The sequence below is a fragment of the Salvelinus fontinalis genome, chromosome 35 (genome assembly GCF_029448725.1).
Source record: "Salvelinus fontinalis isolate EN_2023a chromosome 35, ASM2944872v1, whole genome shotgun sequence".
In the NCBI taxonomy this organism is placed as follows: domain Eukaryota; kingdom Metazoa; phylum Chordata; class Actinopteri; order Salmoniformes; family Salmonidae; genus Salvelinus; species Salvelinus fontinalis.
The window spans coordinates 2,158,966-2,231,054 of NC_074699.1; the positions used below are offsets into that span (position 1 = coordinate 2,158,966).

Below are 72,089 nucleotides of genomic sequence, written 5' to 3' on the forward strand. Positions count from 1 at the left end.
ATGGGAGGAATCTAAAATGTATTTTCTGTTTTACTGGGGATTGCCTCACTAAATTACGATTCTTTCTTGACAGACGCAACTTTGAGTAGATGGCCAGACCAGCGCACATGCAATATGGTTCTGGGTGCAGAGATCACTAAATGACAGACCGTAAATATCTTACTATAAGAGAAAAATCCAACACATACTGCATGTTGTGCTGTATGTGGTATGTGTTGGACATGGCGGGAAAAGCCAGCAATGCAGAGGTCCTCTCATGCTCCTGTTTCGTTTCATAGCACCCATTCAGAGCATTGTTCTGGCTTCCCAAAAAAATCTGCTTAGCTCTCAATGTTCCCATCTTAATGGGAGCCATGTGATTTAATGAAGCCATTGTCCCTGAACAACCTTCCCTCTCTCCACAGTCATCCACTCCTCTCCTCTTCTCTCTCCACCTAGCTGTGAATCACACGGGTAGGCCTACTTTCTTCCCTCTCTGCCATGTAATCACACCGCTCTTTTGTGAAGTGAAAATGTCACGCATTCAAAGAAAACTAATGAATGATACTCTTCTTGGCGTTATGTAGTAGTTGACTGAGGAGAAAAAGGATCGTCATGGCATACAATTGAGGCATAGGGCGATCTTCAGGAGGGTTACAATAATCAAACAACAAACCAAAACGCTCTCCATGTTTTCATCCCTCCTATATAATTATGGGTCATGATTATCTGTAAACTTTTACAGTTGAAGTCGGAAGTTTACATACACTTTGGTTGGAGTCATTAAAACTCGTTTTTCAACCACTCCACACATTTCTTGTTAACAAACTATGGTTTTGGCAAGTTGGTTAGGACATCTACTGTATGCATGACACAGGTCATTTTTCCAACAATTGTTTACAGACAGATTATTTCAAATCATATCAAATGTATTTATATAGCCCTTCTTACATCAGCTGATATCTCAAAGTGCTGTACCCAGCCTAAAACCCCAAACAGCAAACAATGCAGGTGTAGAAGCACGGTGGCTAGGAAAAACTCCCTAGAAAAGCCAAAATCTAGGAAGAAACCTAGAGAGGAACCAGGCTATGAGGGGTGGCCAGTCCTCTTCTGGCTGTGCCGGGTGGAGATTAAAACAGAACATGGCCAAGATGTTCAAATGTTCATAAATGACCAGCATGGTCAAATAATAATAATCACAGTAGTTGTCGAGGGTGCAACAGGTCAGCACCTCAGGAGTAAATGTCAGTTGGCTTTTCATAGCCGATCATTGAGAGCATCTCTAACGCTCCTGCTGTCTCTAGAGAATTGAAAACAGCAGGTCTGGGACAGGTAGCACGTCCGGCGAACAGGTCAGGGTTCCATAGCCGCAGGCAGAACAGTTGAAACTGGAGCAGCAGCACGGCCAGGTGGACTGGGGACAGAAAGGAGTCATCGTGCCAGGTAGTCCTGAGGCATGGTCCTAGGGCTCATGTCCTCCGAAAGAGAGAAAAAAAGAAAGAGAGAATTAGAGAGAGCATACTTAAATTCACACAGGACACCGGATAAGACAGGAAAAATACTCCAGTTATAACAGACTGACCCTAGCCCCCCGACACATAAACTATTGCATAAACTCACTTATAATTATAATTCACTGTATCACAATTCCAGTGGGTCAGAAGTTCACATACACTAAGTTGACTATGCCTTTAAACAGCTTGGAAAATTCCAGAAAGCATAGGAACTGAGAAGTGGTCTGTGGTCACCACCTGCAGAATCACTCCTTTTTTGGGGGTGTCTTGCTAATTGCCTATAATTTCCACCTTTTGTCTAGTCCATTTGCACAACAGCATGTGAAATTTATTGTCAATCAGTGTTGCTTCCTAAGTGGACAGTTTGATTTCATAGAAGTGTGATTGACTTGGAGTTACATTGTGTTGTTTAAGTGTTCCATTTATTTTTTTGAGCAGTGTATATCCACAGTAAAATGAGTTCTATATCGACATAACCTGAATGGCCGCTCAGCAAGGAAGAAGCCACTGCTCCAAAACCAGCATAAAAAAAGCCAGACTACGGTTTGCAACTGCACATGAGGACAAAGATCGTACTTTTTGGAGAAATGTCCTCTGGTCTGATGAAACATAAATAGAACTGTTTGGCCGTAATGACCATCGTTATGTTTGGAGGGAAAAAGGGGAGGCTTGCAAGTCGAAGAACACCATCTCAACCGTGAAGCAACGGGGGTGGCAGCATCATGTTGTGGGGGTGCTTTGCTGCAGGAAGCACTGGTGCACTTCACAAAATAGATGGCATCATGAGGAAGTAAAATTATGTGGATATACTGAAGCAACATCTCAAGACATCAGTCAAGAAGTTAAAGCTTGGTCGCAAATGGGTCTTCCAAATGGACAATGACCCCAAGCATACTTTCAAAGTTGTGGCAAAATGGCTTAAGGACAACAAAGTAAAGGTATTGGAGTGGCCATCACAAATCCCTGACCTCAATCCAATAGAACATTTGTGGGCAGAACTGAAAAAGCGTGTGCGAGCAAGGAGGCCTACAAACCTGACTCAGTTACACCAGCTCTGTCAGGAGGAATGGGCCAAAATTCACCCAACTTATTGTGGGAAGCTTGTGGATGGCTACCCGAAATGTTTGACCCAAGTTAAACAATTTAAAGGCAATGCTACCAAATACTAATTGAGTGTATGTAAACTTCTGACCCACTGGGAATTTGATGAAAGAAATCAAAGCTGAAATAAATCATTCTCTCTACTATTATTCTGACATTTCACATTCTTAAAATAAAATGGTGATCCTAACTGACCTAAGACAGGGGATTTTTAACAGGATTAAATGTCAGGAATTGTTAAAAACTCAGTTTAAATGTATTTGGCTAAGGTGTGTGTAACTTCCGACTTCAACTGTACCTATCACGACATTATAGTATATTTTGGGACATATTGTTGTAGCCCGTCAGTGGCTTTTGCCATGTTCTACTATTCATCTGACTGAGTACAATAAGAAGTGGTGCTAGACCTAAAGCTAAGCTAATTGTATTAGCAAAGCCAAGCGGTAGCATTCTCACAGGGCGGCCAATATTGACTGCTTTAAAACTTCTCAGGGCTGCAATCCCGTTAACGGGATCGATATGACAACAGCCAGTGAAAGTGCAGGGCGCCAAATTCAAACAACAGAAATCTCATAATTAAAAATCCTCAAGCATACAAGTATTTCACACCATTTTAAAGATACACATCTTGTTAATCCCACCACAGTGTCCGATTTCAAAAAGGCTTTATAGCGAAAGCACCACAAACGATTATGTTAGGTCACCGCAAAATCACAGAAAAACACAGCCATTTTGCCAGCCAAAGACAGGAGTCACAAAAAGCAGAAATAGAGATCAAATTTATCACTAACCTTTGATGAGCTTCATCAGATGACACTCATAGGACTTCATGTTACACATTACATATATATTTTGTTAGATAAAGTTCATATTTATATCCAAAAACCTCAGTTTACATTGGCGCCATGTTCAGAAATGCCTCCAAAATATCCAGAGAAATTGCAGAGAGTCACATCAAATAACAGAAATACTTATAAACGTTAATGAAAGATACATGTTTTACATGGAATTAAAGATAAACTTTTCTTAATGCAACCGCTGTGTCAGATTTCAAAAAAGCTTTACGGCAAAAGCACAATATTCAATAATCTGAGAACAGCGTTCAGCCACAAAAGGACAGTTACCCGCCAAATTGTGCAGTCAACAAAAGTCATAAATAGCATTATAAATCTTCACTTACCTTTGCTGATCTTCGTTGGAATGCACTCCCAGGACTCCCACAAACACAAGAAATGTCCATCATTTATGTCCAAATAGCTACTTTTGTTAGTGCCTTTGATAAACAAATGCAAAGTCACGAAGCGCATTCACTAAAAGCAGATGAAATGTCAAAAAGTTCCGTAACAGTCAGTAGAAACATGTGAGAACGATGTATTGAATCAATCTTTAGGATGTTTTTAACATAAATCTTCAATAATGTTCCAACCGGAGAATTCCATTGTCTTCAGAAGTGCGATGGAACAGAGATCCCTCTCATGTGAACGCACATGGTCAGAGCATGGTCAGCTCACGGCAGACCTTACTCATTCCCCTCTCCTTCGGCCCCACTTCACAGTAGAAGCATCAGACAAGGTTCTAAAGACTGTTGATATCTATCTATCATATCCCACTGTGTATTCGATACGCGATGAGTTGAAAACCTACAAACCTCAGATTTCCCACTTCCTGGTTGGATTTTTTTTCTCAGGATTTGCCTGCCATATGAGTTCTGTTACACTCACAGACATCATGTGAGGAGCAGGCAGTTTACTCTGGGCACCTCTGGGACCTTTTTATCCAAGCTGCTCAATACTGCCCCTGCAGCCATAAGAAGTTAATGCAATTACACAAAGGTCTATTCCAAAGCCCACACCTGCAACACTACTTTGATAGGGAATATGCAGAGCCCATTAGCTGCTATATGAATTTAATCGTCTGTGACTCTGTGAATTATTGTGTGCTACATCACAAGTCGCAAGGCTTCAAGGTCCAAATGAATTAAGAGCACCATCCACATCTCGTCCACCGCATGGCCATCCCACAGATAGCATGAGTGACGCACAAACCTGGTCCAACCTGCTGCTTACTTACAGTATCAAACATCCAAAAGGGTTATTTTTCATACAAAAAGTGACACGAAATCATATGGACTCAGACATAAAGCTCGTACAAGCTATTCCTAAGTGTTGTTCAGCAGTCTAACAGGCAGTAATGTACTTCTCTCTTTTCAAAGGACTTTCTGCTCATACTCTGTTGCTTGGCAAACAATTTCTAAAGTGGGTCTGGAGACTGGAGAGTGCCATTTATTTAGCTGCCTACTTACACACCTCTGTGCTTTGACGAAGTGATGACCTTGCTCTGCTGGAGCACAATGCAAATGCCACATGTGGTGTTACGTGAACATGTACCGTGGAAATGACTGTAAAATCATTATGAAATACAAATTCGTAATTTGTAGTGTGCATATTCTTGCGGTATACATATGATTTAGTCTGTTGTTTTTTTCAGAAGTGGTATATCAATGGTTTTAGGCTACTATTTTCTATTGATGTGTGAAGGGGAGGACAAGAGTGCTGAGAATGCTCTCCTGTGGTTCTAGGACGTGATGGCTATAGTAAACACAGGATTATCGCCACTCAGCATAGCCAGTGGAGCGACCCGGTTTCTGGAATAAACCCCCCCCACGTCTGTGCCAGCCCCCTTTGGCAGGATCCGTTTCTGTCACTAAATGGGACCTTATTGGAGCCAAACCATGCCTTTCCGTTTCTGGGAAGGCTATGACGTCACGAGGAGCAACTGGGGACAGTTGGATATAGTTCCATGCAACACAGTTTGGCTACCACCGAGCAGAGGCAGCCAGCTGGAGCATGAGGTTCACTGTCATGCAATGCCAATGCCTCAGTCACTTTTTCAATGTTTCCTGTCACTGAGTCTGCTTACAAGTTCATCTGGAAAGAGCTTGAATAGCCAGGGCTTTTCATAGGTAGGACACTAGTAGGAATAAGAAAATAATAAATTTTACCTAGGTGTTTTGTCAGTGAATCCAATCATGTTGTAATCAAAATGCTAAATTCAGACACCCTGTTTCTTGATTTGAACTTCATTCAAATGAGACTCTGCATTTTAATTTCAGACGAGGGTAATGTAGACAGACGCAGACCCATTTGAAAGAGAGTAGTCATTTTCTGCAGACCTATTCTGTGTGTCGCAGAGCAGACCCAAATCACAACCCCAAAATTAGATGTCATGCTTGTCCCTTTCCCAAACCCACAGGAGATAGAAATGCTCGATATGATTAAATATACTTCAGATCAGGGAAATTACAGGTTTCCTGGTAGAGAGGCTTTTCTAATTTCCTGTCTTCTAACCATCAGTCGACTTCTGTAATCTTGCCCGTTGTAAACACGCCGGTGCAATGGAGGTAGGTTGAGAGGGACTAAGTGGCCAAAGCCCTATTAAATTAATCAAGGCAGTGAAACGGCCCTCTCTTTCTGAGAGATTAGGTGGGTTTATAAATAGGCGGTGGCAGTGATGGTAAATTCCTTCCAAGTGTGTAACTTTCTATCTGCCCAGAGTTTTGTCAGAATTGGCAGTGGTGAGAGCAGCTAATTTTCACGCTGCTGCCAAGGCTGGCATGGCATCACTTTAATGTCATTCACTTCCTGCCCTTACCAGCTGCAGATAGACAGTAGAAGTGGGCCCCCCACTCACGGTCAAGCCCAGCAGAGGTACCCCAGGGATTCCCTAACGAAACATTCAGTATGGCAGCTTTTAAACTGTCTCAGGAACTCTTGCTAGGTTCTAAAATGGTTACTGTGATGTCAAACTTTCCCAGTGCTTGACTTGGAGTGAAATAGGTTCCGGGACTCATTTTGGGTTACGGTACTGTTTATATTTAGGTGCAGGAGCTCCACAGTACTTTTGAGCTAATATTCGATAAGAGGAACAGGAGCTCAAGCAGTAGAACATTATGAGGGACCAGTACTCACCTCCGGTGAGCTCCTGCCCGAGTCAAGCACTGAACTTTCCTACATGCTGCTGATATACAGATAACCCCCATTACAGATGAGCACATTATCATGTTTGGCCAAAGTCAAATTGCTCACTGAGAGAATTCAAAATATACTTTTTAGAATGGGGAGAAAACACACAACAATGTTAAGTGACCCAGCAATGGAAACAGTACGGAACGCAAGCAAAGTTACAGAGCATCCATATGTGGTACATTACGTCTCATTTTCCTTGAGCCAGTTGGCGGGGACAGGGTCAAAAATGTCTCCTTCATACATGTCCCTGCCCCATAGCCAGCTGAACTACTCTGGTCCACAGAGACACAGAATATGTGCACAGAGAGGCTAAATATAGAGCAACAGTCCCTCACAGCCGTACTAATGCTTGACCCTATGTCAAAAGCAGGCTCGTTGGGCCTTTTCTACAGGGCTTTTGCGGTTATTCTGATTCTGAAGTACATGAGCATATGCTGTTTTTAGCTGGGTCACGTGTGTATTAGTTCCAGTGTAATTCCCTTGTGTATGATTCCATGCACATGTACTGTTGGCTACTATTAGAAGACGCCATGGAGGAAAGAGCAACTTGCCTGCCTGTTCTATATATAGTATACTGGATTGAAATGTTATTTTTATAAGTCCTAATACTTCCTGTTGTTGTTGTTATTATTATTGTGTTCTTCCTAGTACAGCCTAGTACGCTTGTGGAACACGGCTGAGCGGAACGTCTGTGGATGTGAACTCCTTTCTGCTTTGATACACCACAGCCCATTTAACCCTGCATGGGAGATGACATCGCTAACTCATCTGCTAACCTGCACACAGATGTATACATGAATAGCTATTATCTCAGCGTTCACATAAACCAGATACATGAAAGGGAATAACGTGGCTGCTGGTCTTTGTTTAAAGTGCCGGCAATGGAGCTAGGGCCAATTGCTCCAAGGAAAAATGTACCATTAGTAAACCAGAATGCATCAACTTGGCTAAACATATTTTTTTATAAAATTGTGTTCGTTTGCCGCTGGGCATCATTCAGAGGACCTTGAGTCTTGGGCTATTTATGGCATCCCCTGGGTGTATATATAGCCCAGCACGCTTGTCAGGTCATCAAGGTCACTTAAGCTATTGTCATCATCCTGTAAATTGGAGGCACATTGCTAAATGTGATTAAGACTGCTCTCTGGATAATCCTGGCTGTCCTATTACATGTACAACCATTTTGAGGTGTTTATTATAGATCCACAAGGGATGGAATGATTAAAGGCCCAGTGCAGTCAAAAATGTGATTTGCCTGTATTTTATATACATTTCAACACTATGAAGTAGGAATAATAGTGTGAAATTGTGAAAATGATCATAATGCCATTTTAGAGGTTTCTAGAGCTGTTTAAAAAGACCCCCTGAAATTTCAGCCTGTTTTGGTGGGATGGAGCTTTGGCCTGTCTGCTGACATCACCAGGCGGTGAATTAGATAATAGACCAATAAGAAAGAGAATTCCAAACTTCTCTGTCAATAATAGCTAGTTTTCAGTTTTCCCCTCCCCACTCAGACCACTCCCAGACAGCCCTAGCAAAATTCTTGCTTGAGAAATTGCTCTTTAATAATAAGAAGCTAGTTTTGTTATTTGAAACAGTTTTATTAGAAAACCATAAAAGCAAAGGTACGTACAGGTTATTAAACCTGGGATTGCTTTAACAATATATCAACCTCGATGTGGTTAAGCCTCCTAAAAAGCATTGTGAATGAACAGTAGGCTTCTCTTTTCAGTAGATTTACAGTGGCTTGCGAAAGTATTCACCCCCCTTGGCATTTTTACTATTTTGTTGCCTTACAACCTGGAATTAAAATGTATATTTTGGGGGGTTTGTATCATTTGATTTATACAATATGTCTACCACTTAGAAGATGCAAAATATGTTTTTATTGTGAAACAAACAAGAAATAAGACAAAAAACTGAAGACTTGAGCGTGCATAACTATTCACCCCCCCCAAAGTCAATACTTTGTAGAACCACCTTTTGCAGCAATTACAGCTGCAAGTCTCTTGGGGTATGTCTCTATAAGCTTGGCACATCTAGCCACTGGAATTTTTTCCCATTCTTCAAGGCAAAACTGCTCCAGCTCCTTCAAGTTGGATGGGTTCCGCTGGTGTACAGCAATCTTTAAGTCATACCACAGATTCTCAATTGGATTCGTTGGTTTCAAGTTTTCTTAGTCGTATGTACGGGATACGCATGTTACACATAATATACATTGTCCAACAAAATACTTGTTAGCACCTTTATTCACAATGTTTTGTTGATGTAACTATACGAGAGCGTCTCCGGACAAATCCCTATGAAATGACCCACCCCTCATGACAAAGTACTACTGAATTACGATACAAAACATATTTGTGTAGTAGGGAGTGTGTAGTGAATGTGTAGATTATGCACTACTCAAGATACACAAATAGAGTTTTGTAGGAAAACAGTAGTATTTTCGGGAGTAATCATGTAGAGATTATTACTACTTCTTGTTGGTACTAAATAAGTAGTCAAAACACTACAGCTTTACTACACAGGCTTGTCTATAGCAGTCAAGTAGAGTTTTTACTACTTGATGTTGGTAGGAAATAACTATCACAACACTACAGCCAGACTACCCCGGTTTTTCGCAACCTCAGAAGAAGACAAAACAGGAAGTAGTAGCTACTGTTTTTGACAATCCCGAATGTAATCATCTTCCATCCTTCATCATTCTGTCACGCCCTGGCCTTAGTATTCTTTGTTTTCTTAATTATTTTTAGTTAGGTCAGGGTGTATGTGTTTTTTTAGTGTCTAGGGTGGTTGTAAGGTTTAGGGGGTTTATTAGAGTAGTTGGGTTTATGTTTAAGTCTAGCTGTGAAGTCTAGCTGTGTCTACGGTTGAGTGTAGGTATCTAGGAAAGTCTATGGTTGCCTGAATTGGGTCTCAATTAGAGACAGCTGGTTATTGTTGTCTCTGATTGGGAGCCATATTTAAGGCAACCATAGGCTTTAGCTGTTTGTGGGGAATTGTCTATGTTGAAGTGTTTTGTGTCAGCACTTATGTTTGATAGCTTCACAGTCGTCTGTTTTGTTTGTTGTTTTGTTTTTTCCTTCTTTAAATAAAAAGAAGATGTACTTTCCACGCGCTACGCCTTGGTCCTCTCTCAGTCCCTTTGACGATCGTGACACATTCTGTCCTTCATAGCCCTTATGCTGGCACCATCTTTTATATTTTATGAAAACTTTCATGTCGTTGTTTAGCCATTTCTAGAACTTTTTACTGCATCAAAAATGTTGCTAACCGAAACGGTATTAGCTGATAGCCGTTTTCATAGAGATGTATTGAGTTTAGCTTAGCTGTTTGCTAGCCACATTGAAATGTAGATATGTAGCCTCTGTTTTTGTCATGCTAGTTAATCAGTATGTGTGTTTGTATGCAAATGTTGGGTATGTTCATATCGGTATATTTACCCATTCGACTTACCTCTGTTGACATAAGAAGACTGGAGACCATTGTTGGTAAGATTAACATTATTTATCAAATGTGTTTCTGTGTTGTCTTATGTGGCCTCTGTTAGCAGATGATTGATAGTGGCTTATTATTGGTTGTCTCTTCTGCTTGTCTGTATTTTCTAAAAGGTGACGTGTGGCTGCAACTAAAAAGAGGATCTGAAGATAGTTAAGTCAAAGCTGAATGAAGACAAGGCCTCAAATGGATTATCAAAAAAGTGTAAATGTGTAATGTAATATGTAATTAATTGAATACAAATAAAACCTGTATACATAATTGTTTGATGATATAACTACAGTTAGGAACTTGAGGAAATAACACGTGCACTAGTCTAGTAGTGACACAGTAGTGAAACACGATCTCAATAGTGATTTTTAATAGGCAAACAGTAATACATTTTTTCAAAAGGGTTTATGAAAAGGGATCCGGAGCAATTCGGCAGTGATCAGTAGTGACACAACACTACACACACAGATGGCCGTGGTAATTCAATAGGGATTGAGTAGGCATACAGCACAGCAGTAATGTAGTAGATACCCAAAAGCTCAGTAGTTACACAGTAGTCGTTAAGGGAGAATTATGTCGTGATTTGAGCAGGAAACATTGTGTGTTCACCAGTAGTGAAATGTCCCAATGTATCACTCATTACTACTTAAATTACTACATAAACCACTACTGGTTTACTACACATCAATAGAAATCAAGTAGTAAAACCAGTAGGTTGTGTAATAATTCAGTAGTACTTTTTCATGATGGGTCTGTAAACAAGTAAAACAGAGCAGCATTTTTACAGATGTTTTTAATGATTAGCATTCAGGATCATGTGTATCCAAGTCTTTACTGTGTTGTGGTGTCAACCAATTGCACATCTGCTTTCACTGGACATCTTCATAGGTTTAGAAAATAATCCAAAATAGACATTACAACGTAGATGCGTCAATTATCACTTAGGCTATGGAGGAAAACGTTCAGAAAGAAATCACATTGGCCAAACTCTATATACAGTATACTGTATGACTATGGTTGTTTTCTGACATGTTTTTGAGGATTTAGAGATATTTATCTATTATATTTACTGCTAGAAAGTAAACAAAAGTATTAAACATACTGTATTCATCAATAAAATCAAAGTATGCTATTAAAATACAAATGTATTTACTAATATAATGTGTCCCTCAGTTTTACGTCATTGGTGTTACCGCCTTGAAAATCATTCATTACATAATGGATAATTAACGTTCTATGCAAAATAATGAACGACTTGGAAGGTGTGTTCCACGACGCGCTAGCGGATTCCCTCCAAGGGCAAACTGTTAACAGGGAAGTGGTCTATATTAAATACAATTACAAGCTAATCATACCCTTTTAGTATATCATACATTTGAGGATTCCATTGACAATTTGGTGTGTATAAATCCAAAGTGTCACTTGGTGTTACTCTATTTAAAGGAAGGGAAATTACATTGTGAGCCGAATTATTAATCATATGACTTTAGTAAGGGATTTTTAAAGGGGTAATGACCTTAGATTTTAGTATATGTGGCCTCCATTTCAGAAAATCCTCATTTGCCTAAAATGTACCATTGGTGTTATCGTCATTGGTGTTACTACTCCTACTGGTGGTATAATGTTATCATAATTGTGAAAATTATTTAAAGTCATTAAGCTGCCATTAGTTGATGTAGACTGGGAAGATGTACCCAAATACATTTACTGTAAATACAATTTTAAAATCTAGAAATATTAAGTGGATTTTTCCCCCAAATGCACTGCCTAAATACCACCGCAATCCAATAACTACTCACTAGGTAAATACTATAAACATTACTGAATAAACATTCTCACTATATCATCGCTCTACTAAGGGCAAAGTCAGAGACATATGCAGGCAGTGCCCTCACAGTGAGATCCTCAGGGGCTCTCTCTCCTGGTTGGTTTTGCGTGGCGGTTTGGGATTCTGGTAGGACAGCCTAACAAACACAACGATTAGAATGATTCCTGGGATAAATAAGAAAGATAAAATCAAGCCCACCGTACTAAAATCTCCCATGACTCACTCAAGTGTAAGATCCTGCCTGAAAAAAGATCCCAAGTGAACTCAGATCATCATGACACAAAATTACACAAAGGACCATTTTGCTTCTACTTTAGGCTCGGTTTCTGTACAAGCACTTTGTGACAACTGCTGATATAAAAGGGGCTATAGAAATACATTTGATTGATTGATTAACTTTGCCATTTTAACTTGTTGGCTTAAAGGTGTTCAGTCTACAATCCAACAGCAGCTACTCTAACCTATGACCCCCAGGGTTCCCAGTAGGATGCCGACGGTGGACTGGATAGTTGGCATGCCTTGCTGCTGATTAACGGCGGTCCTGCAGTTTCCTCTAACATTGCACGGGCAAACCGTCACTGGGATTTAAGACACAGTCAACACCACTCACACAGTACAGGGACATATTCAGCCCTCATAAGAAAATCACAGCTACCCTGAGCAGACCACGATGACAGGGAGAGGACGTCTCCATGCCCCTGAGGCCTCAGGGTTTTACTAAAACAGCTCAGTGTGCTGTAGAGGGGGGGATCACCAGGCTGCGACAGGGTGAGAGGATGCACCTGCGGCCCAACCTGCCCTGAGACTGAGTCAGTCTGAACATAATGTCTCAGGATGACAAGTACTCTATTCCAACATGCTGCCATACATCAGGCGTATAAGGAAACAAATCGCCAGGGATCTATGAGATGTCCTTTTCTATTTACAGAGCAGATGCTGTCGACGAGATTGAGTTGTGGAGATATTCTGAGGGGAGGGAGGGCCAGGAGAAAACACATTAACACAGACCCAGCATATGCCCAACCCAGTCCTATTTGCTTTCAGAGAAAGGACAGACATTACAGAGTAATTAGTGCTCCAATGGCCCAGTGTGAAAGGAAAGCCCAGAAGTGACATTGATTGTAAACACTGCATGTTTCTTTTGATAGTTCAATAATCCATTGACAAGACTGTAATAACAGCACAGCTACCAGAGTGAACAATGGTGGTGCTGACAGAAATGTATATTCTACTGAAAGGAATGGACAACAAATAATGGCCATCTATTATTGAGTCCTCAGTTGCAACACTCACTACCGAGTTCCAAACTTCCTCTGGAAGCAACATCAGCACAAGAACTGTTCGTCTGGAGCTTCATGAAATGGGTTTCCATGGCCTAACAGCCTCAGACAAGCCTAAGATCACCATGCGCAATGTCAAGCGACAGCAGGAATGGTGTAAAACACGCCGCCATTGGACTCTGGAGCAGTCGAAACACGCTCTCTGGAGTGATGAATCACGCTTCACCATCTGGCAGTCCGACGGACGAATCTGGGTTTTGCAGACGCCAGGAGAACACTACCTGCCCCAATGCAGAGTACTAACTGTACAGTTTTGTGGAGGAGGAATAATGTTCTGGGACTGTTTTTCATGGTTCGGGCTAGGCCCCTTAGTTCCAGTGAAGGGAAATCTTAACGCTATAGCATGCAATGACATTCTAGACAATTCTGTGCTTCCAACTTTATGGCAACAGTTTGGGGAAGGCCCTTTACGGTTTCAGCATGACAATGCCCCTGTGCACAAAGCGAGGTCCATACAGAAATGGTATGTCGAGATCGGTGTGGAAGAACTTGACTGGCCTGCACAGAGCCCTGACCTCAACCCCCTCGAACACTTTTGGGATGAATTGGAAAGCCGACTGCAAGCCAAGCCTAATTGCCCAACATCAGTGCTCGACCTCACTAATGCTCTTGTGGCTGAATGGAAGCAAGTCCCTGCAGCAATGTTCCAACATCTAGTGGAAAGCCTCCCAAGAAGACTGGAGGCTGTTATAGCAGCAAAGGGGGCAAACTCCATATTAATGCCCACGATTTTGGAATAAGATGTTCGACGAGCAGGTGTCCACATAATAGTGATCCTGTAGTTTACTTATAAGACCAATTTGACTGACGATACACAGAGGTATTTTGTCCATTTTGGCTAGCGTCTAAAAGCAAAGTAAACATCAGAGGGAAATTCCAAAAGCTCCAAAGCCCGTGCGAGAACGAAAAACATTACCTCAAATATATTTTTAAACATCTGCTTGTACTCAGTAAAGAGTCCTTGGATACAGGCTAATTCATTGGAAATGTAATTCACAGCAATGTATAAATAACCATGGCTGATTGATTAACTAGGTTTTGGCAAACACGAGTAAAATATTGGCATGATCAACAGCCCACATCAACATTATTCTAACAGAGGAAAGACCTAGTTCTGTTTATCATACACATACTGTATGTGTGAGGGACCCTGTCACCTGTGTGTGGTGGAGCCTCCGTAACTCTAAACAAACAAACTGGCCAAAGGGTGACGAAGGTTTGGAGGGGGGAGGGTTCTAGTACAAATGCTCTGATACTTTAACTAATCTATGAACAAATTCAAAATACAGCGGCATATAACATAGAGGCAGGAGCTCCCGTCTCGTAAACAGAGGGTTTACTATCAGACTGTTAGCTGTTATCCGGGAGTCCAAAAGCCCCAGGCTGGCATCTGACACTATTCCCCTTCATGTGCCTCTGTTCTGAAAGAGATGGAGAGACTGTGACACACCTCTGGACCAACACAAAGAACATTTTTATCTTCTTCTAACTTCTACTATTATCACGACAGGTCCTCAGGTCTGACAGACATTATAGTATATTACACTTTACACAGCCTTACACAGTTTGACGTGTCATTATGTACCGTATGTAATGTCAGATGCACAGTGCATTCGGAAAGTATTCAGACTCCTTCCCTTTTTCCACATTTTCTCAATCTACACACAATCTACACACAATATCCCATAATGACAAAGCGAAAACAGGTTTTTGGAAATGTTTGCAAATGTATTACAAATAAAAAACAGAAATACCTTATTTACATAAGTATTCAGAACCTTTGCTATGAGAATCGAAATTGAGCTCAAGCCCATACTGTTTCCATTGCTCACCCTTGAGATGTTCCTACAACTTAATTGGAGTCCACCTGTGATAAATTCAATCGATTGGACATGATTTGGAAAGGCACACACCTGCCTATATAAGGTCCCACAGTTGACAGTGCATGTCAGAGAAAAATACAAGCCATGAGGTCAAAGGAATTGTCTGTAGAGCTCCGAGACAGGATTGTGTTGAGGCACAGATCTGGGGAAGTGTACCAACAAAAAATTCTGCAGCATTGAAGGTCCCCAAGAACACAGTGGCCTCCATCATTTTTAAATGAAAGAAGTTTGTAACCACCAAGACTCTTTCTAGAGTTGGCACACAGCTAAACTGAGCAATCGTGGAGAAGTGCCTTGGTCGGGGAGGTGACCAGGAACCCGATGGTCACTCTGACAGAGCTTCAGAGTTTCTCTGTGGAGATGGGAGAACCTTCCAGAAGGACAACCATCTCTACAGCACTCCACCAATCATGCCTTTATGGTAGAGTGGCCAGACAGAAGCCACTCCACAGTAAAAGGCACATGACAGTCCGCTTGAAGTTTTCCAAAAGACACCTAAAGGACAAACAAGAGTCTCTGGTCTGAGACCGCAGGAGCGGTAGAGATACTCTAAATGATCGGCTATGAAAAGCCAACTGACATTTACTTCTGATTATCATTTGACCATGCTGGTCATTTATGAGCATTTGAACATCTTGGATATGTTCTGTTATAATCTCCACCCGGCACAGCCAGAAGAGGACTGGCCACCCCTCATAGCCTGGTTCTTCTCTAGGTTTCTTCCTAGGTTTTGGCCTTTCTAGGGAGTTTTTTCTAGCCGCCGTGCTTCTACACCTGCATTGCTTGCTGTTTGGGGTTTTAGGCTGGGTTTCTGTACAGCACTTCGAGATATTAGCTGATGTACGAAGGGCTATATAAAATAAACTTGATTTGATTTGATTTGATGGTACTAAGATTGAACTCTTTGGCCTAAATGCCAAGCATCACGTCTGGAGGAAACCGGGCACCATCCTTACGGTGAAGCATGGTGGTGGCAGCGTCATGCTGTGGGGAACGGAGCAAAGTACAGAGAGATCCTTGATGAAAACCTGCTCCAGAGCGCTCAGGACCTCAGACTGGGGCGAAGGTTCACCTTCCAACAGGACAACAACCCTAAACACAGAGCCAAGACAACACAGCAGTGGCTTCGGGACAAGTTTCTGGATGTCCTTGAGTGGCCCAGCCAGAGCCCAGACTTGAACCTGATCGACATCTCTGGAGAGACCTGAAAATAGCTGTGTAGCGACGCTCACCATCGGACCTGACAGAGCTTGAGAGGATCTGCAGAGAAGAATGGGAGAAACTCACCAAATACAGGTGTTCCAAGCTTGTAGCGTCATATCCAAGAAGACTCGAGGCTGTAATCGCTGCCAAAGGTGCTTCAACAAAGTACAGAGTAAAGGGTCTGAATACTTACGTAAATTTGATATTTAGGTTTTTTGTTTGTAATACATTTGCAACCATTTCTAAAAACCTGTTTTTGCATTATGGGGTATTCTGTGTTGATTGATGAAGGGGGATAACCAATTTAATCAGTTTTAGAATAAGGCTGTAACGCAACAAAATGTGGAAAAAGTCAAGGGGTCTGAATACTTTCGGAATGCACTGTATATCATCTTGTTAGAGAAGGTTGCAGCCGGCAGGCGTCAGTGACATAAATAGTAGAGGAGCCCTTGGTCTGCCGCGTCCTTAATGGCTCTTATTGTGACTTTTCTTTGACGTCATCATTGACAGGAATAGTGTATGTGAGAGTTTTTTTTTAATATACCTGGTTTTATCACGGCCTAGGAATAATGGGAAATATAGAGGTAAATGATTGCTCTATGATTAATTATAATTGACTGACTGTCTGTTCTGTGGTGGACAGGAACAGTGGAGTCGACTGGTACCCTCTCAGAACAAGCACGGCACAGATGCTGCGTCACACCTCCGTCACTCTCTCCAGCCTCCCCAGTTGTCAGGGAGGAGGAGGGCGAAGCACCACAAAGGTGAGGTAAATAGGTGCACCATGGCACGTCTGCAGCAGGTGTTATTAGGGACAAGTCTTGCAGCTGCTAGGCACTGCTGGGAAAAATACACTTTTAGACTCTTAGCCCTTCAGCCCAGCGGGCCCCAGCTGTGACATCACACAAATTAAAGGGGAAATATAATTACGGCCAGCCTCCGCCGCTTCCATTAATAACGCGTCAGAGAGAAAGGGCGAGAGAAAGAAAAAAAAAGAGAAAAGGTTGTCACAGTGAATCAATTAGAGACTATGTCAGCACAGCAAAGTGGACAAGTCTGATTAATGTATGTCAGCCTGACACATTACAGACAAGTACAGCCACAGGAAGAGGGCCATTAGGCGTATTACTGACACTGCCTAGTCAGAGCGCCTCAGAAGAAAGGATGGGGGCCATTTACTTCCACTGCCAGTCAGTGTCTCAGTGCCACTCAATCCAATCTTCTCTGCATGTGACTGTGGATCTACAGGTGGCCTGAATGGATCTCTGAATTTCATCCTATTCCCCATTCATCACACTGTAGCAAAACACCCTGCATTGTTTTTTACACGTACATTCTTTCTATTTTGAAAAGCATTTTATTGTCGGCGACGTCACCCGATACACAGGTAACCACAGTGAGAGTGTCAGGTCTAACATCACCACCACGACTCAAATAGAATGGTCTAATTTGTCACTTTAATTTAGCTGCCTGGTAGTGGTTCTTACACAGGCCTGACTCAACCAATACAACACCTCGATCTAGAATGGCATCGGAGAGGATGGCTGACTTTTTACGTGCTCCTAACAAACTGTGCTATTTTGCTATTTTTTAGGGCGTCGTTTGTAACTTTTTAAAAAAACGTATTTTGTACATAATGTTGCTGCTACCGTCTCTTATGACCGAAAATAACTTCTGGACATCAGAACAGCGATTACTCACCTCGAACTGGAAGAAGCTTTTTCGAGTCCGGCGCAAAGGATATATTGCTTTCTCAGGAACAGGCCCAGATCGCCGTCATTTGCATGAACAAAAGATGGAGAAAAAGGGTGCGGATGTTGGGCTGCCTTCTGAGAAATCATGGGCGAGCTAGTAAACTCCCACTGTTCTATTGGCCAACGTGTAATCATTGGAAAATAAAATTGATGACCTACAATCAAGATTATCCTACCAACGGGACATTAAAAACTGTAAAACCATATGTTTCACCGAGTCGACACGGATAATATAGAGCTGGCGGTATTTTCCATGCACCGGCAGGACAGAGAAGCTACGTCTGGTAAGACGAGGGGTAGGGGTGTGTGTCTATTTGTCAATAACAGCTGGTGTGCAATGTCTAATATTAAACAAGTCTCAAGGTATTGCTCGCCTGAGGTAGAGTACCTTATGATAAGTTGTAGACCACACTATCTACCAAGAGAGTTCCCATCTATATTATTCGTAGCCGTCTATTTACAACCACAAACCGATGCTGGCACTAAGAGCGCACTCAACCAACTCTATAAGGCCATAAGCAAACAAGAAATTGCTCATCCAGAAGTGGCTGGGGACTTTAATGCAGGCAAACTTAAATCTGTTAAAATGTGCAACCAGAGGAAAAAAAACTCTAACCACATATACTCCACACAGAGAGATGCATACAAAGCTCTCCCCTGCCCTCCATTTGGTAAATCTGACCATAATTCTATCCTCCTGATTCCTGCTTACAAGCAAAAACTAAAGTAGGAAGTACCAGTGACTCGCTCAATACGGAAGTGGTCAGATGACGCAGATGCTATGTTACAGGATTGTTTTGCTAGCACAGACTGGAGTATGTTCCGGGATTCATCCAATGACATTGAGCAGTATACCACCTCAGTCATTGGCTTCATCAATAAGTGCATCGACGAAGACGTCCCCACAGTGAACGTACGTACATATCCCAACCAGAAAACTAGAACTGCCGATTTCAAGGAGCGGGACACCAATACGGACGCTGATAAGAAATCCCACTATGCCCTCAGACGAACCATCAAACAAGCAAAACGTCAATACAGGATTAAGATTGAATCCTACTACACCGGCTTTGACGCTCGTTGGATGTGGCAACTATTACGGACTACAAAGGGAAACTTAGACGCGAGCTGGCCCGTGACCCGAGCCTACCAGACGAACTAAATGCCTTTTATGCTCGCTTCGAGGCAAGCAACACTGAAGCATGCATGAGAGCACCAGCTGTTCTGGACCAACTGGCAAGTGTCTTCACTGATATTTTCAACCTTTCCCTGACCGAGTCTGTAATACCTACATGTTTCAAGCAGACCACCATAGTCCCTGAGCCCAATGGAGCGAAGCTAAACTGCCTAAATGATTACCGCCCCGTAGCACTCACGTCGGTAGCCATGAAGTGCTTTGAAAGGCTGGTCATGGCTCACATTAACAGCATCCTCCCGGATACCGTAGACCCACTCCAATTCGCATACCACCCCAACAGATCCACAGATGACGCAATCTCAATCGCACTCCACACTGCTCTTTCCCACCTGGACAAAAGGAACACCTATGTGAAAATGATGTTAATTGACTACAGCTCAGTGTTCAACACAATAGTGCCCACGAAGCTCATCACTTAGCTAAGGACCCTGGGACTAAACACCTTCCTCTGCCACTGGATCATGGACTTCCTGACGAGCCACCCGCGGATGGTAAGGGTAGGCAACAACACGTCTGCCATGCTGATCCTCAACACTGGGGTAGTCCCCAGTAGTCCCCTCCCCTCCCTGTTCACTCATGACTGTGTGGCCAAACACGACTCCAACACCATCATTAAGTTTGCTGACAACACAACAGTGGTAATCCTGATCACCGACTACGATGAGACAGCCTAAAGGGAGGAGGTCAGAGACCTCGCAGTGTGGTGCCAGGACAACAACCTCTCCCTGAATGTGAGCAAGACAAAGGAGCTGATCGTGGACTACAGGAAAAGGCGGGCCGAACAGGCCCCCATTAACATTGACGGGGCTGCAGTGGAGCAGGTCGAGAGCTTCAAGTTCCTTGGTGTCCACATCAGCAACGAACTATCATGGTCCATACACACCAAGATAGTCATGAAGAAGGCACTACAACACCTTTTCCCCCTCAGGAGACTGAAAAGATTTGGCATGGGTCCCCAGATCCTCAAAAGGGTCTAGAGCTGTACCATCGAGAGCATCCTGACCGGTTGCATCACCGCCTGGTATGGCAACTGCTCGGCATCTGACCGTAAGGCGCTACAGAGGGTAGTGCGTACAGCCCAGTACATCACTGGGACCAAGCTTCCTGCCATCCAGGACCTATATACTAGGCAGTGTCAGAGGAAAGCCCAAAACTTTGTCAGAGACTCCAGTCACCCAAGTCATAGACTGTTTTCTCTGCTACCGCACGGAAAGCGGTACCGAAGCGCCAAGTCTAGGACCAAAAGGCTTCTTAACAGCTTCTACCCCCAAGCCATAGACTGCTGAACAATTAATCAAATTGCCACCGGACTATTTACATTGACCCCCCCCCCACCCCTCGCTGTTTATTAACTATTATGCATAGTCACTTCACCCCTACCTACATGTACCCCCGCACATTGACTCGATACCGATACCCCCTGTATATAGCCTTCGTTATTGTTATTTTATTTTGTTACTTTTTTGAATTATTTTACTTTAGTTTATTTGGTAAATATTTTCTTAAGTCTTTCTTGAGCTGCACTGTTGGTTAAGGGCTTGTAAGTAAGCATTTCACGCTAAGGTCTACGTTTGTTGTATTCGGCGAATGTGACAAATACCATTTGATTTGGTTTGATTTGATTGATCCTGCAGAGAGGTTAATGTTTCCGGGGTCCTACTTCCTACAGTGTGGTGCTAGCCTACAATGTCATAGCGTTGGGTCACCCTGTCGCTACTACAGTGACTAAATCAAATCAAATCAAATTAATTTATATAGCCCTTCGTACATCAGCTGATATCTCAAAGTGCTGTACAGAAACCCAGCCTAAAACCCCAAATAGCAAGCAATGCAGGTGTAGAAGCACGGTGGCTAGGAAAAACTCCCTAGAAAGGCCAAAACCTAGGAAGAAACCTAGAGAAGAACCAGGTTATGAGGGGTGGCCAGTCCTCTTCTGGCTGTGCCAGGTGGAGATTATAACAGAACATGGCCAAGATGTTCAAATGTTCATAAATGACCAGCATGGTCAAATAATTATAATCACAGTAGTTGTCGAGGGTGCAACAGGTCAGCACCTCAGGAGTAGATGTCAGTTGGCTTTTCATAGCCGATCATTACACCTATAGTATTGTCATGGTGATATACACAACTATTTCCACTCCTGGATTGGTTACTAAAATATCTGATAGGCTAAGAGGTTTGGTTTGAGCCTGTGTTGATTTTTCTGTGGGTCAAGATAAAATAAAAAAATATGTCTTAGTGAAAAAACGGAAGATGGATGATGAGGCAGACCATTGACGGTGGTGAGTTTCCAGTTGCCGCGCACGGTGGCGTCACTGCGGAGGGAGAAATTGAGCCTGCCACCGTGCTGGGGACCATCACCGTCCCGGGATGCCAGCATCAAGAACTGGTCCTCCCAGCGAGGGGTACACAGGTACTTCCAGGAGTAGTCCCCCACCAACACAGGACTGTTGTCGTTCACATCCAGGATATGGACTGTCACCAGGGTGGAGGCTGACAGAGAAGAGTTCCCTGGGAGGCAAATAGTACAGTTTTAATAAACTTTATCATTGTTAACAACAGTCCTCGTGGTGTACCGTATTGGGTGCTGCTGGACTGGCTTTGACAGGCACAGAGAAGGACATTAGAAACCACAACCTCTCTGAACTACAAAGCAGATTTTTAAATGTTTCTGATACCTGTACACTTCGATCCAACCAACATAATACAACATCTCCACCAATTAACACCACTGTTCTCTCTAGCCTCTATAGGTGTGGACTCAAGATGTGAGTCAGAGCCCCCATTCTTCAGGTAATGAACCAGTCTGAAAAGATTTTTCACTCGATGTGATAATAAGTGCAGGCGAGGGATAAGGGCAGCAAGGTAATTGGAGAGGTGCCGTGTGCAGCTCTCAGACCCTGTAAGTCTGTCTTCTGTTCTGTTCTGAGTCATGCCTTTTTAGTGTGGGGGAAGATTGGATCTGAGTTTTCTATACAACATAAACCCCCTCCTCACTTCCCACTCTACACCCAGCAGCTAGCTAGCGACACACTGGCTGTCACTTCGCATGACTCACTCCCTGCTTATTACTTTGTCACTGAATACTGTCTGGTCTTGAATTGTCAATGGAAGTAATGCTTTAGCTTTGCCTTATTAAATTTGACACTCACTGGGACAAACAGAAGGCCGAGGTCTAAGCTGCCCTGAAGCCTCTGTCTGGAAACATAGAAATATACATTATTCTCAGAAAACCATCTTCCGTTCATCTTCAGCCATGGCCTCCATGGTGTAGGTGCTGTTTTCCTCTCTGTCCAAGGCCTAGATGGTCTTCAGCTCACCTGAGTACTTCCCATTAGAGAAATACCTCTTTGTGTTTCCTCTGAGCGAGTATCTGGACAAAAACAAAGTATAGGCGGGGTGGGATAACACCCTGATTAATGCCTTTAAAATGTGAATTCACAGTTTAATTTGTTCATTATTTCCAATGAATGATGTTTCACCTGATTGGGTGTGAGTCTGGGTCATATCCAAGAATAGTGGCAATAAACCGTGCTGGCTCCTCCCCCTCTCTGACGGTCACCGTCAGAAAGGGGGAGTTCAAATGGAGTTCAAATGTTCAAATGGAAGTGCATGCACTAACATACAGTTGAAGTCGGAAGTTTACATTCACCTTAGCCAAATACATTTAATCTCAGTTTTTTCACAATTCTTAACATTTAATCCTAGTAAAATTAACCTGTTTTAGGTCAGTTAGGATCACCACTTTATTTTAAGAATGTGAAATGTCAGAATAATAGTAGAGAGAATGATTTATTTCAGCTTTGATTTCTTTCATCACATTCCCAGTGGGTCAGAAGTTTACATACACTCAATTAGAATTTGGCAGCATTGCCTTTAAATTGTTTAACTTGGGCCAAATGTTTCACTTAGCCTTTCACAAGCTTCCCACATAAAGTTGGGTGAATTGTGGCCCATTCCTCATGACAGAGCTGGTGTAACTGAGTCAGGTTTGTAGGACTCCTTGCTTGCACACGCATTTTGTGTTCTGCCCACAAATCTTCTATAGGATTGAGGTCAGGGCTTTGTGATGGCCACTCCAATACCTTGACTTTGTTGTCCTTAAGCCATTTTGCCACAACTTTGGAAGTATGCTTGGGGTCATTGTCCGTTTGGAAGACCCATTTGCGACCAAGCTTTAACTTCCTGACTGATGTCTTGAGATGTTGCTTCAAAATATCCACATCTTTTTACTTCCTCATGATGCCATCTATTTTGTGAAGTGCACCAGTCCCTCCTGCAGCAAAGCACCCCCACAACATGATGCTGCCACCCCCGTGCTTCACGGTTGGGATGGTGTTCTTCGGCTTGCAAACCTTCCCCTTTTTCCTCCAAACGTAAAAATGGTCATTATGGCCAAACAGTTCTATTTTTGTTTCATCAGACCAGAGGACATTTCTCCAAAAAGATCTTTGTACCCGTAGTCTGGCTTTTTTATGGTGGTTTTGGAGCAGTGGCTTCTTCCTTGCTGAGTGGCCTTTCAGGTTACGTTGATATAGGACTTGTTTTACTGTGGATATAGATACTTTTGTACCTGTTTCCTCCAGCATCTTCACAAGGTCCTTTGCTGTTGTTCTGGGATTGATTTGCACTTTTCGCACCAAAGTACATTCATCTCTAGGAGACAGAACGCGTCTCCTTCCTGAGGGGTATGATGGCTGCGTGGCCCCATGGTGTTTATTCTTGCATACTATTGTTTGTACAGATGAACGTGGTACCTTCAGGCATTTGGAAATTGTTCCCAAGAATGAACCAGACTTGTGGAGGTCTACAATTTTATTTTCTGATGTGGCTGATTTCTTTTAATTTTCCCGTGATGTCAACTTAGTGTATTTAAACTTCTGACAAACTGGAATTGTGATACAGTGAATTATAAGTGAAATAATCTGTCTGTAAACAATTGTTGGGAAAATTACTTGTGTCATGCACAAAGTAGATGTCCTAACTGACTTGCCAAAACTATAGTTTGTTAACAAGAAAGTTGTGGAGTGGTTGAAAAATGAGTTTTAATGACTCCAACCTAAGTGTATGTCAACTTCCGACTCCAACTGTATATGTAGTGTTTGAATAGCTGTAAAACATGGGAACATAGTGTTCTATGGTGCAAGAATGAACACCAGGAAAATAATCACGGGAGGGCTTTACTAACATTTCCCAGAAAACAGCAGACTTAATCTAAAAAGCAAAAAAGCAATCAATGAATGTGTTGTGAATGTGCCATTTCAGCACTCCATGAGACACACAGGCTGCTCATTTAGACTGAGCAACATATCGAACTGCCCCCTCCAACAGAGGCATGGGATTGTATTAAGCTCACGGAGCAAACACAGGAGGTCAGAAAGAGCCTGCATATGTCTGCTGCTAATCGGCGTGTTCCACAGATTTACAGACTGATCCTACTGGAAAGGCGAGGGTTGAGGAACAATACACAGTGACTCTAAACAAGGCCTCTGTAATACCGTCACCTGCATAATACCGTCAGACAAGCTGATTTTCCGGCAGAGAGGAGTTTTATTCCCACTGTAAAATGGAAACTGGAATGACAGGGACGGCCATTTGATTCAAGTGTCACCTGACATGAATCCTGAGTGTGACGGAGAATCCCGTTAGTGGACAGCCGTTGCTATGCTTACTCTGTGAGGTCACAGCCCAGGATTGTATCCCCTGCGTTGTCTACGCTCGGGTGAAATGAAGTGATTGCTGTTGCTCATAACATGTCGCCTGGCCCAAATAGCTACCTCTGTTGCTAGAGAGAAAACACAGACAGTGTTGATCAGTGTTGGAGTGACTAATGGTGCTGACTGGAAGTGAAGTGCAGGTTTGTATCAGGCAACAACCGGAAGAATCCAAACACCACTCAGCTGCTGTTGCTGGCCTTAAGTTGCTGTGTGGAGGGTGGGTTAAATGGGGACACTTGAAGCATGAGAGTCTCCAGCTCAATGGGTATAAAAGGAGGAGACGATTACTAGTGATCCCCTCTTTCATATCAAGATCGTAATAAGATCAAAGAAGAAGTGTGTGTGTGTGTGTGTGTGTGTGTGTGTGTGTGTGTGTGTGTGTGTGTGTGTGTGTGTGTGTGTGTGTGTGTGTGTGTGTGTGTGTGTGTGTGTGCGTGTGTGTGTGCGTGTGTGTGTACGTGTGTGTGTACGTGTGTGTGCACGTGTGTGTGCATGTGTGTGTACGGCATGTGTTCGTCTGTAATCTCTATTCTTCCCTTCTGAAAATGATTGAATCAGCTACAGTATGTGCACCTGCCACCGAGCACACGGCCACCGACCACGCACTTTGACGCTATCCTCTCATTCACCATTCATGACGGCAGGTACTGAATGTACGAGACATTTGAACAGAACACATGCTTGACATGGGCCTGGTAAAAAAAAGGCCTGGAGTTTTTCCTGACCAGGTCACGTGGATTAGCATGCTACACCCAACCTCAGACACATCCGCCTACAGCACAGCAGGAGCTGAATATTCTCATTGATATTATCCTCACGCTATCAAAACAACCGTAGCACAACACCAGAGAGACAGATTAGCTAGTGTTTAGTTAGCGGTGCCCTTGCCTGTGTGGTAAACAGGTAACTACTTTCTACAGACTAATGGCACTGTGTCATTATTCAGTTAGACGTTGTGCAAGCTGCTGTTATTGAGACAACGGGACGACCCTCTGGGTTGTCTCAGTCTCGCCACAAGGTCACGTGTTAGTGAGCGTGCTCGGATGTACTAACAAGCTATTTTATCAGACGGGCGGTCGTTGGCTGGCTTTAAGCCTGTAACTCCTGCACTAAATATACACCGTATGTGGTGCTTCAAAATTGGATACAGTAGGCCTATGTCAGAGCCTTATAAGGCACTGGCCTACATTTGATATCATTACTGTATGGCAGGGCTCATCAGAGACAATGCAAAGGGGTTGTGCTCCAGTCCTGTTTCAGTTTAGACAATACCGGAGGCAACTCCTGGTTTACCTCTGCGGAATATAGGTAACATTCCTCTACTCCCATAGAGAAGTAGAACATAGTTGCCCCGTTTCCAGAGAATGGGGACACAAACAATGACAAACAGTCCCTCTTTGTCTCCAAAGCCCTCCTGTCCAGACCAGGGGAGAGAGCTGAGGCAGGGCGGTGCTGGGGCGGGGCTGGGATTACAGGAGACCAGGGAAGAGCCAGAGAAACACCCCAGGGATGGGCTGAGATTATTTTGGGATAAACTATTGTTTGTGTCATGGCTTATTTTTGGGACACGTGCCGTTGAAATACCCACATGTGAGTGTATGAAGAGACGCAGAAAGTGATATAGAAAGCAAGATTCAATATGCATGTATCTTTTCCTTATGGTTACTTACCAAAATGCATAATTATTAGAATCAATATTGAATATTTCTACGTAGTTATTATTACCATGTTGAGATCATGTTAAAATGCATCCTATTCATCGATGTTTAGGGCTCTCTGGGTTGTGTCTTATTTGTGAATGAACAAGAGAGAATAGAGATGGTTGAATGAAGGAGATTGCCGTACCTTGGAGAGGATGAGTGAAACCTCATTGGTCTGCTTGTCTGTGACCGGTGTGAACACCTCCTCATTGCCTGACTCCAGCCTGTAACTCACCTGCCAGCTGTCTCCTCCCCTCTCATCAGCATCACATGCCAACACCGCTGTTATCGTGGCTCCCAAAGGAGCATCCTCTGCCAGGTGGAAGGGGCCGTACTAAGAGAGAGGGGGAAGAGGTAGAGAAAAAGGTGAGAGGAGAAAGGGAGAGAGGAGGGGGGATGAGAACAGGGAGAAGAAAAAGATAATGAAGCAGGGGCTACTATCTGCATATTTTTCTTTCTGGGGTTTTAGGCTGGGTATCTGTAAACCACTTTGTGACAACTGCTGAAAAGGGCTTAATAAAATAAATGTGATTGACTGCGAAATAGTTTTAAAGTATATTATTTAGTATTAGATTGATTTAGCTTGGAATTTGCATTTTTAGGACTACTCCATTGGTTCCGTTGTTCCAGGCAAACCATATCAAGTGCATGTATGCAGGCATGTCCCGTGTGGTCCTGTGTTGTTGACCTTCATTCACACACCTCCTATCTCTCTGCTTAGGAGTCCTTTAATCAGCCACTCACTGTGGCCCTCCACTGAAGTGGCTGAGTCTCTGATCTGCCTGCCCGGGCTAGAGGGTCGCTGATACCATGGGTCTCATCACTCACCTGCCAGCTCCCTACAAACCCGTTCACATGTTGCTGGAAAAAGCAGGGGCACTCTGGCGTGACCCACTCAAGAGCTTTTTCCACCTCTGTGTGTGTGTGTGTGTGTGTGTGTGTGTGTGTGTGTGTGTGTGTGTGTGTGTGTGTGTGTGTGTGTGTGTGTGTGTGTGTGTGTGTGTGTGTGTGTGTGTGTGTGTGTGTGTGTGTGTGTGTGTGTGTGCGCGCGTGTGCCAGAGTGAGAGAACATGAGCCTGGGGCTGGCATCGACTCAAAACATGATTGACAGCATTGTTGGGGTGCATAGAGAATCCAAAATGAGCTGTAAATCTTTTGTCATGGCTTGCACCCAATGAAGAAGACACTGGATGACTCTGGAATGACTCTAGAACATGAAGGCAGGGCACGTCTACTGTATCTTAACAGTACCTTCTCTCACTCCGAGAGCATCTGAACTTAACAAGCACAGTTGGGGTTTACATTGACTTAGTCGTGCACCAGTGAGGACAACGAGAGCTTTGTGTTCCATTGTCACGTCCCCATCTTAAGATGACTATCCTGTCTCCTGCATTATTCAGGAGGTGTGGCTGTAGACTGTTTTCTGTTCCGTAACAGTGTGTGAGAAAAGGGTCTATCTTTGGCCCGTATACTGCATACCTTGAGGCCAGCGCTAACCCAATGTTGTCTCATGGAGACCTCAGCGGTGACTTCATTATTCATGAGGATCGACTATGGAAAAGACCACTGGAAACACTAACTGTCCCCAAAGATGCTCTCATAGATCAGAAATAGCCTTTATGTTAAGACTAAGGTCCATTTCATTGGTCGGTTCAGTGACACTCCCCCCGAACCAGAGGAGATGACAACACTGTGCGGCTAATGAGAGCTCTTATGAGTCACTTGAGGTTTTTTTATTGACAAATTCCAGAACGATGCAGTTCATTTCTGTACTAGAAGGGATGCATTTTTCACTTTTAACAAAGTATTTCATATTTCATTTAAAACTGCTTTTTTTGAACCAGTGAGCTCAGACATAATAGTAAATATTGCTCAGTGCAACGATTTTCCTATAAAGATGTGAAATGTTCTGACTGCCGCAAGTGTCAGGGATATCATTTAGAGCTTTCTTATGGTGACGCTGGGGATTTGCCTATTCTATAAATAAAGGATTCTCACAGGACTCATCTGAGGCTTATTCAGATTAACTCAGAGAACATTGTCCATTTGGAACACAATGAGAAATAAACCCTACAATAATATGGTTCCATCTCCACAGATGTAGCATGTTAATTTGATCACCCTGTTGTAGGAGAACTTTCCTGCAATGGAAATGTAAAACGTGTAGTGTATTTGAGATTTTTTTTAAATGCCTCTGAAGTTTGTAACTTCCACTTTTACATTTTAGACTTGACTTAATTCATTGTCCATTAATTATAATCCACGTAATAATTCACATGTTCTGTTGCTGAAGGATTAATTTACTGCTGAAGCAAACTGGCTCAAATGAAGGTCCTACATTTGTATAAGCCTGAGATTAAAGCTTGGATCCCCCTAAAAGCACTCCATCTCTCTCCCCTCTGGGAAATCAAATCAGTGACCTGGAGGGAGAGTTCACACAGCAGCCGTCCAACAGAAAAGAAAAAAACGAATATACTGTATAAGCAGATAGATTTGCAATGAGGGCTCTGAATCACTTCTATCCCCCAAACCAAAAATCACGCTGTCAGTCGTCAGCCTGGGTAAAGGTACCTCGTGTTGATTGAAGACGGTTGTGTTGTTGGTCTCGTCCTGCACTCTCACAACCACAGGACAGGAGCTGTTTAAGCCTGCGAACGAAATCATCATCAGAGAGAGATAGGCTCCGTTAGTGAGTCACTTAGTTTGGCATGCCTCTGTCATACTGATGCTTTCAGTAATCATGATCATCAGTCACTGCAGTGTCATATTTAAACAATATTCTCCTCAGAAGAAGCAGAGGGAAAACCTCCAACATTACATCTGCCAGTCTAAAACTCATTTACCCGACCACTGCACCCGTCTACATATCACAATAGGTTACTACTATAGAGTATCTCTGGATTATCTTTACATTGTACTATGTATACATTATCTTTGTGGAAGTAATCCCTCAACCCTCTCCCTAACACCACAGAACCACATTGCCATGCAGTACTGTTGGTCACCTTTAGCGTCCTCAGCAGTGATGGTCAGTGTGTACTGTGGGGCAGCTCCCTCCAGGTTGCCTGCCTGCACACAGATCACCCCAGAGTCACGGTCCACCTGGAACAAGGCACGAGAGCTCTCTAAGATCTGGCCAACCAGCCGGTAGAAGATTCTCACATTATCGGTTTTCGGATCATCGTTGTGGGCTGCTTGAACTGTGAGGATTTCACAGATTTCACAGAAGTCCTCACAGATTAGTGTGTGGGCAAAAACAAATTTTCTTTGAAACTTCAAGTGAGAAACACAGAATCCTATTTTGAGCATCCTGATCCTCCATAGTTTTTTTATTTCGGAGTATTTCGTTTTAAGCGTAAACAAAAGGCCCTTGTGATCCAGTATGTTCCAGAGTTGTCTGTAGGAGTGTGTCATATGAGTGTTCCGAGGGTTGCGCCTCACCCCGTGGGGCGAGCTCCTTGACCACGGTGTGGTACTGTGTGGTAGGCAACGTGGGCCTGTTGTCGTTGGCATCGCCCGCCATCACCCTCAGCTCCACAGGCTTGGCGATCTCCCTGCCGTCCGGACGCTCCACCGCGCTGCTGGTCTGGAACTATCAGACAGAGCCACATGGGGTCATGTGCTTTCACAAAGTGTCCAGATCAAATCTCCCTGTGTGGACGCACAGTGAGAACACAGACAGTCACACTGGAACAACACAAAGTGCCAGTTCTCAGCCAGGAAAGATCTTCGTGTTCTGTATTGAGCGATGCACAATTACACACTGGAACCCCAGTCTGAGATAAAGCCCCAACGATCTTGTATTCATTATTTATTGAGCTTTCTTAGAATAGATAGGGGGTTGGGAGGTGTATGAGGTGTATGTGTGTGTGAATGAATGGAATTGCTTTTTTAGAGTGCAGATTGCTCACCTCCCTCTCCCCTTTCACTCTGACCTGTCTTTAGAAGATGAAGCCATTAGGTGACCGAAAGGCAGTGACAGTGCTAACACTCAGTGTGTCCATTGATTCCTGGACTGCTATTCAGCTCACAGCACTGAGCCATTTCGCTTGTGTAGCGCCTTCTTTGACACGTCCAGAGATGATTCATCATACGGGCACGCAACTCTGTCAACACCAAGGCGAGAGGTACTGTACATGTGCATGCATCCCCTTCTCCTCACCTCCCTCTTCCCTCCATCAGCTGTAAGAGTCACATGGCACTGACATATGAGTCTCAGTCAGTCAGTGTGGAACCGTCTCAATCAGGGAACCTGGAGTGCCTCACTCGTGTTGTGTTGCGTGAGGAGGTGGATCAATAGGCTGTGACTCATGTGTGATGCATGCTGGAACATGACAGCTCCATCATGATAGGTGACAATCACTGCCAGGCAGGGAGAGAGGATAAGGAGGGGAGAGGGGGTGTATCTGGCTTTATAATTACTGTACTATAGGTATAGTTCAGACAGAATAGACTCTCCGAGGGCTTTCTGTAGAAACAGAACATCCAATAACCTGATGGATTTCTCCTTACTTGTGTCAGACCAGTGAGCAGTTAAGGTCTCTGGCCAAACACGTTGCTTGCTACTCTGCAGAATGACCCCAAAGTCAACCTGTGCCAAAAAAATGGATGTTTCTCTAATCCTGTACAGCTTTGGAGCTTAGCTTTTTGGAAAACTGCCGAGGAGGAAAAAAGACACGTTGTGATTTGAGTCATGATCCTCCTTTTCTTGTTTACCCCGATGTTCCTCTGTTCTGACAGTGTAATGCCGTACCTCACAGGACATGACTATGCTTTCACAGCCCTAACAAGTCCTTACTATATGTTAAAGACAAGGAGGTACGATACAATATGAATGAAAACTGTGCGGCCACTCGCCTGGTCCTGAGCCTCTCTGTCTAGTGGGGCATTGAGAGAGATGACTCCCTTTCTGCTGGCAGTGAACAGCATCTCTGGGAATTCCCCCTCCAGGCTGTACCCTACCAGACCCCCCCCCCCCCCCCCCACACACACACACACACACACACACACACACACACACACACACACACACACACACACACACACACACACACACACACACACTCCACTTCACCTAGACACAGCACAGGGAAGCAGGGAAGGCACAGAACAGCTCATGAACTGAACATAGGTCTCTCTGCACTGCAGGATTGTAGGATTGAGTCCCCCTTCAGCTGTTCCCACTCTCTCTCTCTCTCTCTCCTTCTCTCTCTATCTAGTAAAGTACAGATACCTAGGCTTTACTAGAGAGGGAAACCCCTGACATTTAGTAAAAACCTGTGAGGTGTTTAAATTATAAAGTGCTGAGTCAATGTACAGAAGCTCATACATGTTGGATGGGGGGGTGGGCTTCCACTGATTTAAAGCACAGGGCCGGACAGGGAGCTGTAGGATTAGCTCAGAGGACCCCATGAAACAGCACCCAAGAAGGAGCAGTCACCGGCAGAGACACAGGGGGCATGTGCATCTCCTCAACCCACTGTCACACTCCACTCCATTGTTTTGGAGATGGCTCCCCAAACGCCGAGGCTGTGTATACACAAGTCCCTCTTCTCACGGCTTCTCATAACCAGTGTTATGGTGTTTCTGGGCCTCAGTGCTTTGAAGAGATGTAGTATATAACAGCGTGATTAATGATGGTTGCTCTAAAAATGGATGAGTAGAGTACACCGTAGCCGATGTAATGTTTTGCTTTCATTGCTTTTTTAACAGCTTGCAGTGCACGCTCTGTCTTCTATGTCACCTTGTGAATAAGCAGTCTTAAAAGGGCAATTCCGCCACTTTTCAACCTCATGTTCATTAGCTCCAGCACCATACCGGTGTCTACGTATGTGAAAACGACGCGTTTCTATGACCTGTGGTTAAAAAGATAAGTAGAAAGGTCCTACATTTTTTTTTAATCAGTGATTTTCAAAACCTACAACGAGTTTCTAGCCAGATGGAGGGTATTTTCTTGCTCATCACGTCATCAAGAAATTCTCATAGTGTTTGAAAATCACAATTTTTAAAAATGTTTTCACCTTTGATGATGTCATCATGTAGGACCTTTTAACTTTGTATAGGAATGCGCTGTTTCCACATTTGGAGACACTGATGCTGTGCTGGAGATAATGACAATGGGGGTGAAAAGTAGTGTAATTGCCCTTTAAGTGCACAACGACTGTATTTATAATACAGCAATTTCATTTTACAAATCTGACTTACATGTTTAAGAAGTATTCCACAATGTGGAATTCTCCTGCCTTGATTTAGCATAATTGTTCTTTTGGAAAAAGACCAAAGATGAGCAATGCTTCTTGAGATCAACAACCAAAGTGCGCCTACATCAATATCAATGACTGAAGGAAAATAGTTTGAAAGAAAAATGCATAATGGAAGAAAAACCGATCAGCATTATGCATACGTGTTGCACAACATTTCACTGAGTAGAGAAATGACTTTCCATACTGCCGATAGTAAAGGGCTCCCAGCTATACTCAGAGCCTTTCAACATGACCCCCCATCTGTTTGGTAACAGCACAGCTGTGAGTCCTACCACCTACATACACATGGTGGTAAAGGCAGAGTGGGTGGAGAGAGGCTTTTCCCATCATGTAGGCACGGTCGACCAGTGGTGGATTCTATACTGTTACCTCTTTACATGGACATGCAGATATGGTGTTGTGTTCTGCCCCTACAATACAAGTTATAGCCTAATTAATTGTAATATAGTAATAGCATTTTGACAAGCAGATTATATTTTTTATGAGGGTTTGAGAATCTCAAGGACAAAGTAGTCTTGTACTTTAAACCTGAGCCACACGCACACACTCACACTCACACACTCACACACTCACACACTCACACACTCACACACTCACACACTCACACACTCACACACTCACACACTCACACACTCACACACTCACACACTCACTCTTATGTTCCGGCAGAGATTTGTATGACTTGTTTGAGATTTTGCCTGTCCATATTTTAGGTTGGTAAATTGGCATTGAAAATGTGAAAAAAAGATCAAATCTGCCCACGTTTTGATACCACATGTTTTGAGTCCACACGTTTTCAGTGGGCGGATGGAGCTGGCGTGAGTGAGAGGAGGAGAGGAGGAGGAGGAGGAGGAGGAGAGGAGGGGAGGAGGGGGAAGAGGAGGAGGAGGATGGGAGTTACTGTGGCGACACCCACAGACCACAATGCAATGTAGAAATACACATATTCACAGCAAATCATGACTTTATGTTCTCGAGTTTGCATTACTGTCTTGAGGTCTTGAGTTTGCATTTCTGACCATGTTCCATTGTTGTAAGCCCCTATAACTAGAAAACAGACTATTGTTCCATTGTCGTAAGTATCTACATATAGAAAACAGACTATTGTTCCATTGTCGTAAGTACCTACATATAGAAAACAGACTATTGTTTTTCAGACTAATAAATGTTGATGGAGATGCAGATAAGATCCATACCACTGAGCAGTAACAGAACTTCCTGTTTTCCTCTTTTTGATCAGGTCAGATGTTTCCAGTTATTTACACAGCTTTAGTGATTTGGTGCTGATGCAAGCGCTGGGCCGTGGCTAATATTAGAAATTTTGAATAACAAGCTAATGGTCCGACTGTAAAAGAGGCCAGGTGGAGATACAGAGACACTGGCCCGGCACAGAGCACAGAGACTGATCCCTGATTCAATCACAACCGCTAAGTCAGAATTGTTTTTTGGTTTGATTGAACAATCTTCGACAATATGGACACACACACACACACACCAACAGCGGGAACGGAACCTCAGGCTACAGGGAATCAGGCAGGGGAAAGCCTAGGGGTATGAGTGACATTAATAACGCACACCTTGGTCGCTTTATGAAAGCCCAGGGGGGGACTAAAATGACAACAGCACAACTGCAGTATCCTGATGCTTCACCCATTCCATTACATAATGACATTTTACAATGAACAGTCAAATAAAACATTGGATGAAAGTTCGCAGTGTTTGAAATTTGTCAGATGACCGCTTTCCATTATTCTAGACTAGAGGCAAAGGACACCTGGGTAAGGACACCTGCAGGAATATACAGATATCTCTGTGATCCCTGAAAGCATCACTGTGTGTCACGTATGAGATGGGGATGGAGATGGAGCATGATAGATGGGGATGGAGAGATGTGAGATGGGGATGGAGCAGTGGCCAGGAAGGTTCTACCTGTGAGATGGGGATGGAGCAGGGGCCAGGAAGGTTCTACCTGTGAGATGGGGATGGAGCAGGGGCCAGGAAGGTTCTACCTGTGAGATGGGGATGGAGCAGGGGCCAGGAAGGTTCTACCTGTGAGATGGGGATGGAGCAGGGGCCAGGAAGGTTCTACCTGTGAGATGGGGATGGAGCAGTGGCCAGGAAGGTTCTACCTGTGAGATGGGGATGGAGCAGGGGCCAGGAAGGTTCTACCTGTGAGATGGGGATGGAGCAGGGGCCAGGAAGGTTCTACCTGTGAGATGGGGATGGAGCAGGGGCCAGGAAGGTTATACATGTGAGATGGGGATGTGGTAGGGGCTAAGGAGGTTCTCCTGGAGGCGAACAGGGTCTGGTGACGCCCAGGTGTTTCCCGTCACCTCCACTGTCATGATGCCCGTGGAGAAGAAAGCGTTGTGTTTCCCCCCCATGTCCTTCAACATCACTGACAGCATGTAGCGGCCACAAATCTCTGGGTCCAGGTTGGAATCCCCCGGAACACACACACACATCAATATATTAAAATCAGACATTTAGACACATGTACACAAACACACACAAGAAATCCCTGAGGTCAGCAGTAGCATACGCCATGATTATTATCATATATAACGATGACCGGGGGCTGTATGATATAGGCTATATATAGCAGTTGAATGTACAATAACCTCCACAAGTGGGGCAGGAGGAAATAAACAAGGAGAGACTTTGGGTTGTTGAATGACTGTGGTGGCATATTAGGTGTTAAACTGGAAGTGTTTTCCCGTCTGATTTTATAGGGTACGTGTCAGTGCCCAGAAACACACAGCTGACCTGTAAAATGTAAAGCCCTGCTTGCCGGCTGTAATGGATCTCTTCAATTGAATGGCGGACTGCAACGTCCCTGGAGCTGCATTACGTTGTTCACAGACAGCACGTTGGGAAAAAAGCGGGGAAACGTTGTTACTAACCCTCAAACAAGGCCATCAGAGTCATAAAGACGTAATTAGACCATTTCACATTTAATGGCCCTATGGTGGCAGCCAATGGGGTGGATTGGGGTTGTTAGTGTTGTCTAGCTTCAGTCAAGCTGTAACATAGGGGCACCATGGTAACCAGAAGTCCAGAAATAGCACCAGCACTGCCCAAATATGGACTTTTGTACCAGAGTTACCTGGTGTACGTATGTGTGTGTGTGCGTGCATGTGCGTATGTGCATGCGTGTGTGTGTGTGCCCATGTGTGTATGTGGATTGAGAAGGGGTGTACTAAGTAATGTGTTTAACAGGGAACGGAGAAACGTAAGACAATACTATGTCGAATTAAACAGGGCAGTTGAGTGAGGGGCCTGTAACTCACCGTCCTTAGTGAGAGACACCTCGCCGGTCACAGAGTCTATGAAGAACATGTGACCGGAGGGGATGCTGGGGGTCTGGTCCATCAGGCTGATGCGCAGGTCAGCACGGGCTGTGTTACGGTCGTCACGGTCAGATGCCCCCACTTGCATGAATGAGATCCTCAGCCAAGAGAAAGATAGACAAGCTTCAGCTGTGTACATTCACACTGTGACTTAACTAGTCAATCATAAGCAAGGATGACAATAGCTAGTTCTTATAGTGAAACATCCTTACTCAGTTCAAACGCTAGTATTCCTCCTGGACAATCTTGATTTAATCATGATAACCTTCTGGCTTTATTCTAACATAATTTTAAATTTGGTAAAAACATGAGTTGTTTAACATATTCATATCTACTGTAGTTCATTTGAACAGAGGCACACTTTATAGGGTTATTACTATAATATATTCTCAGCGTGAAGTCTGCTCTATCATTTCCTGAAAGTCATGTCACAATGTAATCGATGGTAACCCACGATTATCTGGTGGCGTGATGCTCACACACGCACACAGCTCTCTCTGTTCATCCACTCAAACGCGAGTCCCCTCAGTCACATAAATCCAGACGCTTGAGTCATCTCTGACGCAAAAACTCAAAGAACTAACCCACAATAGCCCAAGGTCAGACTGTAGTAAGACAACAACAAAAAAGGAAGTACTGTTCATCACCTCTACTTCTAATACACATAGCGTGTATGTCCTTCACCAGAGACATGTGGATAGTTCAAGTGATGCTATTTCTGTACAAGTCATGAATATTCAGACAATGCAAACATCACTCATCAGTAGGTATTGAAAAATAAACTCACAAATGTGTCATCAATTACAATCCCTTCTGTGAACTAACAATGTTTTCTCCTGAATGGCGAATTACCTGGATTTCTGCATAAGTTGGTCATAACGTTTTATCTGATCTTCGTCTAAGTCACAACAATAGACAAACACAGTCTGCTTAAACTAATAACACACAAACAGTTATAATTGTTCATGTCTTTATTGAACACACTCTGTAAACATTCACAGTGCAGGTTGGAAAAAGTATGTGAACCCTTGGATTTAATAACTGGCTGACCCTGCTTTGGCAGCAGTAACCTCAACCAAACGTTTTCTGTAGTTGCGGATCAGACCTGCACAACGGTCAGGAGGAATTTTGGACCATTCCTCTTTACAAAACTGTTTCAGTTCCACCATATTCTTAGGATGTCTGGTGTGAACCGTTCTCTTGAGGTCATGCCACAGCATCTCAATCGGGTTGAGGTCAGGACTGACTGGGCCACTCCAGAAGGCGTATTTTCTTCTGTTCACGCCATTCTGTTGTTGATTTACTTCTGTCTTTTGGGTTGTTGTCCTGTTGCATCACCTAACTTCTGTTGAGCTTCAATTGGCGGACCGATATCCTTACATTTTCCTGCAACATGTCTTGATAAACTTGAGAATTAATTTTTACGTCAATGATAGCAAGCTGTCCAGGCCCTGAGGCAGCAAAGCACCCCCAGACATTGATGCGCCCTCCACCATAGTTTACAGTTGGGATGAGGTTTTGATGTTGGTGTGCTGTACCTTTTTTTTGTGTGTGTGCCTTCCAAACAACACAACTTTAGTTTCATCTGTCCACAAAATATTTTGCCAGTAGCGCTGTGGAACATCCAGGTGCTCTCTTGCAAATTTCAGACGTGCAGCAATGTTTTTTTTTTGGATAGCAGTGGCTTCTTCCATGGTGTCCTCCCGTAAACACGTTTCTTGTTTAGTGTTTAACCTATTGTAGACTCGTCAACAGAGGTGTTAGCATCTTCCAGATATTTCTGTAAGTCTTTAGCTGACACTAAGCATTGGGCATTCTGCAATGTGCTTTTGTAGTCATCTTTGCTGGGCGGCCACTCCTAGGGAGAGTAGCAACAGTGCTGAAATGTCTCCAATTATAGACAATTTGTCTTACAGTGGACTGACTTTTAGAGATACTTTTGTAACCCTTTCCAGTGTTATGCAAGGCAACATTTCTTAATCTTAGGTCTTATGAGATCTCTTTGGTTAGAAGCATGGTTCACATCAGGCAATGCTTCTTGTGAATAGCAAACTCAAATTTTGTGAGTGTTTTTTATGGGGCAAGGCAGTTCTAACCAAAATCTCCAATCTCGTCTTATTGATTCGACAGGTTACGTCGATAAAGTGCTCGTTTTACTGTGGATATAGATACTTTTGTACCTGTTTCCTCCAGAATCTTCACAAGGTCCTTTGCTGTTGTTCTGGGTTTGATTTGCACTTTTCGCACCAAAGTACGTTCATCTCTAGGAGACAGAACGCGTCTCCTTCCTGAGCGGTATGACAGCTGCGCGGTCCCATGGTGTTTATACTTGCGTACTATTGTTTGTACAGATGAACGTGGTACCTTCAGGCGTTTGGAAATTGCTCCCAAGGATGAACCAGAGTTGAGGAGGTCTACAATTATTTTTCTGAGGTCTTGGTTGATTTCTTTTGATTTTCCCATGATGTCAAGCAAAGAGGCACTGAGTTTGAAGGTAGGCCTTGAAATACATCCACAGGTACAGCTCCAATTGACTCAAATGATGTCAATTAGCCTATCAGAAGCTTCTAAAGCCATGACATCATTATCTGGAATTTTCCAAGCTGTTTAAAGGCACAGTCAACATAGAGTATGTAAACTTCTGACCCACTGGAATTGTGATACAGTGAATTATAAGTGAAATAATCTGTCTGTAAACAATTGTTGGAAAAATCACTTGTGTCATGCACAAAGTAGATGTCCTAACTGACTTGCCAAAACTATAGTTTGTTAACAAGAAAGTTGTGGAGTGGTTGAAAAACGAGTTTTAGACTCCAACCTAAGTGTATGTAAACTTCCGACTTCAACTGTAGGTCTGTCTTCCGTTCCTGTAATGACTGGCTATGCCTGTCACTCAATTCTGGGCTAATGTGTGTGACATTCATTGACTTCCTGTGCTAATTATTTTCTTGAGTGGCAATTACAGCTGAGTAGCTGGGGGGAAAAACTTACTTCCAACTAAAAGTAAATGCAACTGTAAGTATGAATGGCGAATGTAAGTTAATTAAGACACATACGGTAGCCTAAAGATCTAATCTGATTGTAATTAACTAAGGATACTGTGTCTCATTTGGTTTGCTAGACAGTACATTGTTTGAGGACAAGCCAGAGATAATACACCCCAATTAAAACAAGTCATTGCAATATATTGCATTCAATTTGATGGTATTTTCGTTACAGTATCGTTCCATCCCATCCAATCTCATAGGTCACATTGCATTCCATCTTGGCCAATGGCCATAATAACCGCATGGATGACGAATCACATGTATTGTAAACATATCACTACATGCATAGATAATGCCATACATGTGTGATTGTCAACCTGCAGAGAGTACGATGGCTGCTTCTCTCTGTCCAGAGGCTTCAAGGAGTAAAGAAATCCTGCCTCAACAAAGATCCCCTCACCGTCCCCTGTCACCACCACGTCAGTGGAGGGAGCTGGGAGGTTAGGGAGCTGTGTTGGACAAGGACAAAATATGATTTCAATCTACAATTCCCCCTTCATTACAATTAGACTTTTAGTTTAGTATTCTCGGCAAGAGTAAGATTGGAGTTAAAATAAAACTTCTTCTTACTGTGTGTTGGCAAATGTTGACCTTTCACATCAAAGCTGGGAGGATAACCATATGTCGCTGCAAGCACACGAGATCTCTGGGCCTTGTGTAATGGATTTTTGCTCTGCTCATTTAAAGTCAATTGAACAATTACCCATTCTATGATGTGTAAATGGTTGAGTATATGTATAGCTCCATCTGGCAATCCTTTTGAATCTTTTGAGTGAGCGGTTATGTGTCATAATGGCCGTTGATATTTTCCCCCTTATGGAAAACGTGTTCACCGCTGACAGTTTTTTCTCAAGGATGTCACAAGTTGCTGGCAGAGGGGCTGTCACGAAACAGACACCCTTCTGTTCCAGATCCACAATGCCCGTGTCTGGCCCAGCCGTGGTCAGGTGTGAATGGTCATGGTATCCTAGTCATGGTGCTGTGTGACTGAATGGCGTAGAGGACCCGGTGTACCTGGTGTACGTATGTGTGTGTGTGCGTGCATGTGCGTATGTGCATGCGTGTGTGTGTGTGCCCATGTGTGTATGTGGATTGAGAAGGGGTGTACTAAGTAATGTGTTTAACAGGGAACGGAGAAACGTAAGACAATACTATGTCGAATTAAACAGGGCAGTTGAGTGAGGGGCCTGTAACTCACCGTCCTTAGTGAGAGACACCTCGCCGGTCACAGAGTCTATGAAGAACATGTGACCGGAGGGGATGCTGGGGGTCTGGTCCATCAGGCTGATGCGCAGGTCAGCACGGGCTGTGTTACGGTCGTCACGGTCAGATGCCCCCACTTGCATGAATGAGATCCTCAGCCAAGAGAAAGATAGACAAGCTTCAGCTGTGTACATTCACACTGTGACTTAACTAGTCAATCATAAGCAAGGATGACAATAGCTAGTTCTTATAGTGAAACATCCTTACTCAGTTCAAACGCTAGTATTCCTCCTGGACAATCTTGATTTAATCATGATAACCTTCTGGCTTTATTCTAACATAATTTTAAATTTGGTAAAAACATGAGTTGTTTAACATATTCATATCTACTGTAGTTCATTTGAACAGAGGCACACTTTATAGGGTTATTACTATAATATATTCTCAGCGTGAAGTCTGCTCTATCATTTCCTGAAAGTCATGTCACAATGTAATCGATGGTAACCCACGATTATCTGGTGGCGTGATGCTCACACACGCACACAGCTCTCTCTGTTCATCCACTCAAACGCGAGTCCCCTCAGTCACATAAATCCAGACGCTTGAGTCATCTCTGACGCAAAAACTCAAAGAACTAACCCACAATAGCCCAAGGTCAGACTGTAGTAAGACAACAACAAAAAAGGAAGTACTGTTCATCACCTCTACTTCTAATACACATAGCGTGTATGTCCTTCACCAGAGACATGTGGATAGTTCAAGTGATGCTATTTCTGTACAAGTCATGAATATTCAGACAATGCAAACATCACTCATCAGTAGGTATTGAAAAATAAACTCACAAATGTGTCATCAATTACAATCCCTTCTGTGAACTAACAATGTTTTCTCCTGAATGGCGAATTACCTGGATTTCTGCATAAGTTGGTCATAACGTTTTATCTGATCTTCGTCTAAGTCACAACAATAGACAAACACAGTCTGCTTAAACTAATAACACACAAACAGTTATAATTGTTCATGTCTTTATTGAACACACTCTGTAAACATTCACAGTGCAGGTTGGAAAAAGTATGTGAACCCTTGGATTTAATAACTGGCTGACCCTGCTTTGGCAGCAGTAACCTCAACCAAACGTTTTCTGTAGTTGCGGATCAGACCTGCACAACGGTCAGGAGGAATTTTGGACCATTCCTCTTTACAAAACTGTTTCAGTTCCACCATATTCTTAGGATGTCTGGTGTGAACCGTTCTCTTGAGGTCATGCCACAGCATCTCAATCGGGTTGAGGTCAGGACTGACTGGGCCACTCCAGAAGGCGTATTTTCTTCTGTTCACGCCATTCTGTTGTTGATTTACTTCTGTCTTTTGGGTTGTTGTCCTGTTGCATCACCTAACTTCTGTTGAGCTTCAATTGGCGGACCGATATCCTTACATTTTCCTGCAACATGTCTTGATAAACTTGAGAATTAATTTTTACGTCAATGATAGCAAGCTGTCCAGGCCCTGAGGCAGCAAAGCACCCCCAGACATTGATGCGCCCTCCACCATAGTTTACAGTTGGGATGAGGTTTTGATGTTGGTGTGCTGTACCTTTTTTTTGTGTGTGTGCCTTCCAAACAACACAACTTTAGTTTCATCTGTCCACAAAATATTTTGCCAGTAGCGCTGTGGAACATCCAGGTGCTCTCTTGCAAATTTCAGACGTGCAGCAATGTTTTTTTTTTGGATAGCAGTGGCTTCTTCCATGGTGTCCTCCCGTAAACACGTTTCTTGTTTAGTGTTTAACCTATTGTAGACTCGTCAACAGAGGTGTTAGCATCTTCCAGATATTTCTGTAAGTCTTTAGCTGACACTAAGCATTGGGCATTCTGCAATGTGCTTTTGTAGTCATCTTTGCTGGGCGGCCACTCCTAGGGAGAGTAGCAACAGTGCTGAAATGTCTCCAATTATAGACAATTTGTCTTACAGTGGACTGACTTTTAGAGATACTTTTGTAACCCTTTCCAGTGTTATGCAAGGCAACATTTCTTAATCTTAGGTCTTATGAGATCTCTTTGGTTAGAAGCATGGTTCACATCAGGCAATGCTTCTTGTGAATAGCAAACTCAAATTTTGTGAGTGTTTTTTATGGGGCAAGGCAGTTCTAACCAAAATCTCCAATCTCGTCTTATTGATTCGACAGGTTACGTCGATAAAGTGCTCGTTTTACTGTGGATATAGATACTTTTGTACCTGTTTCCTCCAGAATCTTCACAAGGTCCTTTGCTGTTGTTCTGGGTTTGATTTGCACTTTTCGCACCAAAGTACGTTCATCTCTAGGAGACAGAACGCGTCTCCTTCCTGAGCGGTATGACAGCTGCGCGGTCCCATGGTGTTTATACTTGCGTACTATTGTTTGTACAGATGAACGTGGTACCTTCAGGCGTTTGGAAATTGCTCCCAAGGATGAACCAGAGTTGAGGAGGTCTACAATTATTTTTCTGAGGTCTTGGTTGATTTCTTTTGATTTTCCCATGATGTCAAGCAAAGAGGCACTGAGTTTGAAGGTAGGCCTTGAAATACATCCACAGGTACAGCTCCAATTGACTCAAATGATGTCAATTAGCCTATCAGAAGCTTCTAAAGCCATGACATCATTATCTGGAATTTTCCAAGCTGTTTAAAGGCACAGTCAACATAGAGTATGTAAACTTCTGACCCACTGGAATTGTGATACAGTGAATTATAAGTGAAATAATCTGTCTGTAAACAATTGTTGGAAAAATCACTTGTGTCATGCACAAAGTAGATGTCCTAACTGACTTGCCAAAACTATAGTTTGTTAACAAGAAAGTTGTGGAGTGGTTGAAAAACGAGTTTTAGACTCCAACCTAAGTGTATGTAAACTTCCGACTTCAACTGTAGGTCTGTCTTCCGTTCCTGTAATGACTGGCTATGCCTGTCACTCAATTCTGGGCTAATGTGTGTGACATTCATTGACTTCCTGTGCTAATTATTTTCTTGAGTGGCAATTACAGCTGAGTAGCTGGGGGGAAAAACTTACTTCCAACTAAAAGTAAATGCAACTGTAAGTATGAATGGCGAATGTAAGTTAATTAAGACACATACGGTAGCCTAAAGATCTAATCTGATTGTAATTAACTAAGGATACTGTGTCTCATTTGGTTTGCTAGACAGTACATTGTTTGAGGACAAGCCAGAGATAATACACCCCAATTAAAACAAGTCATTGCAATATATTGCATTCAATTTGATGGTATTTTCGTTACAGTATCGTTCCATCCCATCCAATCTCATAGGTCACATTGCATTCCATCTTGGCCAATGGCCATAATAACCGCATGGATGACGAATCACATGTATTGTAAACATATCACTACATGCATAGATAATGCCATACATGTGTGATTGTCAACCTGCAGAGAGTACGATGGCTGCTTCTCTCTGTCCAGAGGCTTCAAGGAGTAAAGAAATCCTGCCTCAACAAAGATCCCCTCACCGTCCCCTGTCACCACCACGTCAGTGGAGGGAGCTGGGAGGTTAGGGAGCTGTGTTGGACAAGGACAAAATATGATTTCAATCTACAATTCCCCCTTCATTACAATTAGACTTTTAGTTTAGTATTCTCGGCAAGAGTAAGATTGGAGTTAAAATAAAACTTCTTCTTACTGTGTGTTGGCAAATGTTGACCTTTCACATCAAAGCTGGGAGGATAACCATATGTCGCTGCAAGCACACGAGATCTCTGGGCCTTGTGTAATGGATTTTTGCTCTGCTCATTTAAAGTCAATTGAACAATTACCCATTCTATGATGTGTAAATGGTTGAGTATATGTATAGCTCCATCTGGCAATCCTTTTGAATCTTTTGAGTGAGCGGTTATGTGTCATAATGGCCGTTGATATTTTCCCCCTTATGGAAAACGTGTTCACCGCTGACAGTTTTTTCTCAAGGATGTCACAAGTTGCTGGCAGAGGGGCTGTCACGAAACAGACACCCTTCTGTTCCAGATCCACAATGCCCGTGTCTGGCCCAGCCGTGGTCAGGTGTGAATGGTCATGGTATCCTAGTCATGGTGCTGTGTGACTGAATGGCGTAGAGGACTGTCATGCAGCCTGGCTTGGCATGGTGTGACTGTGGCATGGCTAGAGCAGCCTATGAAACAGGAGCATGCTGGTGATCTCGTGCTGCCACTCAGCACTGCATGTTTTACGGCTTCACGTACCACATAGCAACTGACTCTCGGCTGCCACAGCCGTGCCAATGAGCATGCGTTCAACTCCTGAGAACCCAACATTTTGATTTGGTCTGGGAAACTTATTTTTTGACTGCTCCATAACCTAATTTTAGACCAACAGGCTGAAAAGTCTATATTTAAGGCTGTGCAGTGTTTGACAACGTAGCTAATCGTTCACACCAAACATTCTTCTCTTGTTATGCCTCTAATGCGTTGACATGAAATGCAAATGTTTTCATAACAAAAATGTATATTTGTCATTCTTAGGCCGGTAGCCTAGTGGTTAGAGCGTTGGACTAGTAACCGAAAGGTTGCAAGATTGAATCCCCGAGCCGACAAGATAAAAACTGTTATTCTGCCCCTGAACAAGGAAGTTAACCCACTGTTCCTAGGCTGTCATTGAAAATAAGAATTTGTTCTTAACTGACTTGCCTGGTAATTTTTTTAATAAAAAACATTCATGGTATGAATAAACACCAGCTATCATGTGCCAGAGCAGAATACCTGAGAAGTTCAGAGCCATTCAAAAAGTAAAGCGGGTGAGAAACCAACTCTGACTCATAGACCTGTCTGTCAGTGCCGTTTCTGCTCAAGAACACACATTTTTGAGTAATAATGTTGTCCTTTCCACCCGAACACAAAGTAGTGCCAATTATCCGACCTCCACACCTTCACCACGTCCGCCATAAGAGTGAATCTGAGGTGTGTTTTGATCATACGTCATGCAACGGACCACGGATTTAATTTGACAGCTTCAAAAGGCCTCCAATTACATGTGTCAAACACATGCGCTGACAGGACAAACCTGGGGATTTCTAGGTGGCATTTCGAAAAGAATCCCCCTGCCATGAATGCAGTGCTGGCGGTCTAGCATTGAACAGACAGCCAGAGGCGCTCCAATTTTTGTTTAGTGATGAGGGGGCTGTGCGGGAGTAGCTCCGTAATAATTATATATTGAGCGCTGAGAGCAGTGCAACAGCGAAACGTAGCTTTTTTATGGCCCTTCTCCCTCTTTAATTTGCATATAGCCATTAATACATCAATCTCAGCAGGACCAGGGTATGATGCATCACATAGACTGGCAGAAATATGGAGAGAATTATTCCTTCGTGATTATTTCCCGATAAGCGAGCTGCTTTGATGTAAATGTAAAAAAAAAAAAAAAAAAAATCAAACTAACTGAAAAGTCTTACCTTGGCCAGGTACCATGGGAAAATACCAGCGTAGTTTTCAGGGATGCCAATTTTAAGATTGGCCCCTGAGCACTCTGCAGGAGTCTGAAGTACCACTAACCACACAATTCCAAAGAGACAATGGACCGCATGAATTTCAATCATTTAGTTGAAGTTTGTTTTCCCAAAAACAGTATAATAATAATACTAATCTGAGATTGCTGTAATAACTTGTGAAGGCCACATTCACAGGAAGCATACTTCCATTCAGTGTAATAATAAAGATGAACATAACTTATCTTCTAGTCATGTGTTTCTCTAACTGTATATCTGTAAAGTCAGGATGCGCAACATTTCCAGTCAAACAGTGGCAATCTTTTACGTTTGGGAACACATGGTTTCTAGGATTTCTGTCTTGTTACTGATTGATTCTCACTGTTATGAAGCAGAGAAAGAAAGATGGAGAAAGACAGAGAAAAAAACAATGTGAATGCTAACTATTCTATTTTATTCATCTTTTTAAAAAAATAAAAAATTAAATGACACCTGCCAATCTGCGGAATCAACCATCTTTCCACTGTAAAGACAACTCCAATAGGCCTACACTTGTGCAAGAAAATGTTGCATTTAAAATGCATGTTAGGTTAAACATATACTCAGTAACCACAGGCAGTAGGCCTACATGGTACATTAATGTTGCAGCATATTCCCAGACTTAACAGCAGAACTAGCCCTGCAACCTGGAACCTGGGTCACTCAAATTAGTATGATATGTTGCAAATCACAATTTGTAATAGTTTGTAAAACAAGAAATAGTTAAAGATGAGATTTGGCACTCCAATAAATCCCCCCAAAATAAAACAATGCTGGGCACAAGTCGCGGGAACCTCTGTGCCTCACTGATGGCCCATCGAGCCGTAGACAGCAATTCACAACATCCATAGGCAATTCGCTTGCAACAATATTTACATGTCTCATTATGATTTACAGAGACCAGCGAATGAAAACAAACTCACTCTCTGAACCTCAACCTGTAGGCCAGAATAAGAGCCTATACCTCACAAAAACTGAATCAATGATTGGCAAACATCACTTATTTACCTAACACTCCACGATCATTTTTATAATAAAATGTTCATTCGAAAACGTTGTATTTATTTTGTCTTACCTTCTGTCAACCATATGCGTGTTCCCTATGAAGGTGGGGGAACGGTTTGAATTGTGTGGAAATACGAAGTGCGTTTGCAGGACTCTCCAGTTTAATGTTTTACTACCTTTTTCCCTTCCAGTAATGCTGTTGGTCAACAAGACTCCAGTCTACTGAACAATCTAATGAATTCATATTTATGAGAACATAAATCAAATAACAAGGAAGTCTGTTTTATATATACACTTCTGTTCAAAAGTCTGTGGTTTTTGAAAGAAACGCACATTTTTTTGTCCATTAAAATAACATCAGAAAAGATTTATCAGAAATACAGTGTAGACATTGTTAATGTTGTAAATGACTATTGTAGCTGGAAATGGCTGATGTTTTTGTGGAATATCTACATAGGCGTACAGAGGCCCATTATCAGCAACCATCACTCCTGTGTTCCAATGGCACGTTGTGTTAGCTAATCCAAGTTTATCATTTTAAAAGGCTAATTGATCATTAGAAAACCCTTTTGCAATTATGTTAGCACAGCTGAAAACTGTTGTGCTGATTAAAGAAACAATCAAACTGGCCTTCTCTAGACTAGTTGAGTATCTGGAGCATCAGCATTTGTGGGTTTAATTACAGGCTCAAAATGGCTAGAAACAAAGACCTTTCTTCGGAAACTCGTCAGTCTATTCTTGTTCTGAGAAATGAAGGCTATTCCATGCGAGAAATTGACATGAAACTGAAGATCTTGTACAACGCTGTGTACTACACCCTTCACAGAACAGCGCAAACTGGCTCTAACCAGAATGGAAAGAGGAGTGGGAGGCCCCGGTGCAAAACTGAGCAAGAGGACAAGTACATTAGTGTGTCTAGTTTGAGAAACAGACACCTCACAAGTCCTCAACTGGCAGCTTCATTTAATAGTACCCGCAAAACACCAGTCTCAACATCAACAGTGAAGAGGCGACTCCGGGATGCTGGCCTTCTAGGCAGAGTTGCAAAGAAAAAGCCATATCTCAGACTGGCCAATAAAAATAAAATATTAAGATGGGCAAAAGAACAGACACTGGACAGAGGAAGATTGGAAAAAAGTGTTATGGACAGACGAATCTAAGTTTGAGGTGTTCGGATCACAAGGAACATTCATGAGAAGCAGAAGAAATGAAAAGATGCTGGAGGAGGGCTTGATGCCATCTGTCAAGCATGGTGGAGGCAATGTGATGGTCTGGGGGTGCTTTGGTGGTGGTAAAAAGGGAGACTTGTACAGGGTAAAATGGATCTTGAAGAAGGAAGGCTATCACTCCATTTTGCAACGCCATGCCATACCCTGTGGACGGAGCTTAATTGGAGCCAATTTCCTCCTACAACAGGACAATGCCCCAAAGCACAGCTCCAAACTATGCAATAACTATTTGGGGAAGAAGCAGTCAGCTGGTATTCTGTCTATAATGGAGTGGCCAGCACAGTCACCGGATCTCAACCCTATTGAGCTGTTGTGGGAGCAGCTTGACCATATGATATGTAAGAAGTGCCCATCAAGCCAATCCAACTTGTGGGAGGTGCTTCGGGAAGCATGGTGTGAAATCTCTTCAGATTACCTCAACAAATTGACAACAAGAATGCCAATGGTCTGCAAAGCTTTAATTGCTGCAAACGGAAAATTCTTTAATGAAAGCAAAGTTTGAAGGACACAATTATATTTCAATTAAAAATCATTATTTATAACCTTTTCAACATCTTGACTATATTTCCTATTAATTTTCAACTAATTTCATGTATGTTTACATGGAAAACAAGGACTTTTCTAAGTGACCCCAAACTTTTGAACGGTAGTGTATTTAACTTTCGTTTATGGTGTAGTCTCATTGTTTTATGATCTGGGCAAGAAAAAATATGGAATAGTTGTATTTCATTTTTTTATTAGAAAAGTAAACATAACAAAATGATTGAATATTAAAAGGAAGTGAAAATCAACTGTATTTGAAACAAAAAATGTAATTCACATGATAAATATAACTTATTATTGCTTTCTTCATTCACATCTGGACTGAAGGTTAGGACAATAGAATTATATATTTTTCCAAAACCTGACCTAACCCCCAGTACACATTATTCCTGTCCTTAGCATCATGGCCAAAGTACGAACCTGCGTACCCAGTTTCAAGTAAAAATGACTCCATGTGACAGAATGCAATGACATCACTCATGGTGCTTACAGTTCCATTGCTTTTCAGGACAGTGTACCATAATCTAATCTTTAATGAGGGCTATATACAACTCTACCAACACTAAATGGAGTAGAACCAAACAAATTGTCCCCCATTATCAAGGCAATCTTACAACTCATGGTTGCAAATAACAAGCCTTGGTGGATTGAATATACATACACAAGAAGTATCAACATCTATACATAAGCAAGACAAAAGACTAAACTGAAACCTCATGCAGATCATTAACATGGACACGTCTGTTGTGTTTAATGAATATAATAAAATATATAATTTCTGTACAGCTCTATCAGTCCTTGGGGTTAGTGTTAAAAAACACACAGCGTCTGGTCTTGAAGGCCAAAGAGAGAACAGCAGTCCAGATACTGTACTCTCAGAGGACCGAGAGGTCATGGCAGGACTTGGACTTCTGTCTGAAGGCCATCTTCTTGTTCTTCCGGGCCACCATACGGCCCAGGAAACGCTTGGCCTTCTTGCCGATGCTCTCGCGTCGTTTCCAGTTGGCCATACGGCGAGCGTTCTCCTCCTTGCTGTCTTTGCGCAGTCGGATCTGCCGGACGATGCCATCGAACAGGTCCCTGACGTTGTGGTGGAGATTGGCTGAGGTCTCGATGAACTTGCAGTCAAACACCACAGCGCAGGTGCTGCCCTCTGCAACAACAAAAAAGGAGGGGCGGCGCAGGTGAGAATCTATAGTGTTCCCTGGGGACACTGACTTCCCCCTCATCATTATGCCTTCGCATAACACCTTGATACTAGCTTTAAGTACAGCAGTCATTCTTAAAGAAGTAGCACTATGCAAATACAGAGATGCCTTGGACAGAAGAGATCACCGTCACTTACCATCCACAGAGACTTCTCTGGATCGCACCAGGTCACTCTTATTGCCCACGAGGATGATGGGAATGTTCTCAGACTGGCGAGCTCTGCGTAGCTGGATGCGTAGCTCTGACGCCTTCTCAAAGCTGGACTTGTCTGTCACTGAGTAGACGATGATGTAGGCGTCACCTATCCTCATGCACTGTTCCTTCAGCCACTGACTGTTATCCTGTAAACAAAGAGAAATATAATTTGATTAGTTACACTCCTTATCTAACCAAAAGCTGCAGGTGCTAAAATTAAAGTTATTATAGTGGTATTTTATATTATACACCAGCATTAGAGCACTACACATTACATCAAATGATATGCTATGACTAAGACCAATTTTCTGAGGGTCAAACTGAAATTGCTTTATATGCCTCACCTGTTCCCAAATGTCGTACAACAAGATGGACGCCTCCTCCTCGTCCACCTCAATCGATCTGTCATACGTGTTTCCTGAAACAAAAGCAAGCAGACAGATAAAGACACCTAGCCAAAATGATATATACCCACTAACTGGGTCAAGTGTGAGGTCTCACTCACTATTGCCCATTTCTATTGCCCATTTCAGGATGCCTTTAGTACAGCTCATTAACTTTCAATTACCCTATATCTGTGATGGGCACTACTGTGCATTACTGTCTCCGTCCCTCAGTCATTCATTTTCATATCTCCCATCCACTATGTCTGTGGCTGTATATGTCAACAGCAGTACTTTGATAGGTGTGGCGCCTTACTGACTGGATGGAAATAGCAATAATCAATGTACTTCAGCCTGTGTGCCAAGATGATACGGAAACCAATCCTATATTTACTTAGTTTGGAGCCTATGTGCATTAGCTCCAATGGGGTGCTGAGGACAGCCACAGTCAAACAGTTATTGTCTTTGCTTTAAAAAAGTATTGCTTTATGGTGGATTCTCAATGCCATATAAACTTCAACGCCATCATCATCAGTAATGGTCATCAGACACACACCTGTCTCGTCGCAGTCGTGACCATCCTCGACTCCACCGAAAATACGTGCCAGGCTAGACTTGCCGACACCCTGCTCGCCGAGGAGAACCACCTTGTACACCTGTCCCTCGGAGTCGCTGCCGGAGGATATAACCGAATCGGACGAGTCCGATACACAGCTGTCTCTGTGAGGGTCGCCGGGAGTGTAGGACGTGCGGCGCATGAGGTTGGACAGCTCTCCAGTTTGCGCCTTGCGCATCTCGCGGTCGTCCACTGGCATGCTTCTTCTGTGCAGGTTCTGCAGGTGCATGGGAAACGGCATGCTCCCTCTTCTTTTGTCCATGTTCCGCAATTTGTCACTTTTGTTCAAAGTCATTACTTTTTTGTCTGTGAAATAGATGCACTCTTTAGTAAGATTGGGCTGTAAACATGAAAAGCAACCAACTCCGACAAAAATAAATGCATTTCGCATCACTACGCCTAGCTATTGATGTTTTTTTTTAAATCCTTTATTAGGCCACAGTTTATATGAACTTTTGTGTCATATTTATTTGAGCAAAGTCATTTAAGACAATAATGTGCCTGTATCCTATAATATTAATTACGGTTTGATGGAGCATTGAGCAATGTTAAAATTGAAGTTCAACTCAAATGATTTGAAACAGTCATAGCCTAATTAATGTATTATCACGACTGTAAAATCATTCAATTCCATAAGAAAACTTACATTTGATGTGGGTCTGACGTATTCCAAAATCCTGAACCAGGCAATCCACTTGCGATCTATCCTTCAGTGAAGAGAAGTTTCGGTTTGATCCAGTGAAACGTACGGATCCCCATATTTATCTAGTAGCCGAGCGAGTGACGTCACCACGAGGCAGGGTTTGCCTCTGGAGAGTCACGTCTCGAGGAGGAGGGAGTGTGGACCGCTCTACAGAGACGTGATTGAAAATGATGCGCAGGCGGGCTGAGGGATTCTCCTCTTCTGCAATGCAATGCCATCATGCCAGTGATGTAATTATTTTGCCGAGTAAATCGGCCATTTACTCTCCATAAGTTATAGCCTACCTGCGTTGAAGGGGTTGGCTAATTAGCATCGTTTTAACACTAGTTGGCCCAGAGCCATGGAGAGTTGGTGATGGAGGACGCTAAAATTAATTTGGACAGGTGAGGTTTTTACCAGCCATTCGCAAGGCTGACCATATTCAATCAATCCTTTTAAATAACTCGATTTGTTTGTAATTGATAAGTTATGTGCTACAAGTTGTCAGTGGATTAGCCATGAGCATCTGAGACATCAAGCGTTTCCAATAGATGCTTCTCACCATTTCGGCCCATAGGTCGCGTAGCCTTGGTGACACGAGTTGTGAATGAGGCTAATGTGAAAAAAAGCAGCTGTTCACCACAGAAACAGGACACATTATTTCTTAAAACGACGCCTAGACATTTCACTGGGGACACAGGTATCCCACAAGACTCAGCAGGCGACAGGAAAGAAAGACCATGAAAGAAAACCATTGCGATCCAAATGAATGATGATTTCACCTGCATCAGTCTGATTGAGGTTATTTAACCTAGTCTGTAGTCGCCATCTGATGGTGATTATGTAGTAGGCTGCTGAGAAGGAGAGAAGACCAGTGACAAAGGAAGAGTTACTTAGCTTGCTTCATTATTATCTCTGGCAAGTTGGCAAGCCTCATTCCTCATGACAATGCTCAATGCATAAAGTCAATTGGGTGGTGTATTGGTGGACAGACTAAAGTTAAACACCTTCTCAAGTGACATTAACAGTAACACAGTTTCCAAAGGTTTTCAGTTGAGTAGCACAATGTTTCCAAAAACATGTATTGGTCAGATCTTTTTCATTGATAGATTTTTTTATTTGTTGCCAGGGCTTCTTTAGGTGCTCTATGAAACGTGTTTGACTCAGTGGTAGCCTGTACTTTTTAAATGGACCAGACAGTGCCATATATTCACTACGGAAACAGTTATTTACAGGAAGAGAAGAACGGGCCTTCCTCCCCCAGGGCTGGATAAGCGTCTCTGGTTCCCCATTAGCGGGAGGATCAACACGACCTGTCTCTGTAACAAGGAAAGTGACCTTGCATAGGGGCTCTTTAATCAAAAATCCAACTCTGTGTATGTGTTCAGTACATGTTTTGCTCTTCTGTCTCCATCACTCACATACACATGCAGAACAGTGTGGAGGAGGAGATGTTTTTCTCCATTCTTATAAACAGTCCACATTAAGCTACCAGCTGTTTTGCCCTCAGTGACTCTAGCTATATTGGGTTGCTCCTGTCGTTTCATTAGCATTACATTTTTAACATTGAATAATAGAACAGTCAGTGTTTACGTAGCCTGCTGAGTGGTCTCAGTGGTGATCACTGATTGTGGGCTATAGAAGTATGAACACCTCAGCGTGAGAACCCAGGGTGTAGGCTTGTTGTTATTTACAGACGTACATTTGCATATTTCCGTTAGGGAACGCCTACTCTGTGAAGTGCGCGTGTGCAATAACGCAATTCGCCTTTGCACTCCTTCTAAACAACGCAATATAAAACAACTTTGGCCGAAGGGTAATGTCTACAAATCTTAGTCCACTCTGTTCGGAACAGATTCTAGTTTTAGTTTTCTGTATTGAGATCAAATGTTTCATAGATGAGAAAATGTGCGGAATGTTGGCCAAAATCCATCTCGTTCCATCTTCTCCCACTGCCGCCCACTGGGTTTCCCCTCACTACCACATTTGGCACATTTTATCAATAAAGTATTTAATGAGTTGTCTTCCTCAAATGAATGAAGCGGATTATGACGCAATCGTTGCGAGAGGGAGGGAATCTGATTTAATTGGTCCTCAACTCGCGGCTCAGACACTTAATTCATGATACATGTAGTTAGCCCTGAGTTAGTCTGCCCTGGAGCACGTTAGATCTGAAGATTTCGGTGATATGTAAATGTACCTGGCTAAAAGGAGAACGACTTTATTGGTAGCAGTTATCCCGAGTTGAACTCAGAGTTGACCAAAGTTACCTCGCTAACTCCTCAAACTACATTCGTAGTATAAGGGTCTGCAGGCTGGCTTTGGCATTTTCAGGTACTTACTTTACAAATAAATGCTAAAATGGTAATAAGACAATAATAACCCATGTCACAAGGAATAGTCTTATGTACTTAAATGTCCCATAGAGAATGAAGCGGAGTAAGTTAGTAGTCGTGCAAGGAATAGTCAGCTCCACTGAGACATGCTGTATATAAGAAATCTTCATGTTGCTTTTGTACAATACTACTCAACCAATGCTGCTCGGATAGTCTACCCCGTCACCTCCAATGCAATGAGGAGACTACTTCAGAATAGGCAGATTGTATCTACAGGAGTCTGTAACAACTCTTCTCTAGCCCCCAATCTAAGACACCACATGTTAGCTGGAAATGCAATGGTAACTTTTAAATTAGCCCCAGTGTTGCCAACTCCTCAGTAAGGAAAGTAGCTATTGGCTGTCCTAAAAGTCGCTGAATGACGTTGTCGCCTAATTTGCATAATTGGCCATGTGCGTGTAATTGTGATGGACACTGTAGGAGAGGAATAACGTCATGGGAGAGACAAAAAGGGAGTAAAAAAACACCCTAAATATGTTTAGAACTACAAATGAGCAAGCTGCAGAGCGTGGGACACACAGCGAATAAGAACCAGATATTTCAGACCAGATATTAGAGGCCAGATATTTGTTCATCCCCATCATAACAGAGGCATTGTCAGTCCCTATTCCCAGGAGTTTCTCTTTTTTAAGACAACACTTCTCGAGGAAAGCCACAACAGCACGGGCTATAGATTTGGCATCTCCTCCCTCCAACTCAACAAGCCCCATAAATGTTGATGCAATTGTCTGCTTGGTGTCACTAAAGTACCTTATCACAACCCCCAGGTACTTACAAACACTTACATCCATGGACTCATCGAGGAGGAGGCTGAAACGCTGGTCACCCACATCTGCGACCAACTTTTTCAGAAAGTATGGTGCTAGAACACCATTAATCATTTCTGTGCACTTTGTCCTGTGCATTTTGAAATGTGGGTAGCAGCAGTGGAGTATGAGAAAGCAGCTCTACATGCTTCTCCAATGTGATCACATACCAGCATGGAACAGTGTTCAGCAATAGTGTCACGACTTCCGCCGAAGTTGGTCCCTCTCCTTGTTCGGGCGGCGTTCGGCGGTCGACGTCACCGACCTTCTAGTCATCGCCGATCCACTTTTCATTTTCCATTGGTTTTGTCGTTTCTTCCATCACACCTGGTTCCAATTCCATCAATTACATGTTGTGTATTTAACCCTCTGTTTCCCCCCATGTCCTTGTCCGTAATTGTTTGTTGTAGTGCTTGTGCACAGTATGCTGGTATTTACCGGGTTTTGTTTGACCCATTTATTGTATTGTTCTGTTTAGGTGGTTTATGGTTATTAAGCACAACCGTTGTAAATCAGTTTCCGCTCTCCTGCGCCTGACTTCTCTGCCGCCAGTAGCATCGCATTACAAATAGCTAATACCATGGTGGCCTCAGCTTTTTTTGCAGTCAATTTTTTTAACCATAAATGGCAGCTTGTTTTGGGTGGAACTGTTATAAGGCTTTGCCTTTTGAGTATGTTTTTGAGTTGGCATGTGTTTTTTTACATCACTAAGTTTGGCGTAGAAATCAGCCTTACAATACAGGCAGTATGCCCGTGTATCATCTCCAATAAACGACTTCAACCAGACTTTGAATTCAGGGTTTGATTCCCACTCCTTTTTGTATTTTTGAGTGTACAGTTAGGCAGCTAGATGTTTAGCTTATGTCACATAGTGGACAAGGTGAGTAAGTGACTGAGGCTGTGTGAGTCAAATGCAGTGATTTATTTTTGTGCAGTGATTTATTTTAGACAAAGAACATTTTACATTTACATCCCGCCCTGAATGTAAGCCAGGGCGGGATCAGCCAGCGACGGCTTCCCGCATGAGCGATTAATTTGCAATCTGGACACAGAGGGGTGAACATCTCTTGCTCTGACTGCAGCTGGGAAGGACTGCTGCGCGAGGACTGGGCCGCCGGTGAGTGCTTTGGGAGGGGGGTGGGGACCACGGCAGCACCAGCTGCTCATTGAGAAGAGTAAGAACGATACGTGATTTCACGTCAGAGTCTCAAAGTCTCCAATAACACCAGATAAAGTTGCTAGATTGGTCGCCAGGCTATTTTTTTGTTGCTAGAGAGATCAGAAATATTTGCTAAATATAGCGACAGTTGGCAACACTGTGTAGCCCATCAAAATGACCCCCATTCTGACCTCTGATGACCATTCACACAAAACAGCCTTTCAGGTGAACACAAACTAGTGGACTTTTATATGGGTAAATTACCTCAAATAGCTTGGTTGTTGTGCATCGGTAACAGCATAGTGTCACACCTGCTCCCGCTCCCCCTCTCACTCCAGGCTGCCCATCATTACATACACCTGTCACCATCGTTAAGCGCATTAGCGCTTCATTGGACTCACCTGGACTCCATCACTTTATGATTGCCTCCTCTTTATTTGTCTATTCCTGTATTCCTGTATTCTTGTTATGTTTCCCATGTCCAGACACTGTCCGTGTTTTGTTTCATGTCTGTTATGAAATTTTCACTCCCTGTACTTGCTTCTCGTCTCCCAGTGTCTGTCCTCACACATAGATTTGGTGCTATTTTGGTGGAAGGCACTGACAACCTTTAGGGAATTGGAGATGGTCTTTAAATGGGCAAAATGGAACAAGAAACCGTATCACTCATCCATTTTTAATGCACAGCAATGGCAGCAGATTCGAGTGGTAACAGAGAAGTCTCAGAGGAAAATAACTCTAGAATATTTCTACAATTTTATTTAATTTTGCTTTGTTTCAAACAAATTATAATCACACATTTTATTAATCACAGTAGGCTAGTCCTAAATTAACTACCGCATTTAACTCTAAAAAAGGTAGCATGCAATGTTAAAACTTCTTATGGCTGCATCCCGCTACCGGGATCGATATGACAGCAGCCAGTGAAAGTGCAGGGCGCCAAATTCAAACAACAGAAATCTCATAATTAAAATTCCTCAAACATACACGATGTGTCTTATATCATTTTAAAGGTAATCTTGTTGTTAATCCCACCAAAGTGTCCGATTTCAAATATGCTTTTCAGCGAAAGCACTACAAACGATTATGCTAGGTCAACACCAAACCACAATAAGCACAGCCATTTTTCCAGCGAAAGATAGCTTTCACAAAAAGCAGAAATAGAGATAAAATGAATCACTAACCTTTGATTATCTTCATCAGATGACACTCATAGTTCTTCATGTTACACAATACATGCATGTTTTGTTTGAATAAAGTTCATATTTATAACAAAAAATCGGATTTTACATTGGCGCGTTACATTCACTAGTTCCAAAAACATCAAGTGATTTTACATAGCCACATCGTTTTAACAGAAATACTCATCATAAATGTAGATGATAATACAAGTTATACACATGGAATTATAGATATACCTCTCCTTAATGCAACCGCTGTGTCAGATTTCAAAAAAACTTTACGGAAAAAGCAAATCATGCAATAATCTGAGACGGAGCTCAGAACAATAGCCAAATTAGCCGCCATGTTGGGGTCAACAGAAACCAGAAAATACATGATAAATGTTTCCTTACCTTTGATGAATGCAGTCCTAGGAATCCCAGGTCCACAATAAATGCTTGATTTGTTCGATAATGTCCGTTATTTATGTCCAATTAGCTACTTTGGTTAGCGCCTTTGGTAAACAATTCCAAAGCCACAAAGCGCCTCCACTATAACGTGACGAAATGTCCAAAAGTTCTGTAACAGTCAGTAGAAACATGTCAAACGATGTACTGAATCAATCTTTAGAATGTTGTTAACATACAACTTGAATAACGTTCCAACCGGAGAATTAGATTGACTTCAGAAGAGCGGTGGAACGGACGTCCTCCTCATGTGAAGGCGCATGGTGAATGCGTGATCAGCTCGTGGCAGTGATTACTCATTCCTGTCTCCTTCGGCCCCCCTTCACATTAGAGTCATCAGACAAAGTTCTATTGACTCTTGACATCTAGTGGAAGCCGTAGGAAGTGAAAACTCATCAATATCTCGCTGTAATTTCAATGAGAGCTTGGTTGAAAATCTGCCACCTCAGAAACAATTCAAACAGGAAGTGGAACTTCTCAGGTTTTTGCCTGCCATATGAGTTCTGTTATACTCACAGACATAATTCAAACAGTTTTGGAAACTTCAGAGTGTTTTCTATCCAATAATAATAATAATAATAATAATAATATGCATATATTAGCAACTGGGACTGAGGAGCAGGCAGTTTACTATGGGCACCTCTGTGCACCTTTCATCCAAGCTACTCAATACTGCCCCTGCAGCCATAAGAAGTTAAAAGGTATGGTTTACTTTATCCTCAGTTTAACATGTTTAAAGAAGAATACTTTATTGCCCATGTTTACAGAAAACAGAAATGTATCTTGTTTTACGTTTCAATTGTCAGGAGATGGCATCTAGGTCTAGGATCGCTCCCCACCAGATTTTCCCATTGGACCTGGAATTCAAAGCCTTACCTCTAACCTTTAGGTTGCTGCTGCCAGAAAAACGCTACCTGCCAAAACCGAAGCAGAGACCATTAGATTATCAGTCTAACTCTTTCCCTACTGCATCAAGGATATCGCTCATTAGATGAGGTTGTGACACCAGGAATTAACAAGTGAAGGGAATTCGGGGGGGCATTTTCTACCAAGAATGAACATACTCGCCGATGCCACCCCTTGTTCGAATCCCGACAAGGCTGCTGTATTTAGCCTTGAATCTTTGTTTTTTATGCTTTCTTTTCCTACTATGAAAATCTGACAGTAGAAAAGCATCGGGCTTCTTCTGACAATTCTCGCTCCTCTTACCCCGTAAATCTGTCATCATCATCCATACATTTTTAATATGAAAACCTGTTTCTTTTTGTCAAACCGCTCTCCCTCGTCAGGATTGAAACTTGTAAAAGGGTAAATGTGTTAAATCAAAACACCACAGGAGTTAAATCTTGTTTATCTCTATTAAGAGAAAGGGCTTAATCTATACATTTAAGTTCATTTTCACACCGAAAACTTAATGTTAGCTAAATTGTTTTGAGTGTAAATCAAGGAAGTAATTGAAGCCGTGAGAATGACAAATCTACTCGTATTGTATGAAATCAGTGCACATAGCACACATGTTGGGGAAATGAAATACACTGAACAAAAATATGAACGCAACATGTCAAGTGTTGTGAGCTGAAATAAAACATGTCAAGTGTCATGAGCTGAAATAAAACATCCCAGAAAAGTTTAATTTGCACAAAAAGCTTATTTCTCTCAAATTTTGTGCACAAATTTGTTTACATCCCTGTTAGTGAGCATTTCTCCTTTGCCAATATAATCCATCCACCTGACAAGTGTGGCATATCAAGAAGCTGATTAAACAGCATGGTCATTACATAGGTGCACCTTGTGCTGGGACAATAAAAAGCCACTCTAAAATGTGCAGTTTTGTCACACAACACAATACCACAGATGTCTCAAGTTGAGGGAGCGTGCAATTGGCATGCTGACTACAGGAATGTTCATCAGAGCTGTTGATAATTAAATGTTAATTTCTCTACCATAAGCCGCCTCCAACGTCGTTTTAGAGAATTTGGCACTACGTCCAACCGGCCTCACAACTGCAGACCATGTGTAACCACGCCAGCCCAGGACCTTCTCGTCCGGCGTCTTCACCTGCGGAATTGTCTGAGACCAGCCACCCATACAGCTGATGAAACTGTGGGTTTCCACAACCGAAGAATTTCCACACAAACTATCAGAAACCATCTCAGGGAAGCTCATCTGTGTGCTCATCAAACTCCCCAGGGTCTTGACCTGACTGCAGCTCGGCGTTGTAACCAAATGCTCACCTTCGATACACAGCGTGTATCGCGTCGTATGGGCAAGGGGTTTGCTGATGCTGGGCACAGGTGTGGAGGTCACAGACAGCAACATGGTCTCAGCATTTCATATTATTCTGTAAATTAATCCGATACATCTATTTAGTATTAATTTGTGGGTGTCTATCATCCATTTCAAATGATGTGTTATGAATTACAATGCATACAATATAATACGAATTGCAATTCGTACAATAAGTTACACATTTGCATAATGTACAATATGTTACGAATTTGAAAAAGTATGATATGTTACGAATTCCAATTTGTTGTGGCTAACGTTAGCTGGGGTGGCTAACGCTAATGTTAGCTAGCTGGGGGATAGGATTCAAGGTTAGGAGTTAGGTTGAAGGTTTAAGGTTAGGGTTAGCTAAAAGGGTTAGGTTAGTTTTAGGGCAAGTAGCAAGAAAATGGTAAGAAGTTACAAAGTTGCTAAGTAGCTAATGTTGTCCATAATGAGATTCAAACACCAACCTTTGGGTTGGTAGACGTTCGTAACCTTATGTCTTACGTAACCATACTAAATGTAACATACTCATTTGAGTGTCCCTGATTTATGTTTACCATTCTATGTCTGGTCTATGAGACCAGTCTGCAGACAGAGGCCCAGCCGGGCACAGATGTCGAGGGGACGGACAGAGGCCCATCCAGGCACAGGTGTCGAGGGCTTGGACACAGGCCCAGCAGCGCACGGGTGTTGAGGGCACATACAACAGACAAAGGCTGGTGTCTTTCGGGCTCCTATCTGGCAACTTTTTGAAGATGGGCCGCTTCATGTCTGGAAAGTTTGTAATTATGACTATAAGATGTAACATTTAATCACAGTGAGCAGATCGGATGTATAGATGGAACATTAAATGAATAGTGTTTAACCTTTAACATCTCAACTTGCTCAGCACATTAGAACACACACAAGCATAAGCAAGTGCATGTTTAAGTGCATATCAACAACTAGTTAGCTGTAGCGTTTGTTGAGTCATTTCAAAGTATCTAATGTTAGCTAGCTGGGTGTGACAATACATAGGCCTAAAATAAAATCACACAATGATTTCAGCCCAGTATGGAAATATTGGGGCTGACAGATTATTTTGATGATGATGTGACAAACTATTCTAACAACCTGTCAAAACACGCAGCTAGCTTCTGTTACTGTAAATAATGTACAGTGATACTACGTTGTTAGCCAACTGTACTAACGTGATGTAGCCTAATGCACTGATCTTACCTGCTGGTGCTAGTTATTCCAATCGAAAACAAATCAAATCAAATTTTATTTGTCACATACACATGGTTAGCAGATGTTAATGCGAGTGTAGCGAAATGCTTGTGCTTCTAGTTCCGACAATGCAGTAATAACCAACGAGTAATCTAACCTAACAATTCCACAACTACTACCTTATACACACAAGTGGAAAGGGATAAAGAATATGTACATAAAGATATATGACTGAGTGATGGTACAGAACGGCATAGGCAAGATGTAGTAGATGGTATAGAGTACAGTCTATACATATGAGATGAGTAATGTAGAGTATGTAAACATAAAGTGGCATAGTTTAAAGTGGCTAGTGATACATGTATTACATAAAGATGGCAAGATGCAGTAGATGATATAGAGTACAGTATATACATATACATATGAGATGAGTAATGTAGGGTATGTAAACATTATATTAAGTGGCATTGTTTAAAGTAGCTAGTGATACATTTTTACATAATTTCCATCAATTCCCATTATTAACCATTACAACCAACCAGAATCAATTGGACACAGTAATACATAATGCAGCTTTAATATTTTAATACAAGTATGATTTCTTAGAGTGGGTAAACTGAGCATTATGCAAAGTAGTTAAGTCATGTATGTCAAGGGACTATGTTACAATATGTTCAATGTTACCATATTTTTTTTTTACAGTAAATATGAACATTTCATTTACATGTGTTATGGCAATAAAATACACTGTAGTTGGTATATAGGTCGTGGTGCAGCAAGTTTAAGGGTAGTGGAGAAGCACAAGTGGGACTTTGAGTGAAGTAACTGAGGGCAGAAAAGGATATCGGGGTGCCCAGGAACTTGAAGCTGCTGATCATCTCCATGTCAATGTACAGTAGATGGGAGAATGGTCAAGTATCACCATCTACTTTGTTTTGTTTACGCTAAAACTGTTGACGTATCACCATTATGTCAGGTCCCACAGCTCCTTCATGTACTCATGTGTACCATGGTAGTGTCGGGTCCATTCTGGGGATTCAAATTCTTATGATAATGTAAAAAATCTAAATGTGTTATTACACCCAGAGCCCTGAGTCTGCTAACCAGTTTGTGGGTAAGGATGGCGTTGAAAGCAGAGCTATAAAATAAACTGCACTCTGACGTATGTAAAAATGTATAATTGACATTTGTTGGGACAATAGGCAAACTGGAGTTGTACATTGTGCTACACAATCTATTGTTCCAGTTTTTTTTTATCGATATCGACTGGGCTGCAGTGGAGACGGTAAGAAGCTTCGATATCATGGGGCCCTAACTTCTAACGTCCTTTCCTGGTACACCCACAGACACTGCAGTCACATGCCAACCAGCTGCTCTCCGTCCGAAAGTGGCTGAAGACATTTTGCCTGACGTCAAACATTAACAAGAGTGTCAGATTGAAGTGTCTGTAAAAAATGTAAACAGAACCATAAGAGCAGATTACTTTTTTGTCATCTTTACTGGCACAGTTTTAGTATGTCTAATTGTAGTCACTTTCAATTGATTCATTGACTCCAAGAACCATAGATTGCCTGTAGTTCATAACATTAACACAACTGACAAACGTTGCTTGACTGTAAATTGGAATACATGTTTTAATAACATTGGCTATTTGATTGGGCTTAATGTTGCATACCTTGTGTTGTGCATGCATGCCAACCAGGTAAGAATCACCAGAATGAATTGATACTCGATGAATCAGGTCTTCTCTGCTGCTTTATCAGCCTCCTCCTTGCCCACTCCAAGCTCCTCTTCATGGTTCCCTTCTGCAAGACACAATTGTGTGAAAATAAAGCGGAAGGAATGGGAACCCTATTCCTTTGAAGAAGTACTGGGTATATGCCTGAAGTTATTCTACCCTAATAAGCTTCGATGTAATATAAATATTCAAAAAGTGAATGTGCACATTAAAGTCTACTCTGTTCGAAAGCTGACAAGTATGCTAACTTCTAAGGTTTTACAAGGTTGTCACTAGCCAAATTTGCTTCATGTGAGCTTTTCTGTGTTTTCATGCTAATCATGAGCTAGCGCGACTAACGCTAGCATTTAAATGAAAGCCAGTCAGGCTGAAGAAGTTGCCTAGCTTAAGTTGTTTTGCTTAAATACACAGCTTTGGGCTAAAAACGTAACTCAAAACCATGTCCTGCTTCAGTACTAGCCGATAAGTCACATTTAGGTAGCTTGTCTTCCTTAAGTCAATGATAAAGCAAAATAAAGACAATAGTCCAAAAATCGAGAACTACCAGGATTTTGAGCATCTCCGTTGTCTAATCTACGTATGCCTGGCCCTGCATTCAAGCAACAATCTTGCTAGTATGTAATTTACCTTGATAGAATTAACACAGTCCAATGTGTTTCCATGGCTGTTATAGTTTACATGTTTTTTCAGCAGGGCTTTTAATAAAACACAAGACGGTGCCGTTCACTGCGGTTAGCAGTATGACCGGGAAAAGTTTGAGGCTATCTATATGATATAATATGGCCGGGGTTCGAGGCTACCGACGTTAGCTAAATTAGCTAGCAAGTAACGTAAACTCACCTTATTCCGTACAAATGTGTGCAACCGCAACATTCAAACGAGGCTACAAAGAAAACTAATGGGACTGTAGTGACTGTGTTGACTTCAAAATCGGGAGTGTGAACTAGGTTTCTATTCAAGCGTTGATCGACATGTTAATGGCTCTATAGTATTGGAGAAAAGTTGAAAAAACGAACCCTCCGTTACATCGTGACGTGTCATGCCGTAACGTACAGCACGCATAAAGCAACTATTTCTGTCTTACAATCTCTCTCCGCCAGGTGTAGCACTTCTCTCATCATTTAAAAACAAGATATGGACAGTGACGGGGGTAAGGGGGATACCTAGTCATTTTTGATCATGCGATCATCATCATGATCATCATCATGAGAATGATGATCTCACGATCATCATTCTCAAAGCCGCTGTTTACTTATAAGATCACTTTAGCACCGCCCTAAAAACCCGATTCAAATTCGACACAAACCTTCAAATAGGTATGTAATCACACATTATATAAACTCTTTATAGTGTTTTATTTACATTTTAGAGGCGAAAAGGTGATAAGTTGGACAGATCGAGTGAAAAAAGCAATTTTCCCACACAACATCTCTCCTTCTCACTACCACGCATTAGTTTCGCTTCCCCACCCGCCATTTAAAAAAAAAAACGGGGCGCATTGCCTTCTTGAATCATGCAGAAACGGGCAGTGTGGGGGTCATGTAATTGATTCTGTTGGAAAGGGGAGAAATTGTGCTTTACAATGGTATTGACATTACAGTTGATCTGGAAGTATTACGTTTTTGGGGCGCTAAAATAAGGTCAATTGTACGGACCAAGGCGATGTACAAAAGTGAGTGAGTTTACGTTATCTGACTTAACTTATGCTAAGCACTGCTGATCCTGGTGCTAGATTAATGTTAGCTGCATTTTATAGCCAGTGATGAGAAACAGATCCTTCCACTGTAAACTAGCTGATAAACTTTACGATTCAGTAACAACAAATTTCAAAGACAAAACTGTTACCTTGTAAAGGTTCAAACTGCTTGCAGTGGAAAAGGAAGTTCCTTCAAACTGAAATCTGGTTGAAAGGAGGAGCTAGGGAAATTGGCTAGTAAAATTAGCATATTAAAGAACGAGTTAAATTAGCCTGTGTAGGTGTATATTTAGCAGCTGTAGGCGTTAACTTGACGTGTGCAGGACCGCTTGAAGCCGCTTACTTAGCACATGTTGAATCACCTGCAAGAACATTTGCATATGCTTATTTGACGTGTGAAAACGTTAATTTAGCGCCTGCACCTCTTTACTTTACACATGTAGCATTAAAAAGATCGCATTTTGATCACGTGCTTTAAGACCCAAACGGCGTTCCATGCTCAATTACATTTGCTCAAGTTCTTTTTTAAATTTTATTTATTTTTAAATTTTAACTTTAATTTTTTAATTCATAATACAAAAATCTACTTACATTGCTACATCAAACATGTCTAGCAAACCAAACACAGGTATTAACAATACTCAAACATAGAAAAAATATCAATAAAAATAAAATAATACAAAAAGTAAACAATTGAAGTGCAATTATATTCACTCTGAAAAGATCTTATTATAATGATTCATGAAGATGTTATTCTTATTGTTATTCACTAGGGTTAATGTTTTAATAAGATAATTAAATTCAATCAGAAAAACTACTCATGGTAGTACTCACAGTTCCAATTTGGTTAATGTCAACAGAGTTACCCAGTAATCATTCTTCCTTCGATAAACATTTGCTCAGTCCTGCGTCCTCTTTTCTGGGTCCTCTCTCGCCTCCTTTTGAAAAAGGTCAAATTTAATCGAGTTGCGGCGGCAAGGAAAGTCAACGTGGACGAAAATGCGCTTGTATGAAATGAGAAACTCGTGGGTCATAAGGAAAATTATGTTTACAGGGTTGGACCCCAAAATAAATGTGTAAAGTTATAAAAGCAAATTAAGTCAGTTGTGTAAGACACATTGGAATTAGTAACATATCATATGTTTTTCAAAATCTTAACATATTTGGCTTATTTGGCTAATTCGTAATGTATAGTAAGTTTTTTAAATTCGTAACATCATACGAATTATAATTCATAACATATCATACGAAATGGATAATGGACATTCCCAAATATTACTACAATATGAAACGTAACATATACTAAATGTATATTTGATATACATACAGATGGAGGAGTTGAGGAGAAGACGATCTTTGTCCAAACGATAATCTCACTACAATCACTTCCCTTTGATCCTGGGATTCAAACCTTCAAGTCTCCGTTTTTCAGGCCAAATTTAGATTTACAACTCTCGCAAAAACAACACCTGCCGAAACCCGGGATCGAACCAGGGACCTTTAGATCTTCAGTCTAACGCTCTCCCAACTGAGCTATTTCGGCTGCACTATATAACCGTACCAAAAATCACTACATAAACAGACATCAAAACACTTTCTCATTGTTTTCTAAGGTGTGTAGTTGGCTGTTCGGTGTATTCAGTTGACTTCGGGACCATTCATATTTTCTAGCAGGGAATGACAAATGCCTCCACATTAATTAAATAATTACGCACACATTCTTTTTAAAACTGCTAGAAAGACAATGCTGCCACCTGATGGTCCCCTGACAAACTCTCACATACTTTTAGTTTGAACTTTTGTTAAAATTAGGCAAACCTTTTACCGACTTGTACGACATGTACGACTTGTACGACATGTACGAAAAGGAGCCTTAGTTGATCTGGTCTGGAGTCTTCTTGCTAACAGACACAGCCTCTCATTGTGTAATGAAAGTTCTCGAACTGCTCAGATAAAATGACCTGTTATTTCATCCATTGTCCATGAGAAGGTGGTAGTGAGCACCTCAAATGTGCACTTAACCTTCAGGATGATGCAATATTAATGTGGTCTAACTCAACCATTCTAATAGTTATAGTTTATGTATTATATATATATATGTCTTGCTTTCGAACACTATTTTAACACATTCTTTGAAAACAAATCTCTCCTTTTATTTTGTCTAATCATAACTGCCTAGGTATCATCTCCATTGCATAAAGATGTTTTATATTATCTTTTTAATTTGTGTTTTTTTTCCTTGCTGAATTGTCCACATGTAAAAGACATAGCAGAGGATGGTTTCGATCCATCGACCTCTGGGTTATGGGCCCAGCACGCTTCCGCTGCGCCACTCTGCTATCTGGTGGATACTAGATGAAATGTAGCATTTGAAATATATCCTTTGAACTATACTTCTTTCACTGCTATGGTACAATAAATTTAGACAAATCTAATGACGAAGTGTATATCATTAAACTAAATTATCGCCACACACATTAACATCTGCTAACCATATGTATGTAACTTTTAAAAAAAGTATAATCTAAGACCTTTCTTAGTATGTGGTTAAACTCAAATATACTAATTGATTACAAAAAACGTATTTTTCGATTTAAAAAAAGGTATAATCTTTGTAAATCATATCATAAATAGTACTGGTGAAGTTATGTCACACATGCAGCTAACACAGACATATGGAAATGTCTGCTCTACCCAAAATTACAACCAACTAATTGCAGCATTACCACAAAAATGGAAGAGGCAAGTGGAAGGTGCAACCAATAGAATGTTATATGCAGTTGAAGTCGGAGGTTTACATACACCTTATTCAAATTCAGTTTTTAATTCACCTTTTCCTGACATTTAATCCTAGTAAAAATTCCCTGTTTTAGGTCAGTTAGGATCATCACTTTATTTTAAGAATGCAAAATGTCAGAATAATAGTAGAGAGAATTATTTCTTTCAGCTTTTATTTATTTCATCACATTCCCAGTGGGTCAAAAGTTTACATACACTAGCCTTCCATAAGCTTCCCACAATATGTTGGGTGAATTTTGTCCCATTCCTCCTGACCAAGCTGGTGTAACTGAGTCAGGTTTATTGGCCTCCTTGCTCGCACACACTTTTTCCGTTCCGCCCACAAATTTTCTATAGGATTGAGGTCAGGGCTTTGTGATGGCCACTCCAATATCTTGACTTTGTTGTCCTTAAGCCATTTTGCCGCAACTTTAGAAGTATGCTTGGGGTCATTGTCCATTTGGAAGACCCATTTGCGATCAAGCTTTAACTTCCTGACGGATGTCTTGAAATGTTGCTTCAATATATACACATAATTTTTCTACCTCATGATGCCATCTATTTTGTGAAGTGCACCAGTCCCTCCTGCAGCAAAGCCCCCTCACAACATGATGCTGCCACCCCCGTGCTTCACGGTTGGGATGGTGTTCTTCGGCTTGCAAGCATCTCCCTCTGACCTCCAAACATAACGATGGTTATATGGCCAAACAGTTCTATTTTTGTTTCATCAGACCAGAGGACATTTCTCCAAAAAGTACAATCTTTGTCCCCATGTGCAGTTGCAAACTGTAGTCTGGCTTTTTTATGGCGGTTTCGGAGCAGTAGCTTCTTCCTTGCTGAGCGGCCTTTCAGGTTATGTCGATATAGGACTTGTTTTACTGTAGATATAGATACTTTTGTACCTGTTTCCTCCAGCATCTTCACAAGGTCCTTTGCTGTTGTTCTGGGATTGAATTGCACTTTTCTGGAAAAAAAATCTCTAGGAGACAGAACGCGTCTCCTTCCAGAGCGGTATGACGGCTGTGTGGTCCCATGGTGTTGATACTTGCGTACTATTGTTTGTACAGATGAACGTGGTACCTTCAGGCATTTGGAAATTGCTCCCAAGGATGAACCAGTCTTGTGGAGGTCTGCAATTAGTTGTCTGATTTCTTTTGATTTTCCCATGATGTCAATCAAAGAGGGTCAATCAAAGATGTCAATCAACTGAGTTTGAAGGTAGGCCTTGAAATACATCCACAGGTACACCTACAATTGACTCAAATTATGTCAATTAGCCTATCAGAAGCTTCTAAAGCCATGACATCATTATCTGTAATTTTCCAAGCTGTTTAAAGACAGTCAACTTAGTGTATGTAAACTTCTGACCCACTGGAATTTGTGATGAAGTGAATTATAAGTGAAATAATCTGTAAGTAAACAATTGTTGGAAAAATTACTTGTGTCATGCACCACGTAGATGTCCTAACCGACCTGCCAAAACTATAGTTTGTAAACAAGAAATTTGTGGAGTGGTTGAACAAGTTTTAATGATTCCAACCTAAGTGTATGTAAACTTCCGACTTCAACGGTATACATTACCTGAATTACCTCGACTAAACATTGCCCCACACATTGACTCTGTACCGGTACCCCCTTTATATAGCCTCGCTATTGCTATTTTACTGCTGCTCTTTAATTATTTGTAACTTTTATTTCATATGTATTTTTCTTAAAACTGCTTTACATTTAAGCATTTCACTCTAAGGTCTACTACACCTGTTGTACTCGGCGCATGTGACAAATAGAATTTGCTTCTTAACTACGAAATAAGAACAATCGGTATTTCAATAATGTAGAAACATTTGACAAGTGCAAGTATTCACAAGAACTCCGAATACAAAAAAGGGATAGTTAGATAATTTGTTTTGATTCGCTTTGTAAACAGTGGGCTCCCGAGTGGCACAGCAGTCAAGGCACTGCATATCAGTACTAAAGGTGTCACTACAGACCCTGGTTCAATTCCAGGCTGTATCACAACTGGCCGTGATTGAGAGTCCCATAGGGCGGCTCACAATTGGTCCAGCATCGTCTGTGGTAGGGTTTGGCAAAGGTAAGGCTATCATTGTAAATAAGAATTTGTTCATAACTGACTTGCCTAGTTAAAGAAAACAGTGATGTGAGAATATCCTCACTCTCTGTGTTTAACTGGTCATGTCTAGACTGTCACCCAGCTGTAAGATTATCACACTGAGAATGGGGTCAAGCAATTCAACTGTAGTCCCTCTTATTCAAAGCCATGAAATGATGCACTTGAGAATAAACTTTAACAGAACTAATCTGTGGTACTTTTACAAGAACGTCTGTCGTGTGATGGCTTTTCCCTGGAGTTTGAAAATGTTTCATTTGAACAGTGAAAAATATAGAGTCAAAGGAAATACCTTACATTTTTATTTTTACTTTCTGCCGAATAACAACCATGTCCATGCAGTACTCATTGGTTTGCATTGGTTTTAAATTGCAACATTTATTGGAGGCCAAGCTCCCCTCCTCCCCAGTATACAGGAAGTGAAGGGGCTGCTGCTGGCTGAGAGGATATGATTATTGACAAAAGAATAGAAGACACAGTGCCCAGACCCCAACCCTTATCCTGATCACAAACGTGTCGTAGGAGAACTTGTGCCGGTGGAGCAGGTGCTGGAGGAAGTTGGAGCTCTTGTAGCTGGGGTCCCCCCGGCATGGCTGAACATACAGGACACACCTGGAGGCACACCAACCAATCAACAACCCTGTCATTACCTCAGCAGTACACCAAAACAGAATGCAGTAGAATCTCTGTTGGTTTAGGATGCACTCTCATGCAGTTACGTCAACATTGCGTAACACTTCATATCAGCACATACATGCTTGAGGAAATTCATACTAGGACAGTGTCCATAGTTCAGACTAGGACAGTGTCCATAGTTCAGACTAGGACAGTGTCCATAGTTCAGACTAGGACAGTGTCCATAGTTCAGACTAGGACAGTGTCCATAGTTCAGGGTATCAGATAGCATACTAACCACTATGTTGGGATCGTTGCGGTGGTTCTCCATACAGCTCCTGTTGGTCCAGATTGCGGGCTCCACAGAACGGGCATGAAAAGGTGGAACGGTTTGGAATATTGCTGCAGGCAGGGAGAAAACACACATTTAGTACGAGCCATAATGGAAACATGGGTATGCACACACACACACACACACAAACTTTGCCGGACACACATTGATGGTGTGTTGTTGTGTGTGAATTTAGCTCCAAAGTCTGAGGTCCAGTTTCCAGACACTAGCAGGATACCAATCATGTCCAGCAGCACACCTGGAAGGACAGCTGGTCTGTGTGGACATGAGGGTCAGAAAGCAATGTGCTGCAGTGACATTTACGCTAGCCGAGCCACACACACGTAGAATAGGGTCCTTAATGTGTTCATTAACTCACTGCTCCATCAGCACTACACCAAGACAACAGGGCCTATTCACACACTACCCTCCACAGCTGACCAGGAGCAGCCCATTAGTCCCATCAGACTTAAGGTTGACAGGTCTCTCAGGTAGGACACAGTCTACTAGCTAATGGGAAATGTCTAATTTACAGACATGTCTATTTGAATAACTGATCAAAAGGTGCACACTGTACTGTAAACTGGAAAAAATCCAAACATTATTTCAGCCTTGGTTTAGAAAAACTGTCAGTTTACACGGAACCCAAACCGGCTGCGCGTGTGCGCCATCGTGCATGAATGTATTTTGTCCCCCCACGCCAAAAGCGAACACAACACGCAGCCTAAAATATCAAAACAAACTCGGAAACAATTATATTAATTTGGGAACATGTCGAAAAGTATTAAACATTTATGGCAATTTAGCTAGCTAGCTTGCACTTGTTAGCTAATTTGTCCTATTTAGCTAGCTTGCTGTTGCCAAATTAAATTGTGTTTTGGAATGTGGTAAAAACAACAACCTTGAAAAGACACAGATAAGCTGTTCTGTGTTCACCTGTGAGTTCCAGATGGTCACTATAGACGTCACAGAATCTGATCACAGACTAGTAACTCGGTGCTTCTAGCACATGTTGGGAGTGGGACCATCTCTGGCTGAGTTGTTCACAGACCCTCCAGGCAAATCAGTGAACACCTTCCCGCTGCCCTTTGGTCCCCTGTCCTCTCCGCTGCCTTCCTTCAATTGAAAACGAATGGGAAGCGGTGTTTCACCGCACGGCACCACGTGGTGCATCAAATGAACACAGGGCAAAAAAACTTCTCTCATATTCAAATCACCAGCGGCGACCGCTGGGCGAGGATCAATCATATCGAGTGGTTCCCCATGACGAATTCGACGCTATGCGACCCAAGGCTGGAGACTTTCTTCAGCAAAGATGGCTGACAAAAATGCTATGACGGAAGCACATGTAAATGACTATTACGTCATAACGA

At 42.3% G+C, this 72,089-nt stretch overlaps 1 protein-coding gene, 2 long non-coding RNA genes, 1 other non-coding gene and 1 pseudogene across 4 annotated transcripts in view; all 5 read right to left on the reverse strand.

Annotated features, from left to right (window-relative positions):
• Positions 1–11,999: 11,999 nt before the first annotated feature.
• LOC129834103 (cadherin-16-like) lies at positions 12,000–46,298 on the reverse strand (annotated as a pseudogene).
• A 2,754-nt stretch (positions 46,299–49,052) lies between these two features.
• On the reverse strand, positions 49,053–52,029 carry LOC129834205 (GTP-binding protein RAD-like). Its single transcript, XM_055898948.1, has 5 exons — positions 51,926–52,029; positions 51,220–51,585; positions 50,625–50,698; positions 50,222–50,426; positions 49,053–50,029 (listed from the first exon to the last, which is right to left on the reverse strand). Exons 2-5 carry the CDS (start codon positions 51,572–51,574, stop codon positions 49,752–49,754), a joined length of 912 nt encoding a protein of 303 aa, XP_055754923.1. The 5' UTR covers positions 51,575–51,585; positions 51,926–52,029; the 3' UTR covers positions 49,053–49,751.
• A 10,483-nt stretch (positions 52,030–62,512) lies between these two features.
• Positions 62,513–66,693, reverse strand: LOC129834965 (uncharacterized). Its single transcript, XR_008756338.1, has 4 exons — positions 66,192–66,693; positions 65,699–65,802; positions 63,106–63,235; positions 62,513–62,875 (listed from the first exon to the last, which is right to left on the reverse strand). It is a non-coding gene; the product is annotated as an uncharacterized LOC129834965 (long non-coding RNA).
• trnaf-gaa (transfer RNA phenylalanine (anticodon GAA)) lies at positions 66,335–66,407 on the reverse strand. Its single transcript has one exon. It is a non-coding gene; the product is annotated as a tRNA-Phe (tRNA).
• A 3,356-nt stretch (positions 66,694–70,049) lies between the features above and the next one.
• The window catches only part of LOC129834206 (uncharacterized), a 7,295-nt gene continuing 5,255 nt past the window's right edge, over positions 70,050–72,089 (reverse strand). The window contains exons 4-5 of the long non-coding RNA XR_008756225.1: positions 70,684–70,787; positions 70,050–70,382 (exon numbers count right to left, since the gene is read on the reverse strand). This is a non-coding gene — a long non-coding RNA (uncharacterized LOC129834206). The remainder of the gene's footprint in view (positions 70,383–70,683; positions 70,788–72,089) is intronic.

Coding starts and splice junctions, on each gene's coding strand:
- LOC129834205 (XM_055898948.1), bottom strand. CDS start 51,574: ATGACTTTGAACAAAAGTGACAAATTGCGGAACATGGACAAAAGAAGA. Junction 50,699..51,219: donor TCACGACTGCGACGAGACAG/GTGTGTGTCTGA, acceptor CTTTTGTTTCAG/GAAACACGTATGACAGATCG. Junction 50,427..50,624: donor TGTACGACATTTGGGAACAG/GTGAGGCATATA, acceptor CTTTGTTTACAG/GATAACAGTCAGTGGCTGAA.